The sequence below is a fragment of the Akebia trifoliata genome, chromosome 1 (genome assembly GCF_017979445.1).
Source record: "Akebia trifoliata isolate Shusen 1 chromosome 1, ASM1797944v1, whole genome shotgun sequence".
In the NCBI taxonomy this organism is placed as follows: domain Eukaryota; kingdom Viridiplantae; phylum Streptophyta; class Magnoliopsida; order Ranunculales; family Lardizabalaceae; genus Akebia; species Akebia trifoliata.
Genome location: NC_141375.1, coordinates 30,827,140 through 30,881,887, shown reverse-complemented (window position 1 = coordinate 30,881,887; position 54,748 = coordinate 30,827,140). Strand labels below are relative to the sequence as shown.

The window sequence follows — 54,748 nt, the reverse complement described above, 5'->3', positions numbered from 1 at the left end:
TGCTTCTCAAATTCGTTTTTGCGGAGAGCAAATTTCTCCGTTAATTAATAGGGCGTGTTTCCAAAATTACCCCCATGAAAAATATATATGACCTCACATATCCCGATTCTGTTCGTCAAAACAGATCAGTTGTTCAAGCTTGAAACCCTTGTCGTTCAAGCTTGAAACCTTGACGGAAGTTCAGCCGAAATCCTCTCCTCCCTCAGGCGACTGCAACTACGACGACGACCTCTCCGACCACTCCCAGTCAGTTCAACAAAACAATCTCTGTTTTTTTCGATTTATAAACCCTCATCGTTCACCCTAAATCGTCGACAGAAGTTCTGCCGAAACCCTCTCCTTCCTACGAGTAAAGCCTATCTCCCCTCAGGCGACTACGGCGACGACGTCTCCGACGATTGCAGCAGCTAGTTTTTTCGTCCTCTCCTCTCATAGGTAAGTTGATCGGCTTACGCTCATTCGATTCGATGGTCTCTGTTCTTCTCAAAACTTCCCTTCAAAGTTTCTATATTGTTCATCTAACCTTTCACTTGGAATTGGAATCATTTTTTCTTTTCTTTGAATTCAGAATTACAGCTTTTATTTTTAATATACTCATTCGATTCGATCAGCTTTATTTTTAATCGACCCTAGGTAAGTCGATCGGCTCCCACGGATTTTTGTGTGTACACATGTTTGAGAAATCCTATGCTTTTTATACTTTGTATGGTGCTTGCTCATTAATAAAAAATAAAAATAAAAACCTCCCAAATCAACACTCCCACTGATTTTTGTGTGTACACATGTTGAGAAATCCTATGCTTTGGTTTCCAATCTACTATTTTTTTCCCCTAAAGAGCCACTGATTTTCCCAAGTTTCAAAGAGGGTAGAAATATAACATAAAAGAACACGAGTTTCATCATCAACACTTGGCATGTTTTTTATATGAAAGCCCCACCCCCAATCCAAATCAACACTCCAATCCTTTGTAATTTATCGCATATGGATTGGTGTGTTATAAGTAAAAGTTGGCATGATAATAACATCTCTCATAATTAATTATGGTTGTTGCATCACTATTGTTTTAGTAGGTGTTGTTTGATCTTTATTTGTTTAAAGTCATTAAGATCCCATCTCATCTCATCACTCGGAGAAAATACATTTGGTCGTCATTTTTGTTCTTAACCATTCCTTCTCATCTCAACACGTGAATTCTTTTCTAAACTGACGTATCAATGATAATAGTCAGATCTTATTGAAGTTCTTTCACTGCTTGCATCAATTGTAATTGCAATGTCCTTGATATTTAGAGTGAAAATGGCTGCTTGATCTGCAAGTGTACTAGGAAGAAAATGGAGTCCTTTTGATCAGTAACACTATCATAATTTTCTCTAAATTGAAATGTCAATCTTTGAACTTTTATCGACATTTAAGCCCATGTTTATGACATATGATATTCATCCTCTTCATCAAACTATTATCCCAAATATTTGCATCAATTGTAATTGCAATGTCCTTGATATTTTAGAGTGAAATGGCTGCTTGATCTGCAAGTGTACTAGGAGAGAATAAATGGAGTCATTTTGATCAGTAACACTATCATAATTCTCTAAAAATTGAAATGTCAATCTTTGACTTTTATCGACATTTAAGGCCCATGTTTATGACATATGATATTCATCCTCTTCATCAAACTATTATCCCAAATATATGGCCAAAAATACATATTTATTGATAAGTTGGGGTTGAAGGGACCCCTCCTTAAAAACGTATCAATGACAAAAATTGTTGAAAAATTCATAGTTTTATTGTGTATTTTATTCTTATATTTTGTTGGGAGATAAGATTTGAACTTAAGACCTCTTGAGTGTTATTTGTAAAGAGTAAAGATTTCCTTAATTGTTGAAATATGATCTAAAAGGATTATTTCATAATTGCTTTGTTAGAGAAGTTGAAACTTGAATAATTCTCTTTGAGTCCTAATAGTTTAAAACATGTACAGACTATACGTATTATGTGTTTTTTTAAATGTTAATGTTGTGTGGATGTTAGATTGTGTATTCTTTAGTGTATTATGCAGGTATTTTTTTATCAGGAAAATTTCATATGTTCATTTTTAAGAGGTTATGCTGCCGAAATTTCGATAGAATTATAAAATTAAAAAAAAATTTAAATTGAAAATAATTATATTTATAATTTTTTAATAGAAATTTATTTTATATATATATATATATATATATATATATATATATTTGTTTTGTTAAAAAGTATGCAATGCATGTATTTGTATGCTTTGAATTTCAAGTACTAATCCATGAGAATTAGTTTGTTGTGAAATTTTTTTTTAGGTTATTATTATAAGAGAATGTTTTTTATTGATTTATTTATGTTGTTCTCTAACACATGATTTGTTTTCACATATTTGTTTGTCTTTATTTTAAGATGTCTTCTGAAACAACAAATATGAACAAAGACAAACAAGCTGCAACACAAAATGACAAAGGTAAAGCAAATTGGAGTCCGTATTTACATAAGACCTTTTTGAATTATGTGTTGAAGCAGTCGCGCAAGGTCATAGAGAATGCCACAACTCTAGACAAGTTAGGATGGAAGTTTGTTTCGAAATGAATTTTCAAGAAAAACGGGATTTAAATTCGAACAAAAACAATTCAAAAATCATTGAACAAATAAATTAGATTGGAAGGCTTGGTCTAATCTAATGAGTGTAACTGGAATCGGTTGAATGGCTATTCTATCATCATGAGCGATGAATGGTGGATTGAACGAGAAATGGTAATACGAACAAAAACAATTCAAAAATCATTTGAACAAAACAAAATTAGATTGGAAGGCTTGGTCTAATCTAATGAGTGTAACTGGAATCGGTTGGAACGGCTATTCTATCATCATGAGCGATGAATGGTGGATTGAACGAGAAATGGTAATACATATTTTTTAATATATTTAATTTCACTTATTTATGAAGATGTCAATAAATATTTATTAATAATATTCATCATTTTTTTATAACTACATTCTGGAGAGATAATAAGTTTCGTTATAAGGCATTGGAGCACAGAGATGAGTTGGACAAGTTATTTGGTGGTACCACAGCTACCGGATCTCGTGTTCGATATTCTACAACGACAAACATGACGAATGAGTCAATTGCTGCTGATGATGATGATGATGATGATACTCCTGAATACATTCCAGCGACACAAGAAAATATTACTCCCAATCACCCTGATGATGATATTGATGAGTCACCAAATTCTCCCGGTGAATGCTTACCACTTCTTAATGAATTAGTGGATGAGATTCCTATAAGTAGCGATCGATTTGTTATGTGGTATCTAAGTTCGTGAGAGTGTAGATTTTAGGAATGCTTTTATAACTTGCCGACAAATGATGCTCGTCTATCGTACCTTGATTTTGAATACCGTCGTTATCATGGTGGTCACTAAGGGTAGCATAGGTTTTGTTATGAGTCGGTCTTTTATGAATCATTTTTTTTTATGAACTATGTGGTTAATAAAAGAAAATTTGTTTAATGAATTATGATTTGGATTTATTCTGTATGGATTAAGTTTTTATTTATTTCTGGTTTATGGATTATTGATTATGTCTCATGGATTATGGTTTGATTGTTAAAAATGTTTGTTTTAATTTTATATGATTGCTTATAGATTTAATATTTATATGATTGTTAATATTCAATATAAATGATATTTTTTTTTTATTAATAATGTAAACAGAAACAAGATGGATTATTCAGATTCAGACGATGAGATATATGTATGGCTGCCTTGCTGCAGCAAATCATTATCGCACGGTTCGTAAAAATAAATTATTCGACAACCCAAGACTAATTGCAATTTTACTGGACAAATTATATGAATATGTTTGTCTGGGAATAATGCAATATGTCATAACAATTTCGAATGGAGAAACATGTATTTGAGAAATTATGCAATACTTTACACGAAGAGGTGGGTCTTGAAAGAACAAGGAACGTTTCTTTGGAAGTATCCTTAGGAATGTTCTTAAGATATTGGGACAAAATGAGGGCATGCGAAGTGTTGGTGATCGATTTCAACGTTCTGAAGAAACGTGAGTAGACACTTTCATAGAATCTGAAAGCTGTCCTTGAATGTGCAAAACTCTCATTGTTCCTCGTTCTTTGGATGAGATCCCTCATCAAATTCGCACAAATCGAAGATTCTGGCCTTTCTTTAAGATAATTTTAAAGTTAAATTCAAAAAAATTATAATGTTTAATCTTTAAATAAAATTTCTTTATATGAAGGATTGTGTGGGAGCGATTGACGATACTCATATTGGGGCACGAGTTCCAATAGCAGATCAACTTCGATATTTAGGTCGAAAGGGTATAACACAAAATGTAATGGCTGTATGCTCTTTCGATATGTTCTTCACATATGTAGTTGCTGGTTGGGAGGGACAAGCAAATGACGCGAACGTGTTCTTAAAAACATAAATAATCCTAATTCGGGATTTCCTCATCCTCCGTCAGGTTGGTATTCAAAATTTTACGTAAAAGTATATTCAATTATATGTTATATATATAAAATAATGAAATTATTATTCATTTGTAGGTAAAATATTACTTGACTTGACTCTGGCTATCCATTAGGGACATGCACACATACTCCATTGATACTCAAAGGGATATCGTCATTGCTTGCATGGGATTGCACAATTTCATTCGAAATGAAGCTTTGACAGATGTTGAATTTGCTATGATGAAATAGATTATATAGATGAAGCCGTCCCTAGGAGTGTAGATAAGCCTGGACCATCGAGACGTTCACAACGGGAAAGACATAGAGAAATGGAACGTAGGAGAGAGTCATAGCTGAAGCTATAAAAGAAGGTTATGATCGACGTGATATAATTATATAATTTTTGATTTAAAGTTACTATTAACTGAATAAATTATATTTTTGGATAAATTTAATATATTTCTACTATATGAACTCTTTGTTTATTGGTATGACGATCATATATAATTTTGTTTATGAATGTTTTTTTTTCATTTTACATATGTTGGTATGATTATTATATATGATTTTATGTATGATGATACAGGTTTATATTGATAGGGTATGTTTTTTATACAGATTTTATTTTTCATATGTCCAATATTTAGGGAAGGTTCTATCGAATTTAAAAAAAAATAAGAATAGTATATTTTGAGTATAAAATAATGTTATAATGTTTTTATTTAATAAAAACAGTAACTGTTATTTTTTTTGAGCATATGTTGTTGAATTATAATGTTAAAGATAGTAATTATTACATATAAGGGTATTCTGGTCATTTTAACAGAATACAGAATAGTTTCCTAACACAAAACTCTGTGAGAAGTACTTCTGACAGTACTTCTCAAATCCTGCATCCAAACGTACAATACGTATTCCGCTACTTGAGACAGTACTTTAGAAAGTACTTCTGGAAGTACTTATGTTTTAAGTACTTCTGGAAGTACTTATGTTTTAAGTACTTCTGACTCCTGTATCCACACGGGCCCAAAGTTTCCCATAAAAAAATGTGCAGTTTTATATTCTGAGAAAAGCAGATTGAGTATACCCTATGCCTTAAGTCAAATTATTACAACTCTTTAGATGCAATTTATTATTACTATAAGAGTGGTGATAACCTAATAACTCTCCCACATGACATACTCAAAATCGTCTTGTGGCACGAGATGTGTTAGAATCGTAGATTTCATACACAACTACACATATTTAAGGATATACAACTATACATCCCCATAAATATGTGCAGTTGTTTATTCAAAAAAAAAAAATTCTATGATTTTTGCACATCCCCCATCATGAGAGTATTTTGAGCATGCCACATGGGGATGTCAGATAATCATTATGGATGTATTTTGCTAGGTAACGTGGCACACTCAATTAACTCTTCCAACGTGACAAGTTTGAAATCGTAGATCTATACGTCTCGGGATACAAAACTGCATTTTCCCATAAAAAAGTGTATCATGAGGGAATCGTGTATCCGGAGGCATAAAAGTCTACAATTGCCAAACTTGTCACGTTAGGAGAGTCAATTGAGTGTGCCACATGGAGTAGTCAGATTATCACTTATTTTGCTAGGCCTTATATACTCAAAATTAATGAACCACCCATTCTTAAAATTATTTATTTTTACCAAAATGGTTATATATTGTAGGGTATTTTCTATTTGTTTACCTTTCCTCTAATATTAAATTCAACACAGGGGAAGAAAGATAAATCCAGCAAAGCTAAGCTGGAAAGAAGCGATTGGGTGTAGATAAATTCAGCAAAGCAAGGATGGTAAAAAGTGACTGGATGTGCTCCCTAGGTCGTGACTTCAAATCTTTATATGCCTCTCCACCTAAAGGTGGCTTCACGTGACAGGTTGAATGGTGCATGTGGTTCGAGAATTAGTCCTATTGGATAAGTTGGTCTTTGGGTCGGGCAAAAGCTTGATGGACCAAAGGTCGGCCCACTACCACAAGAATTACCTCGTTATATATATAAAAGCAAGTTGTTGATACATCATATGATTATTAAATTGAGTATATGATCATTTTCATTACTACTTAAAAAAATGCGATTCAATTATTATGGTAATTTACATAGATGTTTTAGTAATTTTCTCAACTTTAAAAGTGTAGAACATTTGCACTTTTCCAATTTTTTTACGTTCTTATTAAATACTAATATATGTATATATAAACCTAAAAGAAACTTTACGGTTGAACTAACGCTATCAATGGGCGTGTTCAGTTATACCCCTATTAAGTTAGAGTCGCCTAAACCCTAGCCTAAATGTAGTGGATTCAATTCACATAAAATTATTAGAAATTAATATTCATAATTAAAAATATATTTTTAAAATAATTTTGTGTGTGTATGAAGATTATCTATATAATAAAATGCAACAATGGATCTCATTCTCTTCATCTCAAGATTTATTTATCGTAATCAACACTCAAAGTTAGTGTTCTTCTTTATTTGTCTTTTCTCTTCTTCCTCTTTTTAAAAATACCCCTAATTTTATTGGCTTATCTTCTACCTCTTTCCCCCTTTTTTAATAGAGTCGTGCTGGAGTGACCTCAAGTTGGAACCTCATAACGCACTTCTTGACATGAAAGTGGATGTAAACCATATATGCCTTTTCACTCTTATTTCAATGAAAAGCATCTATGGTTCCCATAAACTTTCACGTCAAAGAAGTGTGATATGAGGTTCCAGCCTAAGATCACTTCAGCATTATTCTTTTCAACATCTCCAAATGTATTATCTTTCATCTTCTATCTTCCTAAACCTCAAAGAGAATACTCATGTTGTAGGCATGGGTAAACTTTGGTTTAATTAAATTTGAAATAAATGTCTTATTCGACTCAAGTCAAATAACTATTGGTTTCATGGCATTTATAATCATGTGTGAAGATTATCCAACCCTCATATTTATATTTTTATATTTGTTAAGCAAGTAAGGTTATTCGTCAGTGTTAACATAGACTCAAAAGTATTTAAACCAGTCGTGCGATCAACACTCCAAAGTCACTATATCAACTTATCTAAATTGGTCCCTTAAGCATATGCCATATATGTAGGAGTTAAACGACTCCTTAAAATCATAGGGATTTATTTTATTTTATTTTTATTATTGTATATTTTATCATTTGTCAAAAATAATTTATAAAATAAAAAAAATATATATTTTTTGATTATCAATATCCTCGTAGACAATGGACAGGTCTGTATCTAGGCTTTTGCTCAATTCATAGACCGGTCTTGTCCAAAGATTAGTCTTGGGGCACGTGTGATACACACCAAGCAAGTGAGGGTGTGCCCTCGTGGGGTGACCTCTAAGGAATTAATGCTCACTTATCAATCTGAAATTGCCATTGAGCCCATCCCTTGGGATTAATAAAAAAAAAAATATTTTACTTTATATTATTATATATAAATTGCGTTTAATACAATAATACTTTTATAAAAAAAAATAATTAAATAATATATTTAATGTGCATTCCCATAAGAATAATCTAGGGTGCAAATAAGAACACGATGACACAGTCAACAATTATTTTCTTTGATAATTTGATTGATTTTATGATTAAGACATCACAAGTAAGCTGATAAAGACAAGCACGTGTACAGCTAATCATCTCAGTCATCTTCGAAGGGGCCGCAAATTCGGCTGTTAGAGCTAATTATATTTGTTATATACATATATAATATGGGTCAGGTTCAAGGGCCATGTGAGAAAACATGTAAGAAAACTTTCGTTTTTCAAAATAAGGTTAGAGGTTTTGGATTGAGCTTTTTGCAAGGATGGTCACTATGATGAGAAGATCATCCTCACAAAAATCAGCTCAATCAGAAACCTCTAATCCATCAAAAGTGATTTACAAATTAGTGATAAAAATTGAAAAAAAATCGACGGTCCACATTCTAAATCACTTTAATGGGGTTAGAAGTTTGATTGGGCTGATTTTTTTTTTGGATGATTTCCCTCATAGAGATCATCCTCACAAAAAAGCAGCTCATCTAAATTTCTAACCCATATTTAAAATTTTATTTACCGCCGAAAGTTTTCTTACATGTTTTCTCACATGGCCCTTGAACCTGACCCTATATATATATATATATATATATAGCTCTCTAAATAAATATTTTAATTGCCATTGTTTCATTGTCGTTGTGTTTCAACTTTCAAGTATTGTTATTTGAATCTGTACGGATATGCTTCCCCAAAATCTTGCAAAGCATATGTGGGTGGGGCCACAATCATTAATCGAAGTATCTAACAATCATTATTTGTATATTTCTCAAGTGATTTATCGATGAATCAAATTGATTGGTTTCGACCAACTACTCCTCAAATTGACGGGAGTAGCGGACACAAATTCAATCTCGTTGGACATGTAGTTCAATTTAATTTAAATAGAAATTATTTTGAGTAATTTATTTCAAAATTATTGTATATTTGATTAATATTATTTTTCTTTTATTCATATTCTATAGTGTTATTTGAATAAACTATTTAATTATTATTATTATTGTTATTCTTATAATGATAATAAGATATCCCTATAGACAGGGACCGGGTTCTTATTTAGGCTTTGTTCAATCCATAGACTGAAATCAATCTTTTTAGATTATTCTCGTTCGTTTTTCTAAAATTAATTTAATCATTGAAGCGAAAGATTAAATTCTTTTTTGGACTCTCCATTTTAATATAATCTTTCTTATAAAAAAAATATGTCGAATTTATAAGAAAAACAAAAGAATTAATTTTTTAAAAGAATTTGAAATTTTATTTATAGTTTGAATAATAATGATAATCTAACTCCCCGTTTGACTTACTTTCCTATATACTCTCTTGACACGTATGCATAGAATCATAGATATTTTTCTTGGGATACAAAATTGCAATCCTCGTAAATATGTGCAGTTGTGTATCCTAAGAAAAAAATCTACGATTCTATACACATACCCTTAAGGAGAATATGTAGAGGGAGAGTTAGATAATCATTATTCTTTTTTAAAAGAGTAAAAAGTCAAATTTGACTAAATTTTTTCTATAAATAAATTTACTAAAAGTAGAAAGTATAAACTTTTTATTATTATTATTTATAATCTGATTTGGGCCTGATCTTGTTGTTATCGGATTGATTTTGGATCCTAATATTAAGATCCAATTAAAAACCCGATCTGACAATGGTACGATACTCTTATCTGATTCATATCTAATCAATTTGGGGGCCTGTCTGCCTTATTGGATTGGTCTCAGATGATCTGATCTGGGCTTGATCCATTGAAAGCCCTTCCCAAATCCATTGTGCGCTAAAGTGTCCAGATTCCTAAAAACAAAATTATCCTTTGAAGTGATTGAACTTTAAACCGCATGTTTGGCAGATATAAACCTAGAAAACGTCTATGATTTGCACATTTTTAAGGATAATTTCTTGAGCATATTTAGAGGTACTCTAAGTTGAACCATTAGGTTGAAACATGGTTTTAAAACTCGTTTTGACGTCTCGTCTCGTCCATGAAGGAGACCAAGTCGTTTCAAGCAAGTTTGCCGATAATTGGTGTGTAATATGTAAAATTTGGAGTGCCAATAATAGCTGTCTTATTTTATTAAGAAAGCATTGAATATATTCTTTATATTAAAATGGGGATATTGGGACACACTCATAAATCCCTTGCGGAGATGAGTCAAGGGCTGATTTTTTTACGAGCACCAAAAATCAGCTTGATAACAATTGATGAAAATATATATTAAGAAAACCAACAGTAGAAGACAAGTTTGTCTCATTTTAATTAGATGAAATATTCAAATTTAAGGTCTTGAAAATGTTACAAGTTGGATTTCCGATAAATTAATTGAAAGCTGACTGAGATGATCTTGGCAAACTCTACGAATATTGATTACAATTCTAATTAGAAGAAATAGTCAAATTGATGATCTTGAAAGAATGAGAGGAAGAACTAAAAGAATGTGGATATAAATATTGAGAATAGATATAAACTCACTTACAATAACAAAAGACAACCTGACTTAGTGGAATGGAGGAACCCAAATCTTTACGATAAGGATTTGATAATGACAATGACGATGATGATATTCTCCTAATCTAGTCCATTTTGACCCAATTTGACTCATGATAGAGTTGAATTATTAAAATTGTAACAGTTTGGTGGTGGTGGTGGTGATTTTGTTGTTGTTCAGATTAATATTAGTCTCTCTTTGGACTAATATTTATCTCTAAAGTTGAACCTTGGATTTATACATGTGAAACCCCAAACATCATAAATCAGAACCCTAACTAAGAAACAACGCGTCAAACCCAAAATTCAATATGTATAGATCATGGTTTCAAAACTCGTCTGAGACGAAGACGTATTGTCCAAGTCATCTCGGTATTGGGCATGGACAAGACGGATGGACAAGTCAATTTTTTGGACGAGATTTATAATCCCACGTTCATTTTTTTAATTTTTAAACGAGACATCTCAAACGTATCGCAAAACTTGTCTGAGACGACTCAGTATCAGGCCTGGACAAGACGAGATGAGACGTGACGTGAAACTGAGTTTTAAAACCATGGTATAAATAAGTTAACCTTTGTTGTTTATTGGAACACCGCCATTTTGGCTATAAAATCCAAGATATCCTAAGAGAGTATAATTTTGCCCCATTTCTAACATTGAGTTGTTTAACACCAGGAGGAGACTAATTCCTTTTTTTTTTCTTTCTTCAAATTTGTACTAAATAAGAAGGATATTGCAAATTTTTGTAAATAATTTTTTTTATTTTTATAATTTATATTAAGTGATAAGATTCCTTTTGAGACTCCACATTTTTGGGATAGAAATTTGATGACGATGATGATGGTCGACAATGTAACGGATAATTTGGTTACCCGTTCGTAATCGCCAATTATTAGTGGTTTTTCTATAATAAAAAAAATTCAAGTATTTGAGGTTGGCAGCATGTATTTTGAACGATATCCATAGACTTTCTTAGATATATCAGATTGGATTTCACACATTGATTCACTCTTAGGTATAAAGTTGTAAAGTTTTATTTGTTTTAATCCATCTACTAGTTCATGTCAACTCTACACATTTTCTTAACATATTATTTTCTTGATCAGTATAACATCTTCTCAATTAAAATTATGATTAATCTTATTGTTGTCTTATAAATTCTTTATTTATAAGTAGATCATAAAAAACTTTAACACTATGTTTGAATTGAGACAAGGGGAGAGAAGAAAAGAAAAGAAGAGAAACTCAGTTTCTCTCCACCATATTGGATTGACTGGAGAGAAATTGGGATAGTTTTGAAATTTTAAAATGTCTTACATCTAAAGGTAGAGTTGAAATTATAAAATATTTTAAAAGGATTTCTCTCTAAATCTCTCCACTTTTGAAGAAAGAAAACTGACATTTTTTTTTCTTTTCTCTTCTCTCCCTACTGAATAATCCAAATAAGAGAAATGGAGAGAAATTTATTTATTTTCTCTTCTCTTCTCTTCTCTCTATTACTCTCAATCTAAACACAACGTAAAAGAAAAAAATGCACACATTTTTACTTCTGTGACTCAACTTTGATTTTATGGACAAGATCATCCTAAATTGCATCCGCAAACATTCAGAGTTTTGGCAAAAAAAAAAAAAAAAAAAACCAAGTGGTCTACCATTTGTTAGTTGTTCCCCATCGTCTACTTTGGACAATTACTCTTGTGGGTATTATGCTTATTAAAATGGGGGGATCTATCATTGCTCATAAAATAATAATTATTGACCAATTAAGAGCCAGATGACTTATAATGGTTAACTCTAAGTGGGATTCCATACTTTCTTTTCGATGTTCAATCATCAATCCTCTCGTGGTTTCTTTAGTATTTAAATCTTGATAAAGTCATGTCGCTCAAAAATCCATAATTTCAATGGAGGGTTTGTTCTTATAATATTAGAAAAAAAATTTGAATTTCGAGAACACTTAATTTCTCAATTAGCCATGAACAAGGGGACTTTAGTCGACTCAAACACTCAATCACATAGCCAAATACGATTCATGTACGCGACACTTTCTTCAATTGGCCAAGTCATTTGTGTCCCACACAAAAGTTTGTCTCATAAAATTATTACTATATGTTCCCTCTTTAAGTGGGTCATACTTCCAAAAACACATCAATTAAGGTCGGACCCATTGGTTAAATTTAGTGAGATAAAGATTTCCATAGTCATCATTTCGGGCAATGGCCCATGAGGTTTTGACAATTATTTAAGAGAGATTGTTGTACCGATTTAACAATTATTACAGTTATTTTACTAGCATTGGGGAATATTAGTGGTAAAATACGATGATCATCATCATCATTATCGAAGTTTTATTTGAATTTTTTCTTTTATCACTAGTAATTAAATTTTAGTAGTCACTAATTAGTGGACGAAGTTGATTCTTGAATCGGATCAAGATATCAACTCTTAGGTAAGCTGGCACCTTCAATTTTACTCTAAACAATTTGAGACCTTATTGGCAATTCGAAATATGACAAAAATTCGAGTTCTATTCAATTTTGGTGGTAGAGAAACCTTTCCGAATGGACCAATGGAGATGAGAGATAATTGAGAAATTGAGAAATTGAGAAATCCAACCAATGAAGGAAATTGAAGCGTCATTAGTAACTTAGGTTTATGACATTATTTTTTGTCGAATATTATAATATTCATAAAAAATTTGATTGCTAAAAATATTCGTTTTCTCGTTAAAATTTGCAAAATTTTCAAATCATTCAAGCATTCGGAAGGAAAGGAGAAAAAAACCACGAATTTTTCATGAATAAAATAGGTGTTTAGTAGAAATTCCATGGTACAGGGGCATTATATTCACGATAGGATGCTTTATTATTCCTTCTCCTATTGGACTTTTATTTTGTTGTTGTTAAGGTTAGCCCAAAAGTTACATTTCAAGATGTTTTTTTATGGGAAAAATAAAATGAAAGTAAACTTTCACTACAATAGCTAGTCCAAAGGTTTTTTTTTTTTTTTTTAACGGTAATTCTGTGATTACTTATTTTTGCTCATTATTCTTTGTCCTCATATATAATCTAGAAAAAAAAATACAATTATTTGAATAAGTTTATGTGGACCCAGGACATGAGGTCCATAAGCACCTTGGCACTTATATAGTGTGCTTGGATTGAGAGAAATGGTGAAAAGAGAAGAGAAGAGAAAATAAATGAATTTCTATTTAAGTAGAGTGAGAAGAGAGATGAGTAGAGAAAAAAAAAGTTGAGTTCTTTCTCTCCAAAAGTGGAGAGAAATCGTTTTAAAATATTTTATAATTTCAACTTTGCCCTTAAATCTCTTGTTAAGATGTTTTAAAATTTTAAAGTTGTCCCAAGTTCTCTCCTGTCAATCCAAACATGATGGAGAGAAATTAAATTTCTTTTCTCTTCTTTCCCCTTTTCTTCTCTTACTCTGTGTTTGCATTGAGAGAAGTGGAGAGAAGAGAAATTCAATTTCTCTCCATCATGTTTGGATTGATAGGAGAGAACTTGAGACAACTTTAGAATTTTAAAATATCTTAAAAATGGTCCAGGGTAAAGTTAGAATTATAAAATATTTTAAAAGGATTTCTCTCCTTTTGGAGAGAAAAAAAAAACTCACATTATTTCTCTCCTCTTCTATCCAATTATTTTCTCTTCTCTCCATTTCTCTCAACTCAGACATGCATGGGTTGAATAAAGTCTAAAAAAAATTGCCTCATCAAAGAAAAAACCATGGAAAAGTCTTACCTCTCAAAAATCGATAATTTCAATGGAAGATTTGATTTTTAATATTAGAAAGAAAAAAAAAAAAGATTTTGACACTTAATTTCTCCATAATAAATGACTAATAAGGAGCCTTTGGTAAACTAAAATACTCAATTAGATAGCCAAATAATGAACACTATTTTGCATTCATGTACATGACACTTTTTTATTTTCAATGGGCCAAGTCTTTTGTGGCCCACAATAAAGTTTGTCTCACAACATTATGAGTGTGCCAGCTCTTGAAGTTGGGTCATAACCACAAAAATCCACTTCATTAAGTCCGGCCTCTTTAAGTAGATCACTATCCAAAAAACACACTAATTAGGGTCGGACCCATCACAAGTTTTAATTAACATAACTAACATAATTTGTAGTCCTCATTTTTTAGGCAATGGCCCAATATGAGAGTTGCATAACTAATTAGACATGAATTTTGAGACTTCGACCTTGATTTACGAGGGACGGTTAAAACGGTTTAACAACTTTTACTTGGCACTAAATATAATCATCATCAAAGCTTTATCCCAAAAATTTGAGATCAACTGTAATAGTAAAATATGATTTAAAAAAAACAATAATGATATGGGATGTTATAGCTATAAGTACTTCGGTTATTGTCAATGTTCATCAAAAAGTTAAATTTTGTTATTTTTTTGGTTGGAAAATAATCTCTTTTGTGATAATAAGGGCTATCTAAATTATCATACTCTCATCTTCAACCTTTGGTTTTGGTGACAAGATTGGTACATAATTTTGAAAAACTATTCATTTTTCTATGTTGTTTCATCTTCTGAATCGACAAAAAGAAAATAAATGAAGTTCCTACATTAGATGGCTTTCTCAATTTAAAAGGGTTGAAGATGATAGGTTTTTAGAGGATAGATCAAGGGTCCCAAATAAATTGAGTTGTTACCCTTAAAGATCGAAGACAACGGAATTTTGGAAAAGAAAAAAGAAGAAGAAAAGGGTACCATGGTGGATTTTTTTTTCGTAAACCCCTTATTTTCTTGGGTTTAATTTATTAAAGAGGGGCACACACCTCACGAGTGTAAAATTGTATAAATTATTTATTATTTGAAATTCCATATGATTTTAAGTTTTTATGATATATTTATGTGAAAAATGCATGCATTCAAAATGATGTATAATTTCTGATAAAAAAAATGTGAATCAAAATACTAATACATTTAAATTGATACCAGACAACATTGATAGAGGAACAAAATTTGTTCAGTTATTTAAAGATAAAGTTTTCATGATTATGATGTGGACTACCATATAGCCCAGATTCTTTATATTCAAGAAAATAAAATAAATATAAATGACACATCATTCCTACATTTTTCATGGTCTAGATTGGATTTGAAAGAAGAAAAAAACAATCTTTTTGGGGGGCAAGATCTTGACTTTTAAAATTGATGGTCATTGAACTCCCACATTTAAAAATTAAATCCACCAGTGAAAATATATATTTTTTTCAATTTTCTTTTGGAAGTACATAAAATTCTATTTCCTACATCCATGCGACATCTAATCGTGTTTTTAAGTGCTACATGGTGACGTGATCCATACAGATATGTGATTCTACATGGGTTAAAAGTTTCGGAATTCATTGATTTTTGGTGAAGATAATCTCATCGTCATGGAGATCATCCTCACAAAAATTTAGCCCCACTCTGAAACTTCTAACCCATGTAGGGGAAAACATGGTGATCAAATAGTTGGCACCTGACAACTCCCTAAATATATATGGAGGGGGGGTGTTCGGTTGACAATCTTAGGATAGCAATGTTGGCTGGCAAAATTTGTCCTATATGACTTAAAAGTTTCGGATTAAGCTGATTTGTTGTGATGATGATCTCCTCGTTATAGAGATCCCTCCTCACAAAAAAGCAACTCAATCTGAAATTTCTAACTCATATAAGACAAAAAAATTGACTCCATTTTGTCATCCTAAGATTGTTAGCCGAAAGCTCTATATATATATAGGGTTGGGATTCGTTTGGTTGACAATCTTTGGATGGAAACGTTGGTTGGCAAAATTTGTCCTAAATGACTTAAAAGTTTTAAATTAAAATGATTGGCTAGAAGATCATCTTCACAAAAAATCAGCTTAATATGAAATTTTCTAACCCATATAGAACAAAAGTTTTGACTCCATTTTGTCATCGTAAGATTGTCAACCGAAAGTTTTATATATATATATATATATATATATATATATATATAAAAATAATTAATTTTCATTGTTGTTGATGGACTCATTTCAAATTTGAGAATCCATTGTCGTCCATTTTCAATACCTTTGACAAAGATAATAAAGAAATATTTATTTTGAACATTTAAAAAAAAAAAATTTAATTTAAACCATAAACTCTAGAGGGTCCAAGTGTCATTTGGGCCAAATTGACAGTCCATGTAACCCAAATGAAATGACGAGCTCATGTATTATCGAGGTTTCGTATGTGTTTAGTGCACTGGCTGGCATCAACGATTACCTTCATGAGCTATCTCTAATTCGGATATCTGGAGACAAAAATGGGACCAGTGTCGGATATGAGTCATAATCATAGATAAAATTTGGATTCAAAGCACATACATGTAATAGGAAAGATATGTGTTGGATGTACTAGTGATAAGGAACCCTGTTTCCTAGCCAGTAACAATAGATAAGGTTTGAGATACCTTCAAACCCCAAACCCCAAACCCCTATATTGGTTATTCAATTAAATAATAATATTTTAAATGTTCATTTATACATACCCCTCCATGTTTTGATGAATATTTCAGATAACTCCTGTGTTTTCAAATTAATGACATGACCCTTGGCTTCAGTCTACACTAATAGACTAAAAAAATGACTTAAACCTGCAGCTAAAACTTCATGAACAATATTAGAAATAGGAGACTATGAAATTTTAGATAGAAAAATTAACAGTTTTCTAATGGGGATTAATAAAGATGGCTTGAATGGACTAAAAATAATTTATCATAAGCTTGAAGAGGATGAAAATGAATGATTTCTAAAAGAAAAATCAAAAGTTTTTGACTATAGGTTAAAGATGAGGGCATTTACATCATTTATTTGTAGCGAACAAGAGAAGACTGACGTGAGGGAGCCATGTCATCGATATAAATAAATATAAAAAAAAATGATAGTACCTCAAATATTCAACAAAGACTCGTGATTTTTTGACTCCCCCCCCCTTTACTCCCCTGATGTGGCATGTGTTAGAATCATAAATTATTCTCGGGATACATAATTGCATATATGCCACTTCAGGAGAGTACGACGGAGTATGTCAGAGGGGAGTTAGAAAATAACTATTCTTCACCAAACATGGAGGGGGTATGTGTAAATTACCTCAATAAAAATAACATGTGGGTGATACGGTGACATGGCATGTCCTACATGGTGCAACAACTTGCCATGACTCACATGTGGTATGAATGGCTCACATTGAATGATGGATGGATAGACCTGCACATGGATTTGTAGGCAAGAATCACCTTTTTTTTCTCCCCCTCTTGCTTCCTCCTTTTTTTTTTTTTTTTTTTTGATCTTTTTTTTGTGTTTGTGTGTATGTGCGCCACAGATTGCCTGGAAAGCTAGAAATGATTAGGTGAAAACATGTGAAGCAGCTAGCAAAAGGCACCTTAAGAGATAAAAGGATGGTTGATTTTAAAATTCACTCTAAAGATTTTGACCTTAAAATAGCTGTGGAAGAAATATTCATAATTTGAATAAATTGTACATTAAAAGTTAGGGCGCATTTGATTGGAGAAAAAAAAAAGTTTTCAAGAAAATTATTTCCTAAGAGAAAATGGTCATATAAGGAAATGGATTTTATAAAACATTTGTTTGCAAATGCCTGATTCCATAGAGAAAAATGTCAAAAGAAAGTTTAATTTTACTTTCAAAAGCAAGGTGGCAAGAGAAAAATAGAAAAATGTTAGGATTTCCTTTACCTTGACGATGAAATATTTCTCCTAATGACAAGCTAACCAATATTTTCTTGGTAAGATGGGATATTTATTTTCTTACAAAATGTGCAATCAATTACGAGCAAATTGCACTTGCGGCCCTCAGATTTCCTATTGAGAATCCATCCATGGGTACATCTTAAATTTGTTCTAATTGTGTTATCACAACCATTTAATTACCATGATTAGTCAATATATAACTAAAAAAAATTAATGCATTCTTACTGATCAACTTTGGTCATTTATAGTATGTTTGGATTAAGAGAAATGCCGAGAAAAGAAAAGAAAAGAAGGAAAAAAGTGAGTTTCACTCCTTTCTCTTGTTTGGATTGTTAAGGAGAGAAAAGAAAAATGATGGAGAGAAACATGGGTCAGTTTTTTTTTTTTTTTTTCTTTTCCAAATCCGAGAAAGAAAAAAGGCTCATGATTAATAAGAGTACTAAAGATTACATCTTAACCCTTTTATTCTCTCCAAACTTTTAAGTTTTTCTATTATTAAACTAAACAAGATGGAAAAAAAATTGAATTTATTCTCTCTTTCTTTTCTTTTAATGAGTTTCATTTCTTATCTATGTTTTGTTTGAATCGTAGCTTTCTACCAGATTTGCAATCTTGAGTTCCAAATGGCTTCTTTCAAATATCACTCCGTAAACAATTCCTTAGGAGATTTGAAAGGAAAAGAGTAGTTGTGTCGTTGAAGGTAAGGAACATGATTTTCAAGACATAATTTGCTAATTTGTGTCTTTTATTTATTTATATAGAGTATTCAAATAGTTTAATGAAATATTTCTTTTAAGGGTGCATTCAACATGTTTAGTCTTATTTTGGTAGCAGATTCTAGCTCGACTTTGTTTTATCTCTAATAAAAGAGTTGTGATATTTAGACTCTAAAATTTTCACTCAATCCACTTGACAAGTGCATAGAACCATAAATCCATTTCTTATTGATTCTCTAGGAAAAAGATCTACGATTCTGTGCATTTATCACGTCGACCAAGTATAGATAGAGTGAAAATTTTCGAGTCAGATTATCATTAGTCCTAATAAAATGTATTTACTCATATAAAAAAAAAAAAAGTATCTGACGCATTTCACAAACCAAAACTTGTAAGTTTTATTAGTTTACTTGCAATTTGATTGAACCCCAAAGTGATCAATGATTAAGAAAAACCTTTTGTGAGAAAATCTTGAAGTGGCCCATCCACTAATGATCAAAGACCACGTCATCGATGAGATCGTGAAGACAGTTCATAATTAGTCCAAGTGTATAATTTAACATATATATATATATATTATCTACTGTTTTATATGATAAGCTTCTTTCTAAACATTTTATTTAATTATTAATTAATTACGTACGATTAAATGTACACTCTCATTGTATAATAACAATGAAAGGGATTGATTTGTATCAGGGTATACTTCACAAACATTGAAACGAAAGAAAAAAATTTAAATTATTTTATTAGGTATTATTGGATGAGAACCAACAAAGATAGGTGACGCTAGCTTTTTTATTTATATGATTATTTTTATATATTTTATTAATTTTTTTTATTGTGGTTGAGTCGAGATCGAACCTCGCTAATCTCATAATTTAAGCAACGTTTTAAACACGGAATAATGCTGTCTCGTATTTTGTCAACGCCAGTATCGAGGTTAATTTTGGAAATACAATAATAATATAATAATATTCACATTTATAGATTATAAATAAATAAAATTTAAAAGTTTATAAACATGGAAGGACTTAAAGTACATATTAATGTACGAGATGATAAATAATTCAATTTATCGTGAGATATTACAGTTTGTCATTTACTGATTTACAAATTTATTATAAATATCTCATCATGCTCCTCTCAACTTTATCTAAAACATTGGGGTCCACAATTATAATTTTTTTTAGAGAATTTATTATATATACCCTCTACTTTTGGTGTATATTTGAGATTCCCCCCTAATTTCAATCACTCGACATAACCTTGACCTCAATCTTCATTAAGAGATTAACAACAAAAAAAAAAAAAACCTAAAATACCCTCATCTTCAACCTCTATCAAATACACTATATTTTTCTCCACAAAACTAGTCATATTCGATTTCAGGGTAAAATTTTTTATCCTTCTCTTTATCAACCTTCGTATTTCACGAACTAAATAGGATATTTTTTGTGAAGTAGAAGAAGATAGATTTTAAAGTTAAAATAAGGGATTTTCGCTAGAGGTTGAAGATGGGGCATTTAAGTCATTTTTTTTATTGGTCTTAATAGAATGAGAATTCAATAGGTATGCCATTAGTTAGAGTATAGAAGGGTGCATCAAACATTCACCAAAACTTGGAGGGGTATGTCGAAACATCTTTTTACCCCAAAAATTTCCAATTAAAAACAAATAATCTTATATGTTTCTTCCATGTTTGGTTGCTGTAAAATATTGTGGAAAATATATTTTTTTAATAGGAAAACATGATTTTCCCTTGTTTTATTCCTAATTGTCAAGAAATTAATTCGTGAAAAGTGTGATCTACCAATTATAATCAAAAAATCATTTTCTTTTGTGGCGGCTAGAAAATTTTAAGTCCTTTCCCTTTCATCCATTGATCACTATCATATTCCAAGTAAATTTTCATCAAAACTCGATTTTCAATTTGCTATAAAACACGAACAACTGACCCCAAATCTTTGCCATAATGCATTTGATGATGGTCAATCCAACATAGATAAATGATTTTCTCTTGAATTTTTCCGATAACACACCATTGATAAGTATATATTAAAAAAATAACTTCTTTTATTTTCATATTTTGATGTACAAGATAATATTGGTAGATCCAATTATTAGGATTATATAAATTTTGATTTATTGGGTGTGATCTATGTGGGAAATTATTTATGATTTAGATTTTAAGGAATCAATGGAGATATTTATTTATGAAATATTCATTTTAATTTCACCAATCAAATATATACACAATAGAGCAATAATCTAGTGGGTTTAAAGTGAGGCCCATTTTGGAGATAACCTTCCATCTGTAGAGTCTTCAGGTAGAATTATGGCCCACCATGGAGGTTGCCCATAATTGGGATATTGAAAATGGATCAAAGTACATTAACTTGTAACAATTTTCCTCTTTATCATCATTATCCACACCTCAGCCTAATTATTGGGACATTTTTGTCTTTAAATAATTCAAATTAAAAATAGTAATAGTGATGTAAAATGTAAACGAATATTTAAATATAGATTATTTAAATTTTGGTATTTAATTTTATGAGAAAAAATAAAATAAAACCAAAAAGGTCTGTTTGGATAGTTGGATTAACAAGTGTCAACCTTAAAAGGGGGAGGGGAGTTAAGTTAACCGAAAGTCCCGGTTCTAAAGGAGAACCAAAAGGTACCTCTTTCATCGGATCTTGGATTGGATATTAATCTCTTAACCATCAATCTCTCTGGGATCTTGCTGTCGTCTGTTGACGGTAATGCCCTCTTTTTCTGCCGGTTGAACCGGTCACTCATTGTTAATAAAAAAAACCTCGTATTACCCAAATTGCCCTTACGTTGACCCCAATTATAGAAATTATGTTGGTGGACCTTCTTTATTTTCCATATTTTAAAGGAAATATAAAATGTTGGTCAGTAACACCTATTCAGTGTGTTCGTCAAGCCAAAAATTACCTTTTATACATGATATGGTGATCAATATATTAATTAAATCTTATTTCAAAGATTTAGGATCAGTTACACGAACACAATCTTCTATTATTGAGAATGAGTTCATATATATTTTCATTTTTTTTTATTTAAATTCTTTTAAGTCTGTCTTTCTCTTGCTCTTAAAACACACACTCCCTACTCCTTCGTTATAGAGCCATATATCTTTTGTCACGGGACACGTCAGAAAATCATTATTCTTAGATTTATAATCGACATTTTTTATATACACTGGAATTATCTCTGTATATTTTATCTTATAGTTTGTTAAAGTTATTAATACATTTTCCGAACAATGATAACTGATTACTAATCATTATTTAAGTATTTTATTAATTTTAATCATAAAAAAAATGCTGTAAAATTCTACACCAAAAAATTATCTCTGACTAAATTTTTATTATATAAAATCATCAGATGCCACATGGCAGTATTTGGTGTGACCAATACATGATTTACATATTCATGAGCAACATATTAGGTTAGAAAAAGACTTTGTTCCCTTGATTGAGCCATGTATCCGTACAATTTAAATTTGTAAAGCTAGATCTAGCCGTCTTACAGAGGGTTGATATAAGACAAAGTAATAACCAATCAAACAGTACAAAGGACCCTACCATACTATTTCAAGAAGAAGAAAATTGGATGATTTGGTGGGCCCAAAAGATGCAAGTTGGGCCTTGTCATCTTGTGATGGTTAATACATCAAATGGTGTCTATTTGTCTTATACAAACAAGTTGTGTCAATCACACATGCAACAAATCTTGTCCATTGGTGAACTCCTAATTTTGAAATTTAATTAACCTAATTATTGATTAAAAAACTAAAATTAGGGCAACCCACTAACCACAGTTTTTCTTTTATTTTTCAAATTAAAATAAAGTGGGTATTTTAAATTTTAGTAAGGGTATTATGGTCATTGAGAGGACAAGTGTGGTTATCGAATTCGGAAATTCAGGAACATTTCCATTTATTTTCCGGAAATTTCTGTAACGACAAATACAACCTGTAAATTAGACAAACAAGAAAAGATTTCTTCAAATTTTAAATAAAATTGAGAGAGAGAGAGAGAGAGAGAGAGAGAGAGAGAGAGAAAAGAGTAAAAAAGTGGGATAAAAGTAAAACATTTAAACAAAAAATATTATAATTTCTTTTTTTTAATGATTAATTAATTAATTATTTATATATATATATATTTATCTCCTGATTTGAACTCAAAGACAGAGAGAGGGCGCTCTTTACAGCTAGCCCATCTTGTGATATGGTGATGTCGTTTTTCCATCGAATTGAAGGCTTAAAGAGATATAGATTGAAAAAAAGAAGATAAACTCTACAGAGAAATAGAAGACAGAGAAACCGAGAACGAGAAAGAGAAAGCGAGAGAGGAGAAACTATAATCGTGGAAGTTGAAGCCTGCGCTTAGTTCCTTGACTTTGTTTCGTCTAAGAAGTTTGTAATACTGGGTGGGTATTTTTTAGATCTGTTCTTGTTTCATAAGAGGGTACTTTATACAAGGATTCAAGTGTAAATTTATGTTTTTTGGTCTTGGTTTTTTTTGCTTTAATGAATAAAAGTTTGATTTTTTATGCTTAGTTTTTGTATTTTTGTCTCAGAAAACCAGTATTTGGATATGGGTTTTTTTCTGAAACCATTAGAAAATAAAATGAGTAAAAGTTTGTTTTTTAGACTACTTTTTTACTTGATTTGTTTGAAAAAAAATCTTTTTTTTTTTAGAGATGGTTTCTTCCTCTCAAACCATAAAAAAATAATTAATTTTTTGGATATGTGTTTGTTCTCTATAGTTAAAAATCTGGTTTTACTCCTTTTGATTTGATTTCTGTGGAAATTTTGGAGTGTTTTTGGTGATAGAGTATAGACAAGTATGTATTTTTAATTTTCCCTTCAGATGCACTGGTCTTTTGGTGAAGAAAAGAAATAAAGAGATTTTATTTATAAAAAAAAAGGGGCCAATTAACTGGACTTTTACTCAAAATCTTTATTATTCCTATTGTGTTCCAATTAGAGAAATCAATGTCTGTGTTTGGTGCTGATGCTGTTCTGAAACTGGTAATTCTTCCAGCTTTTTCTAGGGTTTTTTAACCATCCTTGACACTCTTACAATCTTTCTTCTTTAGGCTAAAAAGCTACAGTTTTGTTTTCCTGGGTAGGTAAAGCTACAGGTTATTAGACTGGTATTTAAGTTTGTATTTTGATGAATGTTTTTGGCCTTTTTTCAAAGGTAAGTTATAGGACTGTAGTTATGGTGTGAATTGAGAAAACAAAATGAAGAGAATGGTAGTGCAAATGTTTTTTTTTTCCTTAAAAAAAAAGAAAAAAAAGAAGGTGTTCAAGGATTTGGGTCCTTTTCTTTTAAGTTTTTGAACTCCAACAAATTCTCTATTATTGGTTTGGCTGGTGAATATATTTATAATCTAGGATTTTTGTTGGTGAATCTATCATATATGCTTCTTACTTTGCTAGATCTGTAGTTTTTCTTGGGAAGTTTGAAACAATGGAATTTATTCCCTATTTTCTTCATAGTTAGTTGTTTAACTCTATAATGACTGTTTATGGTTAGATTTTTGTTCTATTTATTTTTTTATTTGGATTTGATGTCTAAAAAACCTTGTTTTTTCATGGTTTCTTTGAATATGCAGGGATTAGATGTGAAATGGATTTTTCAGAGTCTACAAGAGTTGTTTTCAATAGGATTCAAAAATTAGAACCTGAAAATGTTTCTAAGATTACTGGGTATCTTTTATTACATGATCATAGTGAGCGAGATATGATCCGGTTGGCCTTTGGCCCTGACAACATAATTCAATTGCTTATTAACAAAGCTAAGGTTGAGCTTGGATTATCCTCAAAACCCGCAGTTTCAGCTCCAACACCACCTACTTTGATGAGTCCGACACCCATTTCGGATCTTTCTCTTCAGTACACCCCCTTCTCAGTTTCACCACGTCCGTTTTCTTCACCTTCGACATTTCGTGTGGGGGCGGCTTCCTACTGGGACCCACAAGTGGCGTTGGATCAGCAATCAATCCATAACATGGATTACATTCCTCCGGCCTATTCGGAGTCAATCTCTGATGACTACCACCTTCACAACCAAGCTCAGTTCTTGAACGTAGATGATCAAGTAGAATCTCCTAACCCAGGGGGACCTGATTTCTCCGGAAACTACTACTACCCAGAAGCCGCATTAGGCGGTCTTAGTGCAAGAACTAGTAGAAGATCTCCGAGCTTGCCTGATTTACCTGTGAAAGCTTGCCATTACTTCAACAAGGGTTTCTGTAAGCATGGAAACAACTGTAGGTACTTCCATGGTCAACCAATTCCCGATGGCTTCTCTCAGATATTCAGCCCGAGTGCAAGTGAGCTTGCTAACGACGATCATTTCTTCTTGCCCGGGACTCTCGAGAAGCTTGAGTTGGAGCTCTCGGAGCTCTTGAAGTCTAGAAGAGGGCTTCCTGTCTCAATTGCGTCCTTGCCGATGTTGTATTATGAGAAGTATGGTAGGACTCTTCAGGCAGAAGGGTACCTAACAGAGAGTCAGAGACATGGAAAGGCTGGTTATAGTCTGACAAAGCTCCTTGCACGATTGAAGAACAGTATTCGGCTTATAGACAGGTGTGCAATCATTGATATTTCACGGGTGTTGTCTCAATAAATTCTATGTACAAGAGGCTAATGGTTGGCTTTATTATTTTTTATTTTTTTCTTGTTTAAGTTACAGACCTCATGGGCAGCATTCCGTAGTTTTGGCTGAAGATGCTCCAAGATATATGGAGTACAGGAGTGAGAGGAGTGATCCTGGTGGAATCGTTGCTGGGTCTAGACAGATATATCTAACTTTTCCCGCTGAGAGCACTTTCACTGAGGATGATGTTTCAAACTACTTTACGTGAGGATATGTGAATGTTGCTAAGGAATGTTGTAGGTTTCTCAGCATTTGAATTTTCTTGTTCATGTTTTGTTTATTGTTTGTAGGAGCTTTGGGCCTGTTCAAGATGTTAGGATTCCATGCCAGCAGAAAAGGATGTTCGGGTTCGTAACTTTTGTTTATTCAGAGACTGTGAAGACAATTTTAACAAAGGGGAATCCCCATTTTGTTTGCGGAGCCCGTGTTCTGGTGAAACCCTATAGAGAAAAGTCGAGGCTTGTCGACAGGTAAAATTACTGGTTTTGAAAATAAAAGTAATTATGTGCTAAATCAAAATTGCTTTTCTTCCTTTTGGGGATCATAAATTGTGTTGGCATATTTTCATAGAATAGGTTACGAGCTTAACTAGAATGTAGTGTCTTATACACATGGTCTACGTGCAAAATAGCTGGAGGCACCATTCATGGTTGCCCTCTAATGGTATTTCTAGACAAAAAAAGGAGTGTTTTTGGTGATGGTAACCACATCATTTTTCGATCAATTCTTATTGATGTCATCTTTGCAAGAACCTTTATCGGTCAAGAAGTTAGTCTGCCCCGATTTTAGGATTGTCAAACTTAATTTTGCTCAGTATTGCGACAGGAGATTACCCTCAAGACTAGAATGATAAAATAGTGTCTACCCTCCTGATTTCATTAGTCGATCTCTAATGCAAGTTCAGTTCTTTTTTTCTGTTTCATTACCTCTCTTCTCTTCTGTATCCGGTTGTTGGAATTGTGTTTCTGAAACTTATTTTATAATTGCAGGAAGTATATGGAGAAAATGGAGTCTCCAATTTACTACCCTCCCCACTTTCTTGAGGTGGATCATGAGCTCCAATCAAGTGAGTAGGATTACCAGATAGTTACTGTTATTACCTTATCATTTTTCATTCATTATGCTGATGTTACTGCGCTAAATGTGGCACACGAGCAAGATGTAGGTCGCAGTATATGACATTTTCCACCTGGGAAATCTTGTATATTGATATTAAACTGATCAACTTAACGATTGATATGTACCATTCTTCTGGAAAATATGATGTATGATTTGGAAACAATTCACATTTATGGACGTGAAGGATCCTCTTTTGGGTTGAGTTTTTTGTATGAGGTCTTGGTATCAATCGTTAGTGGATCATGCTGGCATTGTAAATTAGTTTTATAGGTCCACCCGACTATTACCTTTAATAACTTATTATTAAAGGATTATGGTTTCTGATATCTACTTTTCTACAGTGCCTAGAGTCTACGACAACTCCAGGTTACTGAGGAAGCATTTTGTGGACGATCATGAGATCGCTATTGAACTTGAGAGGAGGCGTTTATCAGATATGCAGTTCGCATCCAAGCCACTGGCCCACCGACCGTATTTTGGTTATTCCATGGATGACTTGAAGCTCTCGGAAGGTCTAGTATCAATCTACTTAAAAAACAAAATATTTTGAATTTCCAGCTATTTTAGGTCTGGTATCAAAACTGATCGAATCTTTCTTACTCTATGTTGAAGCCCAAGCAGATCAAAATGAGTTCCCATCAGCAGACCGATACAACTATCTTCTTGATGTTCTTAATAATGGTTCCACGAGTGATGACAAAGCGAGGCATACAAGCAACAATTACAATGATCAAGAGAGGTAAATTCTTGACAAAATGGAAACCGTGAACTGTGTGCCATATCATGTTTTTCGAAATGATGCCGTAAATAGTGTTTTCATTTGTAATCTAATTGGCTGGATAAAAATCTAATGATGGGTTTGATATAAATTTTACTTTTACAAAATATTGTTTTTAAAATGTCACCCTCATTGTTTGCTTGCATCAGAGGCACCATAACCAGTTAATATTGTTGAACATTGTATCCCATATCACGTTTAGTTTATTTTTAACAATGGGTTTTTCTTGTTATTCTGATTTCTGCAGCAACCAAGGACTTAATCTTCCAGAGAGCCCATTTGCATCTCCAATAACAAACAGCATTTCCACAGTCACATAGATTCAGAAACAGAAGAATTATAGAGTCAAAAAGAGTACGGAATTCCATATCTATTTCTTGGGTTCGATACAGCCGTTCTTTTTTCCTTTTTTATTTTCTTTTCCGACTCGTCACGATCAATCAAGCTTCCTACGAGTTCATACCAACTGAAGAAGAAACATCAGAAGCATATTCTCCCTACTATTTGGTGTCAAAGAGGGAAGTTGCAAAGAAGAATGAATGATACATAAAAGCAAGCTTACAAGTAACAAGTTTCTACACCTTTTTTTAAATGTAATCATCACAAAAGCAGTCAAGGGGTCTGTTGATCTTTAGAAGATAATGTAATATAGTCTGCCTTAGTGGAAGGAAAAAAAAAAAAACTACAAATATGCAGGGTTTCATAGATGAAAAAAAAGTGTAGGAATCTCTGTAATACTGGAAAACAGATTAAAATAATCTTTACTTGAACCAAAAAAAGGCTACTGGCATCAAGTGAATCCATGAGTTATTTTTAGATTTCTCAAACCTTTTGGTGGGGTCACTTGTATGCATGATTTGATAAGGTTGGATTGATCAGATGGTTGTGATTATCTCATTGAATTTGTGGTATTTCTTGTGTTTGATTGGTGGTCTCCCCCTTCCTTGCCACAAAGAGGGAATCATTTGGTGAGGTTGATGTTTGTTGTTTATATTGATTTGGTGAGACTTTTCTATTGGTGGGGCCACTTTGATGGAATATATGAGAGGTTTCACATCAACTTGGCATATAAGGTTTTAATGGATGAGATCTTGTGGCACAGCCCAATCTGCTGTGCCATCCTAATTTTGACTTGGTCCCACCAAAAGGTTCATCCCAACCAAAGAACAATATTGATTGGTGATTGTCATTATTATGCCAAAAAGTAAAAAAGAAAATCGGACTGTTACAAGCAGTTGTTTTAACTTTTAAGTTGAATGGAGTTGAGAATTTTAGGAACTCACATGAGATTGCTAACAAGAAGGGGGACAGAGACATTGAAGATATAAACTTGGACAAGAACAAGAACAAGGGAGCTATGGCACTTCTTTTTAATTCAGCAACGTTTGAATGCTGTCTCTCTTTTTGTTTTTCCCTTCCAAAGCTTCTCATTAATGACTATTTGTTAGGCCGATGAAGTCAACAGTTTTGAGTCAATTTAATATTAAGTATTCAACTGTACCAACTAAACTATTTTTAACCTCTGACTCGGTCGTTAGTGAAGAGGACCCCACAACCCATCAGTGTGATTATTTCAACCAATCAGTCTATTTGTGCCATTAACTAACACCACTAATACTTTAGTGTACTTGATTAGATTCATATTGAATTGTATAATACCTAGTATTAGAACCACTAAAAAAAAAAATTTATTCGGGAGTTCAAAAAGAAGGATACCAAAGTGAAAGCCGACACAGAATGAACCATCAAAGGGGTTAGAGGAAGGAAAACTAACTACAAATTACGCCAAACTTGGAAGACTCTTTGAACCGATCGACTAGAAAGATCTGACTCGGTTTAGAAACATGTAGACTGGTAGCTCCATAATCAACCAAGACATACCATGGCCCACTGAGCTTCCCAACTTTGTTTCATACAAGAACTCTGATAAGACGAAACACCAAACTACAAAAATGGTGGGATGGGCGACCGGCCAAACATCATACTGTAGAATACGTTTCAGTGGAAAATGTCATAAACGATTAAAATCATGATAGATAGAGACCATAACACATGAAGGGCCCACTTGACAAGCAACATCAGCCGACGCGGTTGTTTATATGTGATATCAAGATGAAGCCAAATCTGGCCGATACTCGAAATCATTCAACCTGCAATTTAAGCCACAAAATAAATAATAAATGAATACCAATTATGTATTGGAATTGTTTTGAAGTACATAGAACAAGACAAGCATCATTGTTTAGCCTTGTCTCATTCCGTATCTCTTTCTTTTGTAGATGGATCACAACTATCAAGTTTATGGGTTTTTTTTTTTTTTTTTTTAAGGCTTCTTGTGTTGCTCACCAATCTAAAGAAGTGTTTCCAAAGCTTAGAAATAATATTTCCAGAGAATACAACTCTCAGGCTGAAGTCATCCAGCTCAAATGCTTCCATGGCTGTAAATTCTCGAGGGAACCACATAAAGATGATTTGAAATCAGGGTTGAAGCTGTGGTAGGTCCTAGTAGAACCAATCAATTATGAGGCATCTGAGTATTTTTCAATTTAGAAATGTACCTGTCTTATAAATATATGATAATTATAACAAATTGTACTCTAAGAAAGTAGCCAACTTTGAATATTATCTTCCATCATATAATATATGAATAAACATATACAACAATACGTCATAGAATAAATTACAGTATATATGAGAAGACCTTTGGTGTAGTATTTTCAGTTTCATTAGTGACTGACAACAATTCCTCTTTCTATAATTGTCAAAATGATCAAACTTAGGTACCAAATTGACTGTGCGCCACCTTCTAATAAAATAGGTTCCACTTAGTAAATTTGATCAGTAATTTCCCTCTGATCTTGTGGACTTTTAAAATGTTAAACCTAGTTTAAATATATTTAGCTGAAACTTTTCAGATATTTTTCAGAATGAGAGGAAAAAGAGCCACCACTTTCAATTCCATAAGACAGTCGAATCAAAGAGAAAGATAAATTATAATAACCAAACACCCATCTCCTTTACAAATGGAAGTCACTCAAGAATCTTTTATTGATTAAAAAGTAGCTTTAGATCACGAGCATTATCAAGGACAATAATGACTTTCAATGTTATGTCAATATAAACTGTCCAGGAGATGTCGAACACCTAATCGATTGCCTCCTTTTGGTCAGTTGGAGAAAATTATGGATAAAAGTCATGTAAATATTCACTGATCTGGATTAGAATCATCTGCCTTTGAACATATTTTGTGCTAAATTCAATCCAAAAGGTGCTACAATGATTGGCTGATCTTGATGATGATCACTGGCATTACATACATATAAATGTTTGGAACCTATTTCATTTTGAGAGATTTGAAACTGCATAATCTCGTTGAAAGGTTCTATACATCTTCTGTTTTTCTACGGATTTCTTTACACACCCGCAATTTCTTCTGAGGAATTGGCTATGATGTATCTGATCCATGCAAAATATCATGAAAAAGGTATATAAAATTTTGATTGCTACTTAGTATCACCAATAGGTATAAAAATGTATCTAAAAGGGTGTGTGCGCTTGCGCGTGTGCGTGTGCTACCATAAATAAAAGGTTTTTCTATGCTATCTGACTATGTGCCAGTTTTAACTTGCCGAACCATTTTTTTCTCAACTCTATCTTTACACATACAATAGCAGTTTATGAAACTTCTGTGTAGTAAGTAAATTGTAATGGGAAGTACAATTTATCAAAAATTTACGAGCTCAACATCCATCTCACTTACAATTCTTGAGGAAATACAGGTAGTAAAGTGCATGTCTAATAATGTGACCAAAACATAATAAATCCGCTTAAAAATACCCCTCAACCAGGGAAAATTGCAAAATACAACTTGCTGTGTTGAAAACCTTTAAAGATGGCCTCGCAAATAGTTCCAGCCACTGTAGAAGCCTGAAACAGTCAGTCATGTAAAACTTACAAAGCATACGGTTATGACCCAACAAAAAAAATAATCTGGAAATCTTGGGTACCCATTTGTTAGATCATTAATGACGGGTTTTAATGAGAGATAGCATATGTGCAATTATCTGTTCGGATGGACATAAGCCACCCCCCTCCCCTAACATAAGACTCATAAGGTGTACCTTATGAGATAGAGAGCAAAACTTGAATGTAGAAAACTGGAATTGCTATCATTTGGACTTCTCAATCACCAACAGTTAGCTAATGAAGAATAAGCAGCCTCTACACGCCTCACCAAGACAATAATAAGTAGACCCAAATATAAAAACTGGTACTGCTTCTGCACATATTTTGGTACCGATTACCATGTTAGAGACCATAATTCTAAATTAAGAACCAAATAACTCAGACTACAAGATCCAGGAAACAATTAACTTACTCTGTCTACAGCAAAGATTTTCCTGACCAAATTTGCAAAATAATGTTAAACGTTGAAGAAGCTGCTGGAAGCCCCCTCACCTTCCAAAAACATGTGTTTGTAGAGTCAATACTAACTCGAAGGCACGGTGAACCTGCTATTGTTTTCTTTCATACTTCTTTGCAAACTCCTTGAGCAGTAGACTTTGTCTAAATGCCAGATACTTATCCAAACTAGTTCCAGCCCAATTCTGACAAAAGCATTCATCAGTTGGAACAAATGAACTGAGAGGGAATGGCCCCTTTGGAGCTTTCTTTAGGGAAACTAAGAACTTGTGACGAGGCCGAATTCTCTGATCTAAAGACAAGCTCAAGTATGTGGGATATTTGGTCAAGGATTGAACCTCATTCCGAAGTTCATTTACCAAGTACAAATACTTGGGCTTTAGATTGTCCTCCAATGATAGAGAGAGTACCTGTAAACATAGTTAAGAAGTCCATTGTTAAAACATTTTTGGCAAGGGAAAATCTGAGTGATTTTAAACTCTTTTCTTTTGTGAGATTATTAAATATAAAGAAGCAGATGTACATAACAGGGTAATGGACAAGTGTGTTGGTGTCCGACATGGGTAAGAGGTGTATCGTATGATACAATGACACATTAGAACACAAGTTACAATATCATAATGTAGCTATATTTAACTATTTTTCTGAATAAAACTAAATGTATGAAAAGCAAAAGCAAACATTTCTTCGAACCGTAACTTAATAAAAGTAGATTCAGATTCCTAGTAACAGAATGGTGGAAGGAGTACTTGAAACCTCTTTTATAAGCCCCATTTTCTATAAAGAATAAAGGATGAAACTACCTAATGTGTTAGGATGTGAGTTGAAAGGTGTTTGATAATACAAAAATTATGAAAGTGTGGTGTCTGTGTAACATAGAATGAAAGTATGTAGAGTGCTAGTGAATTGCTATCTTTAACACAAACACAAGCAATGCCAACCGTAAGGCCTACGTTACAATCTCAAAATTTAATTAATATGAAAAATATGCAATTTATGACCTGTGTAATGCTTGTTAACACTTTCAAGATATCAGAATTACGCATGCCAATACTCCTCAAAAAGTTTATCCTTGGTAATATTCCATCCTCGATGCTGTAATGAAGTAGCTGTGGATGTTTCCTAACCATCTTCACTATGTTATCTCTGGGCGCCCCCAGTTCTCTGGAAAGAAAGCCAAAGCGAGTGCTCCATGAGTTGTCAATCCGCTGAACTAGAATTTGAGGGCTCAGCTGCACTACTTTGCTCAAATCATTACTTTTGATACCAACCTCTTCAACCAAATACCTGACTGTGGGTTTTAGAGATTGCTCGACACTATAAGAGAATAGGGATGGAGCAGCAGTAATTATATGACCTATTCTGGAATCTGGGATACCCAAACTAGCCAAAAATGCAATGTGGGACTTCAGATTGTTTTCCACAGTATACTCTAGAATCTGTGGTTGCCTCAGAAGTATCTTCCTTATGTCTCTATGTTTAACACCAACACTCAATAAGAATTCCAACCTTTCCTGCGCTGAAGCCACATTTATCTGAAGAGAAGGCATGTGTCTCTCATAGATTTGGATAAAGTGTGATTCCTTAAGTCCAAATGTGCCAAGGTAATCAAGAAGTGGGAACCATTTCTCATCCAAATCTAATTCTTCTGATAGTAAATGGAATCTGCTCTTTGTAGATTTTCCAGTCTTCGTCTTCAACTGAATAGAAATAAATGAAGCTCTTAGGTATCATCTCTTGTTATTCAAGATAAGATTTAACAGCCCATGATATAATATAAATTGAGAAAGAGTACCAGAAAATACCTTCCTTCTGCTATCTGTACCAATGGAACCCATTCCCGGAAATCTGTCCGAAGCATGATAAGCATCTCCTAAGCTTCTCTTCCCTAAGTTGTTCTTGACAGGTTTTACATCCAATCTGCTATCTGTAATTTTCATACTTTGTCCATTTCCTAATGATCTTTGTTCCCAGCCTCCTTTTTGTTGTCTGCCACCTGTATGTACAACAGGAGATTTAATTTCTATGTACTTTCTTGCAAGCCCTTAAGAAGTTAGAACAGTGTTTAAAGAATACCTTGTTTTTTATTAGTGTCCTTCACTTGATAAAAACCCTTTGAATCAGCCTCAATCTCCTCCATTTCAGAAAATTCATCCTGAAAAGATAGAACACAATAAAAAAGAAATTGGTTAGAAAAAAATAAAATAAAAAAGTGCTATACCTACATCTGACATTTTAAATATGAAGAATTTTCTTTGGATAAATAAAGGAATTTATTGAGAAAAGGGTATGGTTGAGGTGGCCACACTAGAACAGGGTGAATACATGCACAAAGGAAAACAACTTCCGCTACAACATCATGATGTGGATCACCAATCTTAAAAAGAACTTGCATATGAGTACATGAAAACCAAGAAAAGGCTGCTTGGAGAATATTGGATTCCTTTTCTTGGAAATTTCTTAGAGATATTTAAGAATCTAATTTAAACAACAAGATAAGGGGCTTGGGGAATATAAATAAACTGACTGAGTGCATTTATCACGTATGCTAACTTAGAAAAGTAATAATAAGCTACAGATGTTTGCCCACAAATTTTCGATGCATCTCCTTTACATCAAGAAACTTCCCTACTTGATATGAGAAACAACAATTAAGTTCCAACTTTCTTGGACACATTAACTTTCCTCCTTTTCGTCCGATATGAAAGTGCCTCATAGCCCCAACTCTCAATCCTAACTCTCACATATTGAGAACATAGCTCAAATGTTGCTTCAACTAAAGACAGAGACATTCCACTTCATTAGTTATCATTTAATAACACCTTATCCAAACAATTCAGGGTAGGCGAGTTGAATCATGTTTCACTAATTCAATTTTATCCAAGTGTTGTGCAGGACACTATGTGAGTGTATGTGGGCGTGGGGAGTTTTTCTTCATTTGCTTCTCCCAATCACTTCCCTTAGTTCACCGCCCTATTTTGCGACAAAACCTTTCAAACAAAAACATGTAAAAAAGGCGTAATACTAGTACATTTGCATAGTGCGAGAGTGAGATTGTTGAGCTCCAAAACTAATGCAAGCAATCCAAAAGGTCCGACATATTAGATTCGTCAAAATGCGGTGTTCCCATTCTTTCCTAACCCTTCCAATCATCAATTTGAACATCCTTGTCTTCCGTAAACTCATTCTATTAGCATTTTGTCTCTTGATTGCCCAACATGTCTCCAGAAAACATATAAATAAATAAATAGAAGAGATTTCATCTCAAAATTCATAAATTCATGAATCTCACTAACTAAAATTCACCACGCCCACAACACAAAATCCATAGCAAATTAAAGACTAAACGAATCTGAACTCAAACTCAAACTCAAAAACAAAAAACAATTACAAAACGAAACACTTACATCGGAGAATGAATCATCCTCCAAATCAGTAACTTCGCTATCTTCTTCTTCATCACTATCGTAAGTGGAGAGCCTTTGCCCGTACCGAGACTTCCTATTGGATTTCAGAATTTTTGGGTTTGAATGCGTGGAGAGTACGACAAAGCTACTGATCCTTCTTCGTCTTCTTCTTTGTTCTCCATTAGAGTGAGATGGAAAGAATTTCAGAGCAGACAAGTGAGGAGAAGAAGAGCAGAGAATGCAAGAGTTGAACAAGTAGAGACAGATAACCGCCATTGAAGAAGAGAATATCCCAAAACCCTAATTAGAATATCTCTCTCTATGAGAATTTTATCTTCTCTCGCTTTCGCTACTTGACTTCATTGCTGATAAGCTGTGTTCATTGTTTCGAGTTAAACTGAAATCAGTAAACCTTGTTTTTTAGGTGATTTAGATATACCCCTACAGATTTTGGTAAATATTTGAGATACCCTTCCTTTGTTTTCAAAATGATCTCACGCTCCTTGATTACAGTCTTCTACGAGAGATCAAAAGAAAATGACTTCAACAACAACTTCGTTGATTTATTTGGTAAAGTAATTTTTAGTATTTAATTATTTATTATTAATTTATAAGACAGAATCAAATGAAATGGAGAACAAGTGGTGATCTTATAGCCAAAAATCGACTGTTTTGTTGAAGATGAGGCTATTTTGATTATTTTCCATTCGTCTGTCAAACAAGACCATAGTCAAGGGAGGAATGTTATCATATTGAAAAGAAAGAGGGTATCTCAAACGTTCACTTAAATGCGGAGGGGCATGATTAAATTCCCTGGTTTTAAACAACGATGTCCGTGGCCGTTTTACAGCTACACAGAATACCGAAAATATCTCTGCATTATAGAGAAAATATTCGCTGCTTCACAAACCAGCAAAGTTTGATCCTCCACGCCCAGGAAAACGATTCCTAGTATTTTTATTTACAATAGACCAATCCTTATGAAATTAATCGCTTATCTAGATATAGATTGGTGTGTTAATAAAAGTTCACTTTCAATGGATCTGAACCCGATTGAGTCAGGGTGGCTCAAGTAAAACCACGTAAAAAAGAATTAAATCTGATCTACATCTAATTCAATACAGGTTGGATCTCTAAAAAAATGCATCATTTGGATCTAAACCCAATCAAAGAACAATTGGATCAAATTCTAGTTACCTAGGAATATTTAGGCTTTGAGGGTGGACCCTCTTTCTCGTGTACAAATGATCATAATTTGAACAAGTCATGTTTTGCTGGGAAGGATCGAACCATGACAATGAATATACAGAGCTATCATTTTCTTGGTTAGATTTTCAAACCTTTTGACAATTACAGTTTAAACAATGTCGACCATCGGGAATTGATAGATTTGCCTAGGATCAAGTAACCTCATCATTGGGCAAAAAAAAGATCTTTTTGTTGAATAGCATACCAATAGTTTGTACTCATCATAACCTCAAGGAATTGGCCCAGTGACAAGCCGAGCCTTGATACGTTCCTCAATAAGAGTAGGTCAAGTCTTTGAAACCGCATGAAATAATGAATTCTTTAAGGCCACCCTCTAGGTTCGTTTGACTCTCGACTCGATAAATTGCACGTAAGACTTTTCGAGGGGGCGATGCGTGTGACAGTGGGATTAGTCTCACCCGAAGGGTGCGGATACTCACGATAAGTAACAAAAAAAAAAAAAAAAAAGTTTGTACTCACCACTATTCTACGCATCCCTAACTTGAATGGTGATGGCAAAAGAGTTTGCTTCCCAATAGCCTTCTAAGATACTTCAATAAGAAAGTTTCGTCCATCTCCATTTTGCCATGACAGCCTCTTGATGCACTTGATGAAGCGATCTTTCTATTGTTGGCATGGATGCCTCATTTTCGTAAGACACACCATTTATGACATTTGGAACTAAAGCTCAACTCAAAGAGATGCCCAACTCCTATAGAAATAGAGTTGAGATCCACTACGATGTCCCTTTCCTTACATAGGAAGGTGTCTATGTGGCATGTTTGGATTGGAGAACATACTCATTGGGCTGTGTGCACGGCTTAATTAAGAGTCCAAGGTGATTTAAACTCCAACTGAAGCATGCCATGTAGGCACCTTTACTATTTTATAGGAACGGGATGCCATATTAGATCATGAGTCATAGAAATAGGGTTCGGTCTCTTGGACCTCTTGCAATCGATGTCTTAATCATGTTGTGTTATAAGATTGATCCTTTTCAAATGGGCTCTTTATCAAGCCTCAAATGCTTGACTCACACCATGAGACATAAGTTGTCAAATTTGATCAACCTAACAGGCTTCGTGAAGGCCCAAAGGCGGGGTGCAAAGCCAATGATGTGAATTGCTCATTTCTTTTAGTTAGAAATCACTAACTATTGATTATAGTGTTTAATAGTATATTTGTGGGTCAAATTTTTTGGTTAGTTAAGTTATTCAATAATATTTTGATAGGGTCAAGATTCCTTGACTCTTAAGAATGACTCATGAAAAAATTCAATAATATTTTGATAGGGTCAAGATCCCTTGACTCCTAATAATGACTCATGAAAAAACACATGATCCCAATCCTTTAAATGCAAAATCCAATGATTGAGATTTATCATCGGGATAAGTATCTCCGAGATTTATATTTTCAAGATACTCATAAATCTCAACCATTAGATTTTGTGTTTAAAGAGTTGAGATCGTGTGTTTTTTTCATGAGTCATTCTTAGGAGTCAACGGATCCCAACTCATTTATGATAAATAAGATGTTTTTTTTTATTAACAAAGAAGAGTGTTATAGCACCCACTCATAAGAACTAATGAGATACATATATGACTACAAAACTTAGGGGCTTTAGAATTATACTATGATATCATGGAAAATGGGGTCATAACAAAAAAATGAGACAATTAAACTGATTTTATGCTATGGATGTTAGTAACAAAGCAATTTTTTTTTTCCTTAAACAAATGAGGCACTAGTTTAGAGAAAATATGTAATAGAATATTTAAAGAGAGAATATAATAAGAAGGAAATGAGTCCCTGCTTTCTTATTATTCTTAGCGGTTAAAATAGGTCGGATTCGGGTTGGATCTGAGTATATCCATATGGATCAATTGAAAGAAACCCCTTGTTCTTAGACGGGAGTAGAAAGCTCGAAAGTTAGTCTCCGCCTCTGTATCTAGACAGCTAGCCTTTTCTCATCTCGGTGAGCCTTGCCCCTTAGAGATGAGAGAGGAGGTCATGATAATAGTTGATGAGTGAGGATGTGCAAGAGAAGGAGCTAGTGATTAATTCTTTAGTCTCCCCCAGACAATTGAGCTTTTGATGACCTAAAGTAGGCAATGATTGATAACCTTGTATTGCAGTTGCTAGATCACACTAAACCATTTGAAGTACACACGGATGTGTCAAACTATGCCATTGGCGATGTACTAGTACAAGCCATCGCATATGAGAATTGAAAGCCAAATAAGACTGAGAGGCACGGTCCAAGAGAAGGAGATGACAACAATAGTGCATTGCTTGAGAACATGGAGGTGGGTCACGATTCGTGGTCAAGACGGATAACGTGGCAAAGAGTTACTTCAAATCCGAATGACTTGGATCCTACTAGATAAAAACATATTCGAATCATTTTATTTTCATTTAATCCAGACCCGAATCCAAATCCAACCTGTCCAGATTGTTTGATTCAAGTCAAGTCAGGTTTGATAATTTCGGACCGTTCAACATTTTTTCTACTATACTTCTTTGTTAATTGTCGTACTATTATATTGTATCATTATAAACCTTTTATTTTGTAAGGATTGATGTTATATTAAAGTAGTAGAAATGATATTTTGAAAAACTTAGATGTACAATTTGCAAAGCAATATATCATTTGGATATAGGCGGAAATAAAGATGACTTCGTATTCAACCTGAAATGTGACTAAGATCAAGGGACATCAAACCATATTCAACCCATTTTTTTAATTCAGATCTACTCAAAGGGGCCAATCCCACTAAATTCGGAGCTTTAAAAGATGGACTGAACTACAACAAAAAGGATAGGCTTCGTCCTTCAAAAGGCCTTATAGACTTTTCCATATGGATCAGCTTGGTCCGCCTTGCAATGGTTTGGGCTTAGCATGGAATCCATATCATTTTCGACTGGGTTACTCTAGGCCCGTTTATAATCCGGCCCATTAACACCCCTCGTATTATTGGTGTTGAAGAAGGGCAGAGTGTGATACAGAGGCGATAACAGAGAGAGAGAGAGAGAGAGAGAGAGAAGAGAAGAGAAAAGATGAACACAGACATCACAGCGTCCACGCAGCCCGAGTACCCAGTCGTAGATCGAAACCCTCCCTTCACGAAGACAGTTGGCAACTTCAACACACTCGACTACCTTCGTTTCACCACCATTGTTGGCATCTCCGTCACTGTTGGATACCTCTCTGGTTCTCTTATCCTCTCTATCTCTCTTTATTTTTGAGTGATAATTCGATCGATCTAGGTTTTAAAATTTGTTAGATCAATTTTTGCAGGAATAAAGCCTAACATTAGAGGTCCATCGATGGTGACTGGAGGTCTGATCGGGCTCATGGGAGGCTTCATGTACGCGTATCAGAACTCCGCTGGAAGGCTCATGGGGTTCTTCCCTAACGACGAAGAGGTAGCTCGATTCAAGAAGTAGGATTGTTTAATTTCCTTTCTTATCTTTAGGTTTAGATTTGAAGAAACAAACGAAGAACAATTTGAGTTTTTTTCTCACTTCGTTTGACGCTAATGTGATCTTAATAATCAGATTGTTCTGTTGGTTTGTTGGGATTAAAGATTTCATGCTTGCAAGCAATTTATTGTATGAGATGTTGACTTTGTTGCACCGAGTTAGAGATTTCTATATCAGATTTGTTACCAATTCTTGAATTGGGGAACTTAATGCTTAATAGCTACGCGTGGGTTTGTGTTATCTCATATACTCATAAAGATTACTATGATAGTGGATTAGAAGTCAATGTCTAACCATACACTTGTGTTGGGGCTCAGATTTGATTTCCTTGGTTGTAGTGTTTTTCATTCAGAATGATTATATTATATGATAGAAGGACATGTACTGGTATCTCATTAAGAAATCGCTTTCCAAATCCTGTCCTCAGTCAGTTCTTGTGCGCATGCCATTCACAGTTCCAAATTCCCGTTCTTTCACCTGCCATTGTAGAGTAGCTAATCAAGTCTGGTCTCATTTCTTGTCTTTGCTGGATATCTCTCGGTGTGCTCCTCGGTCAGTTCTTGTCTTACTCAATTGTTGTGGTCCGTAGACTTTGTTGTCAAGGAGAGGATTCTTTGGAATTACGTTCATCCGGCTATCTGTTGAGGTTTAATGTAAGAAGGGAATGGGCACATTTTTTAAAGGAAATGAGCATACTATCTAGTATTGTGGGCTTGTTGTTCTACTAGTGCAAACAGTTTAGAGAGTTCTGGGGGTTTCAGTTTGAGGATTTTCTGTTTAGATGGAAGTTGATCTGTAATGGATGATTTCGTTTGGCTTTTTGTGGTGGTTGCTTTTTTTCTCTGTTTTGTTTTCTTGCATCGTGTTCTCTCTTTTTTGGACTTCTTGTCCCCTTTTCAATAAAATTTTAGTTATCAAAAAAATAAATAAAAAAATACTGTCCTCAGTGAAAGCAAATGAGTGGTGGGTACTTAGTTGGTCAAACTTCTACCTCATTTTTATTGACATTACGCGACCTTCTGTAAATTGTGGCATCGTGCTAAAACCAAATTAGTCTGACTTCTAGTAGCAGGAAGCTTCTACCTAGCATGTCGCTTCCACTATGGAATCCCGCTGTCGTTCAATTTCTAATTTTGGGGACGCTACTGCTTCCGACATAGAGCCACTTCTAAGCGTTTTTTGATAACTAACGGCAAAACTGAACCTATTTGGTTAGAATTCTAGAACCTTGTCCTTCCATGTCTATCTAGGTATTAGATTGTCATGCTTTGGTACTTCCGTAGGTCAATATCATCCTTATTCCAAAGTCTTAAATCTAAAGGAAGGGTTTTATGGAGTTTGATCCTTTTTTTGCTTTGTGTTGGGACATTTGGAAGGACAGGAACAACTGTGTATTTGAAGGAAAAGAACACAATTTAAGAAGGTCACTATTAATATCCTAGGATTCATGCTCTATTGGTCTAAAGAGCTTAAGGAGTACAAGGATTTTTTTCATTTTTGTTTTGTATAGATGGGGACTGTATGGAAGGTCATGAGAGTGAGGGCTGACTTATATTTTCTTTTGATTTTTCCTTTTATTTTCTTTTTTCCTTTTAAAAGTGGGCAGGTTTGCTCAACCTCTTTGTTGTTTCTTTCTTCAAATCTTATTAGTAAAATTTATACCTATAAAATTATTGGAATGAGCGAAGCAGCAATCGCAAGGATATCAACTTGGCTGAATTCATTAAGCTGGCTTTGATGAAATTGAGCACTATTAGTAAAATTAAAATTTAACCAAGTTGAATAATCAATGAGTTTATTAGTAATAAGTTACTACCTTGGTCTAACTAACTTCCCAATCTCTGGTTGAATTTGAGTTTTATACTTTTATGTATGTTTTTATTCCTATTTTTATTTGTATTCATCAAACTTGAAACTTTTTAGGGACATAGAACATTGATATCTCTAATTGATGAGATGTTAATGGCACACTTCTTTATTGCAAGACTTCAGTGACGGAGGATTCTAAGGTGTAAAGGTTGTTGGCTTTGGTTTAAGTATTGATCTTTACAAAATCTCGATGATTGATACTTGAGTGGACTGGAGTAACCGTCATATTCAAGTGTTTTATTAGAAAAATTCTTACCTACCACGTTGTCCTTCTGTTATTTAGGCACAAACTTGCCGCCAAAGGGGATCTAGGACATGGTTGATTAAGATTTGAGAAGTTTTTTTCTTGGTAGACGCATATATTTCTTTTGGAGGTTGAATTATTCTCATATAGAATGCTCTATAGTCTTCTGTTTATTTTTCATATATCCATTGTCTTTGTGGAAAACAAATTGGTGAGTTGCGTTTTTTATAAGTTGACCATTTGTGGGGTGGAAAAGTGGTGTGCTTACCCTACAAAGATGAGGTTGGAGTTAAAAATTTAGAGAAACAAATGTACCTTTTGGTTTGAGAGGAAGCCTCATGGGGCAAAGTCATTCATAAGTTTGAGTAAAGTAAGGGATCAAACCTAAGGATATTTGTTGGGAAAAATATTTTGGGTTGTGGAAGGTATATGCAATGTTCTTGAAAGATTAGGGTTGGTCATTATATGTTGGAGAAGTGATACAGTCAAATTTTTGGATGATGTTAGTGTGTGACAATATTTGTGTTTTGAACCCTTTTCAAGCTTTTTTTACGTTAGCTTGAAAAAGGAGCGCTGTCATGGATTCTAAGGCGAGAGTGAATCAATAAATATTTTTTGTTTTTGTAGTTGGGATATTTGGATTTTGTGGGAGGACGGGAAGCCCAAAGGTAGTGGAGGAGGACTCAAGGAAGGAATTGGATAAGAGAGTTTGGAATGACAGTCTTGATCACTTTCTGCCTGCACCCTTTTAAAATTTTGGTAATACACGACATGGTTTAAATATATTGTTGATATGGCTTAGCATTAGGGGCTACCTTTAGTCCTTTACCATTATTTGACTAGACTCTACGAAACTTCAACAGTACAAAAAAAAAAAATAGTAAAACAATGGTAGGGGTATTAGAGTATAGGGGCATTTATTTCAATGATGGAAAGAAATTTGAGTCGGAATTGTTGGGAAAGCAGGGTAGTAAGTTCTTCCTATGGATATGGAGTGTGGAAAGGGATAGTAAAACATCTTCCATTGTTTTGCAACAGGCTAGCCTTTAGAGTTGGCAAAGGGAACATGGTTCATTTCTGGGAGGATTGATGGTGCAATCTATCTCCTTTAAAAGAACAATTTCCTTAGTTTTTTTGTTGTGTCCTCTAAGAAGAGAAGTATTATCTCAGATGCCAGGATTCAATTAAGGGATGAGATTTCTTGGGATTTCGACTTTATGAGGAAGTTTAATGGCTTGGAGCTTCAAATAGTTGCATCTTGATGCGGGTTGTTTGATTCTAAACTTGTTCTACTTTGGGTAGGGTGGTGGAAGAGGTTAATTAGGTGGTGAGGAAGATCATAGAAAAATTGTTAAAATGTTTTTTTTATAAAAGAAAAAAAAGGGTTCCCAAAAATCCCAATTGGTTATATGTTAAAAGAATAAATGCAAAGTTTTGCAATTATGGTTAGTGGTTTATGTTTATATGGTAAAAGAAATGGTTAAAAGTTGAGATTTGTAGGTTTAAGATTAAGGGTTAATGGAAAGGGGAAAGGATTAAGAGTTGGGGGGAGAGAGGTTTCAAGAATTCAAGAACTAGAAAATCAAGAAATAAGATTAGAAGAGAAAGAATGGATAGAAGAACTTTGGAATCACATAAAAAGTAATGGAGAACTCACACCAAGAAGCCCCATTCAAAGAAACTCATTCTTTATTACATTTAATTATAAATAAGAGTTGTGCTGGAGTGACCCCCAAGATTGTACCTCATATCGCACATCCTGACATGAAAGTGGGTAGGAACCATAGATTCCCTTTGACTTGTATCTCGATGAAAATCGTCTATGGTTGTTCCTACACACTTTCATGTCAGGATGTGCGATATGAGGTACAATCTTGAGGTCACTTAAGCATTATTCTATAAATAAACCCAGGATTGTAATATTCTAATAATAAGGTCCCTGGTTGGAAATAAACAGAAAAACAAAAGCCTAAAAAAACTCCACTCTTCAAGTTTTGATATGTGTCCCGCATTACATATTTCTTTAGTCTCTCTCGTACCCATATTCCTAGGGGAGGAAGACCAAATGATATGGACTACGAATTATACTGGAAAATTCTGTGTTAAATCTTATTGCCAATCTTTCTTGCCACCATATTATATTTTGTATCTTGAAAGTCGGTTTTAGGTCTGAAAGTTCCTTCAAAAGTATCATTTTTCATCTGGACTACATCCTTAAAATTCTAACTATTGTTACGGGAATAATCTTGGTTAACTTTTGTTGCTTATGTAAAGAGAGTGGAGAGTCAATAAATCATATCTTTATTCAATTCAACTACTAAGGAAATTTGGGCTCATTTCTTTTTCAATTTTCATGTGTCATATTTTTTTTTCCAAATTCCATTTTGTCTCTTTCATTGAAAATATAATCTTAAAGGTCTAAGAAAAAGATGCCGTGGTCTATTACCCCCTTTTGATGTTTGTTTGGGAATCTTGAAAGAAATAAACAAGAGAATGGTTCTTGGGAATGTAAGCAATCCTTGCAAGATATAATATAATGATCAATATCAGTGCTCCTGGAATTTAGGGATGTGTTCTTTGTTGATTTTTTTAGATGGGATGCAGTTTCTTAATTTAGTATTCATGGACGTTTTTGTTTTATGTAGGTAGATCTATCGACCTCCTTTTCTCTTTCTCCTTTTCTGTCAATAAATTTCTTTATGTATCAAAAAGGGGAAGAAAAAAAAAAATTCATCTTAAACTATGTAGGCATTCAATAGAAAGCAAGCCATGCACTCAGAAACCAAATCACTAGCAAGATGTAGGCAGAAACAGAAGGGAAATTCTCATTGGAGAGGAGCACCACCTAGAGTTTATATGAGAGCACTTGTGCGCAGATGTAGTGGGAGTTACAACGCCATGTATTGTCATGGTCTCCATGCATTATTAATTAAATAGATTTAAAAAAAAAACACTACTTTTACCCTTCCCCCAATTGCCCCAACCCACACACACAAAAGAAGTCTGTTGTTTTCTGCAGATTTGATTTTATAGCTTCTTTGCTACTGACTTCGCAATTGGCATAATAATCACTCACTTGCACCATCTACTATTATCTATTTCAGATTACATGGCCTTCGGAGGCCCTAAAGAGAACCAAACATTTTTTCAATGTATGGGTTAGAATCGATGAGATCATCCTCACATAAAATCAGCTTATTCTGAAACTGTGTACCGTTATTTTAAAAAATGTTTGGCTCTCTTTAAGTCCTCCAACTGCTTCAAATCTTGAAGGAGCCCTTTTCGTTAAAAGGCATGTGGCATTTTGAATTTATTTCATGTCCTTATATTTTTGTCAAAATTTTGAAATACCCTTTAAAAAAATGCCACGTGGAATTTAATGGATAGTGTTCCTTCAATATTTTGAAGTGGGCTGCCCGCTTCCAAAGTTTTTTCCTCTCTGGATTTCCTTCTATCCGCATGATACATCGAATGCAGTACTCGTTTTTTGTCACTGTTGGTATAAAAGTGCTTCCCCATAAATAAATAAATAAATAAATTTGATCGAGTTTTCAGTTACTTTTGACAAAAGAAAAGTGAAAACGTCAAAATATAAGAAAATAAAAGAAAAATCGTTTGGTAGATACTCTTCTTTTCTTTGTATAAAACTTGTTGTCGCGTCCCGGCAAACATTGAAATGATAAAATTCCTGAATTGCTTGTAACACGTTATTCAAAATAAAGGTTCCAAGCCATTTTTCTACTCTAATAGGTTTCCCACTTTTCATTATTTTAAAACACTATTCAAACACATTAAAACATTAAAAAAATAAATAATAAATAATAAAAAGTGTGTTATTATTGGGACTCTAATTTTTAACTTATTATACTCCAATTAAGGGGAAAAAAAAAAAAGAATTCCTATTGGGATCCTAATTTTAACTTATAGCACCCCATTTTCTTGCATTATTTATCACACCCAATTAACAATTAACAAACTCTCTAAACATTACAAAGGTTTGTCTCAAATTATAATCTCAATATTACAAAACATTATAACACTTATTCAAACAAATTTAATAGTTGTTTACAATTATGATTAAGCTCATTTAAAATTTTAAACAAAAAAAAATCTAATAATTATTGAAGTAGTTTTAATGTGATATAATGCTTTGTGGTTCACAAATCAAACATTATTTGTGACAAATTCCAATCGAGCTTGATTTGTTTTTTTTTTTTCTTTTGTATAAGTGAATAAATATGAGTTTAAGGGAGTTTGAACCTAGGATGTAAGAACAACTTTCTATTACATCTTATCACTTAACTAAGTGACACTTATCAATTAATTAATTTGATTTAATTTTTAAATATTAAAAAAAAAAGTTGTAAGGGACAAAAGTGACATTTAAATCATGTTACATGAAAAGAGGAGGTTAAAATTGACATTTATATAATAAAAAAATGGGACACAAGAGGGTTTATTGAAAAAAGTGAATAGTGATAAGAGTGCTGATGATATGACAAACTTGACGCATGCTGACATGGAAGCACATAACTTATTTAAAAAGAAAAAGTTTCTCTCTTTTGCCCGTTCTCTACCCACATATTTATTTTTTTAGATTTCAAATCTTAAAAAGGATGTTGGGCCCACATTGATTATCACATTGACAATCCAACAACATAGACATCTAGATTTCATGAAAATATTCATATTCAAAACAAACAAAATAAAAACAATTGTTTTTCGAGCTTGATCCATGGTGTTTAAAACGGATGGCTACCGAGCACCCATATTTAAAAATAAAATTCAACAATAAAAAATAATTTTTTATTTTTATTTTTTAAAGTTTATATAATTTTATCCTCTACAACCCCATTTCATCGGATCATGATTTTGAATGTCACCCGGTGATCAAATCTAAAAGTATCTTTTTTTCACTATTGATAGGAGAGAGAAACTCTTCTTTTCTCTTTTCTATTTTTTTAATAAGTTATATGCTTCCACATTAGTGTGCATCAAGTCCATCCATCAAAAATACGTCAAATTATCAATACTAGTGATAAAGATGGAAATTGAAATCTTCTCTCTCATCTTCAAATATGAAGCAATGAATAGATTTAAAAGTGTTTTCTTTAAACTAAAGAACAATTAGAGTTTGGTTAAGTTGCCCAAACCTTTATATTTGGAGTTTTAAAAGACGGTTGGAGTTATTCTAAAAGGTTTTACTTTTTTTTTTGTCTTTTATGAAACAATGAATAGTGATTTAAATGTGTTTTTTATTCGATTAATGTCAGATTTATCCTAATATTTGAATGGAAGTGGAAGTAAAAGTTAAAGTAAAAAGTGAAAATAAGAGTTAAGTGATTTGTTTGTAAGTTGTGGTGTAAAATTTTAGTCTCATATCGAATAGAAACACTTAAATAGTGTAACTTTTATATAGAAATTCTCACATAGTGTAGTAAGTGCGAGAAAGATATTGATCAAGCCCATGTGCTCATGAGGGCCCATAGATTCTAAAAGGAATTTGGACCTATGGGTCCGAAAAACCTTAGTACGTGTGTACATACGGACATTCAAAAATTATTAGCACATCATAGGGTGAAATCTGGCTATTGTGTCCAATACAAACTTCTCACATTTAAATATTAAGATACTATTTTACGGTATTTATAATTTATTTTGTTATTTTATTTAACATCATTTTATGTTTATTTTCTCCAATCTTACAATTGTCAGAAGTAACAATTTTCATAACATTTTCTTTAATAGTCATGATTTTCTTACTCGATTTTTTTCACTTGGTCTATACTTAGTTGACGTGGTAAGGGCACAGACCATTGATCATTTTCTTTAAGATACACAAGGACGAAATCTATGGTTTAGTGCGTTTGCCACGTCATCTGAGAACAAAAAATCATTAGCTTTTTTTAAAATAAAGGATGGTTGCGTTTGATTTGATTGTCCAAACTTTTATATTTAGAGTTTTAAAGGATGGTTGGAATTGTTCTGAAAGCTTTACTTCTTTCTGTTCTTTTATGTAAGAGGGCAACTCCCATTTGTGATCCGTAGTTTTTAATTTTATGCCAAACATTAACATTTTTATTATGTGTTTGTTTGAAATTTTGAAAAATGATAACGAGATACCAAAATGTAGACTACTTTCTAATTTACTTGTTCAAATTTTCTATCAGATTATACTCAACTCTTCCCTAAGATCATCTGGAAAGTTCAAATCTTCTCCTTAATTCTGATTTAAAATTCGAATTGTAGCTTTAATTCCCAACATGAAGAATCAAAATATCTTTATGGTTTGTCATTTTGTGGGTTTCACCATTTTTATGAAGTCAAACCCAACTGATTTATCTTTCTGACCCCCCCTCTATCAGGATTTATTGAAATAAATTTGCCAATTTCAATGGATCAAAGTTCACAGATTCTTCTTGACTTGTAGAGATAGAAATAAACATTTGGAACCTTAACACCATTATTATAGTGCTTGTAATCTGTATCATTTTTTTTTTTTAAAGATTGAATATTAAAAGTCTTCCCCAAGATTTTGAGTTAAAGTCCACAAATTTTAAAATACTTTTGTAATCGCAGTTTTTCATGACTTAAAGGGAAGGTTTGGGAAACCACAATTTTATTAATTTTTTTTTCACAACATGTGTGAAAAATAATTATTAAAAATAAAATTAGAATATAATATTGAAGACTTTAGCTACATAATTTGTAAATAATATTGGATAACCTATGCAATCTGCAATAGATGATTAATTAACACGACATCGATAGTGTTTCAATTGTTTATATTTTACCTACAAGAGTATATTAGGAAAGAGAAGGAATATATAATCAATAAAAAAAATTCTCCAAATCAATAGAGACAAGATCATGGGAAAATGATTTTGGATGAAACTCTATAAGTATTAGAAGAAATGAGGAAAGCCAACAAGTCAACTATTCTGTTGGTTTCTGTCAATATATGATTAATCCAAAAAAAAAAAAAAAATTAAACAAACATTTCTTCTGCTTGATTTCTCTGACCATACTTATTAGCCGTCATAGGGATTCCCCTATCCCAAAATATGCATTGATAGGTTGCCATCACCTAGTTATTGGTCTCATTAAAAACAGGTTTAGGGGTCAAAGAATTATAAACAATTGATTGCTAAATCAACGACTTTTGAATAGGGGTGTCAATGGGTACTCATTTACCTGGGTACCCACGGAACCAATTTATTTCGTCATCTATTTTTTTTTTTACATCATATATGATTTAATGTTTTCCTATATTTTAAAATTAGCATATATCATATGAAGTTCTTCAACTTTTCATGTAATAAGTATTGGAGTTTAAAATGAGTCATCTCTTCTTATGGTTTAGTAGTTGCAAAGAAGTTGAATTTTAATTTTTGAGAAGAAGTCATTAAATCATATATTTAGTGGAACAAATTATAATTAGAATAATGACAAAATTGACTCTCCTTCTACTCTCCTGACGTGGCATGTGCATAGAATCATAAATTTTTTTCCTCAAGATACACAATTTCACATGCCCATAAATGTGTAATTGTGTATCTCGAGAAAAATCTATGGTTCTATGCACATGCCACTTCAGGAGAGTAGAGAGGGAGTCAGAAAATCATGACTCTTATAATTAAGTTGATACTTTGTAGATAATAAGTTCAGTTTTAGAAAGAAAATAAAATTATAACGATTTTGAAACATTTTTTCCCCATTCGATTCTTGAGAATCAAACCGATGGGTACCCATGATTTTTGGCTGTTTCCATTCCACTTATTTTGAATTAGAATTGGAATCAAACCAAACAAAATATAATGGTTTTGGTTGTAATTTTTTTAGGAACCGACCTATTGACAGCCCTAATTTGAAAATGGCTTGGAGTTCTTAGTATAAGATTGATTTTGCTTCCTCGACACCAATCACAAAATAAAATCTTCCACAAGAATTTTGAAAATTTGTAAAGACTTTAATTGCTTCCAGGTAGACAAAATGATCTCTTAAGATGATCTCATTAATTCTCCTCCATTGACATAAAAAGTAATCTTTTAAATTGTAGCTTCGCGTAATAAACTTGTGTTATGGGATATTTAATTTGTAGGTTTTAGTTCACCTAATACCATAACAGAGATGATTTGCCCACATTAACCCTAAATCTTAGGTAGATAAAAAATAATATAGTAAATATTAATAATAAATTAATATTAACAACATAGAACACATATATCCAATATTTGACTAGATAATGAAGATGATTCTTTTGTCTTTTAGTTTATTTTTCTCTTACTTTGACTGCAATGGTATAGGATATGTTGGTGGGGTATCACATAACCATAGTCCACAAATTGAAGATAAGAACTTCAAATTCAAAGCATTTTTCTATACCAAGTTGCCTTTGAAAATTTGATTGTACTGTTCTTCTGTACGAAAGCAATCGTTGCACGTTCGATCCTCGAAAATCAACATTGGGCCCACGTTCCCTTCTCAACCCCCCTTCCCAAAAAAAAAAAAAATAAATAAAATTATTACAAAAACTCTGTTGGATTTCTGACTACTCCAAAGGAGCCTTGTTAGCTCACTTCATCAAGTTCGTTATTGAGCAAATCCTGGAGTGATGATCCACGTCATAAAATTCAAATTTGTGGCATAAAAACGTGATCTAATGTCACAAGGTTATAAAGGATAAAATTCTAAGGATTTTTTAAAAAAATGTTAATTTTCACTGTTTAATTTTAATTTTAAATTTGAGAGTTCGATAACCATCTATATTCAACACCTACGATCAAGTTTAAAATGAGTTTTTTTTTTCTTTGAATTTTTTGTTTTGAATCTGAGTTTTTCCATGAAACTTAGAAAGTTGTGTTGTTGGATTGCTAATTTTATTATCCATGTGGGCCCAATGACCCTAGTAAAATTTTAAATTTTATCAAGTTAGTCATGGTAGCGTGATTCATAAAATAAGGTTCGTTAAAGTAACGAACTTGATAAAGTAAGAAAGTTTTTGTAATAAAATTGCAAAACAGATAGGTCTTCCCCGTAAATCTCTCAAAAAAGAGAGGATAATTGTCACATAACCCTGAATTTTGATAAATATTTAAGACGTCTCCCTGTCTTGTCAAACTGAGGACATACCCCTTGACCACAGATTTATGTTAAAAGGAAAATTTAGAGGTTTTGGGATTAAGAAAAGTGGGTTTCCACTAGACGTTGAAAACGAGGACAGCTAAGTGATTTTCTATTACTATTTGAGAAGACTTTGGTGCAAAAAGATGTGTAAATTGGTCTAAAATGCAAGGATATCTAAAATATGAGAGCTGATATTGACATCCCAACTTTTATTTATTACACCCCAATTAAAAAAATTAAAACACACATTTCAAACATTAAAAAGGTTTGGCTCAAATTATTATCTCAACATTACAATAATTGTTCAAACAATTTCAGTAATTATTTACGATTATGATTAGGTTCATATAATCTTAAACAAAAAAAAAAAAAAACAAAAAAAACAAAAACAAAAACAAAAAAATCTATAAAAAAAAAAAAAGAAGACAAAGAACTTGTATTGGCACCCCAACTTTTATTTTTAATTGGGTGTGTAATGAGTAAAAGTTGAGGTGTCAATAGTAACTCTCAAAAATGTTCACCAAAACCTAGAAGGCATGTCAAAAAAATTACCCTACAAAAGTTTGTGGGATCCATTTTGGGGAAACACATTTATTTGAGAAGAGATCCTGACAAAAGTTTAGATGGATGGTATTTTAATGAGCCAGTCCCCCCACAAAAGGTTTACATGGTCGGTGAAACTGTGGGGATGTCTAAAAGTCAAGCATCATTATGGTTTAGTTTGTCATTTGGTGCCATAGAAATTTGAGATATTGGACTTTGGTACACACCTTGCGCGTCTTGTGCATGACAATTGTACTCTACATGAACATTACCTCCAAATTTAAGAAATTTGGTGCTTGTAAGTTAGAAAGGGGCTTTGGATTGCTTTTGTGCTAGTAATTGTTTTGCATTCTAATTCTATTTTTAGGATTACAGATAAAGAAATTGTGTAATATATTTTTTTTAAATTAATTTTATTTTAGTAGGGGTTTTTTTTTTAGGGGAGGTAGACACATTTTAGTAATTTTCGATTTTATAATAAAGATTTTTAGGATTGTAAAAATTTTAAAAAAGAAAATATTGATTGTTTTTGCTCTGATTCATGGACGTAAGCACAGTGTCGAATCATGCAAATCCTTATTTTTCATGTGTGATTTTTGTTTGTCGTTTTCTTTACTACTTTATTATTTACTATGGACAAGACTAATGGTACATGAATATAAATTTTTTGCCTAGACATGTCAATGTTCATTTGATCATGGTCATATCGAATATTGAAGATTTTGATCTCAATAGTAAGATTTCTCGAATTAGATGGAGATGATCACTTTTGTTAATGACATTCAGATTCTATCTGTAGAAATTTGAGACAAACCAAAATAAATTACATCAGGTGAGGTCATGGGTGATGTGTTGGTAAGTGTGATGGTGTTGTCACACAAGTCAACACGTTGTTAATTAGCCTCTGCTTCATAAGCAAATCTTGTTTGCTATATAGATAGTGATACATCGTTTCCTTGACAATGTTGTGGGCACGCATAATGGGTCCCCTCCCTTGATGATCAAAATTGAATCTTGTCTTCTTGCATTCGTCGTTAATGTAGATCGATCTTACTATGTTATCATGGTGATATGGAGCTGATTTAGATTCAAAGGGCAAGAAGTCTCTCTCTCTCTCTCTCTCTCTCTTTATGGTATGGGAGACAAAGAAGTGAAAAAATTCTTCTTTTCTTCCTTAAAATGATTCCAAAAGAATATGTATGGGAAGCTCACCAAAAGATAGAAAAAAATGAAAAATATTGATTCCACCTTTTCAAGGGCCTAGTCCCTTTAATTGGAAAAGTTGTCTATCTTTGTTACCAAAATGTCCCTGTTATCAATTCCAAGTGATTTCGTGCATTCTTGACACGTTTTGCGTCCCCATTAGGTCATTACTCTCTTGAATTGTTGCAACTTTGAACGGTACATGGTATGATGTAAACGTGGGAAAGTTGACCCAAGCTTTCTTTTTGAGCTCTCTTTTGTGGGGCTTACAAGGATTTCATATTAAAATTTAAAAGAATCATGATAATCTAATGGTCTTTTTTGTGCGCTCTTGGAGTTGACAATTCATAGAATCACGAATTGATTCTTGAAAGGAAGCGTACAAAGAACGTTAGATTATCACGACGACTCCTTTTAAAAAAGACTTTCAAAGCCTTGGATGGAGTTTTAAAAAAATTTGCAATCTATGTGGACCCAAGGACATAACATGTAAAAATGATTACTAGAACAATACCTCAAGGCCATTAAATTACAATTGAATTTGCAAAGGTGTTACATAAAAGTGTCACAAACGATCATAAAACGGAAAGATAAGATATGATGGTGGAGGTACATCATGGTGCCTCATGTCCTAATTGACTCTCCCAATTCAATGGCAAATCTATACAAACATAACGGATAAAAGCAAAAATTATAAGAAAGTACAAAATGGATGTGTGACGCCAAACACTTTCTAATCATTCAAGAAATGATACATTGTGCAAAAACACTTTTACAGAAAGTGCATCGACTGATAAAAGCACTTCCATGGAATGCACCACGTTCCAAACAAGTCCGTAATCAATCAAGAAAATGTAGTAACTAGACTCACTATTTTGTACTCTTCCCTTCATAAAAATATGGATCCTTTGCTTTGAAATACACAAAGACGAACCTTTTATGGTTATGTACCGTTCTATAAAAGGAGCCTACAAAAAAAAGTGAGTCCGGTTATCACGACTCGATGACGAGTTCAATCAGTTGGGCACGTTTGTCATTTTCAAAGAATAAATCGATTTTGGTAATTTTCCAAGAAATAAAAACAAACGTCTGAGAATGGATGAGGAAGGTGCGTTTGGTCTTAGACTCTTTAGTATGGACGGAGAATCCAAGGTTATTTTGGTACTTTACCATCGAGAAATCTTAGTCAACGTGGTAACATTGATTGACTGACTGACCCACACGGTCCGGTTACACTCCACTTCGCTTACGCTTCTCTCGTCATTTTGACTCTTCTTACCTTTTCACCCTTAAATATAAAATTTTGGTTAATTTTGAATTATCCCTTCCAAATTTACTTCCAAGTTTTACACCCCTCTTGACTTGGGTTTATAATGAGAGGCTAATTAAATGGACTGAAATACCTTTATACCCTCTTGCCAAAAATCTTTTTTCTTTTTTCCAACTATCTATGGTCTTGAGCCTAAAAGTAAAAAATTCTAATCTTCAAACCCCATAAATCTCATATTGTTATTGATGTTTAAAGGTAAACTTTTCCTAATAGAGTGAAAATTTGATTATTTGATAA

At 33.0% G+C, this 54,748-nt stretch overlaps 3 protein-coding genes across 8 annotated transcripts; 2 read left to right on the top strand and 1 right to left on the bottom strand.

Annotated features, from left to right (window-relative positions):
- Positions 1-23,239: 23,239 nt before the first annotated feature.
- Positions 23,240-28,325, top strand: LOC147411696 (CCCH-type zinc fingerfamily protein with RNA-binding domain-containing protein). Of its 5 annotated transcripts, none has more exons than XM_086451283.1 (8): positions 23,240-23,499; positions 24,694-25,669; positions 25,776-25,943; positions 26,030-26,209; positions 26,729-26,805; positions 27,200-27,370; positions 27,471-27,597; positions 27,884-28,325. In XM_086451283.1, the coding sequence occupies exons 2-8, from the start codon at positions 24,708-24,710 to the stop codon at positions 27,954-27,956; spliced, it is 1,758 nt and encodes a 585-aa protein (XP_086307409.1). In that variant the 5' UTR covers positions 23,240-23,499; positions 24,694-24,707; the 3' UTR covers positions 27,957-28,325. The 5 variants fall into 5 exon arrangements, with proteins under 5 accessions (XP_086307409.1, XP_086307416.1, XP_086307393.1 ...); XM_086451290.1 differs by having other exon boundaries at positions 25,770-25,943; positions 27,480-27,597; XM_086451267.1 differs by having other exon boundaries at positions 25,770-25,943.
- A 3,031-nt stretch (positions 28,326-31,356) lies between these two features.
- LOC147411695 (Mitochondrial transcription termination factor family protein) lies at positions 31,357-35,851 on the bottom strand. Of its 2 annotated transcripts, XM_086451255.1 has the most exons (7): positions 35,466-35,851; positions 34,135-34,213; positions 33,864-34,054; positions 33,060-33,758; positions 32,015-32,468; positions 31,758-31,915; positions 31,357-31,563 (listed from the first exon to the last, which is right to left on the bottom strand). In XM_086451255.1, the coding sequence occupies exons 1-5, from the start codon at positions 35,739-35,741 to the stop codon at positions 32,151-32,153; spliced, it is 1,563 nt and encodes a 520-aa protein (XP_086307381.1). In that variant the 5' UTR covers positions 35,742-35,851; the 3' UTR covers positions 31,357-31,563; positions 31,758-31,915; positions 32,015-32,150. The 2 variants fall into 2 exon arrangements, with proteins under 2 accessions (XP_086307381.1, XP_086307369.1); XM_086451243.1 differs by having other exon boundaries at positions 31,357-31,915.
- A 3,859-nt stretch (positions 35,852-39,710) lies between these two features.
- LOC147411694 (NADH-ubiquinone oxidoreductase) lies at positions 39,711-40,412 on the top strand. The gene is made up of 2 exons (XM_086451232.1): positions 39,711-39,924; positions 40,012-40,412. Exons 1-2 carry the CDS (start codon positions 39,771-39,773, stop codon positions 40,158-40,160), a joined length of 303 nt encoding a protein of 100 aa, XP_086307358.1. The 5' UTR covers positions 39,711-39,770; the 3' UTR covers positions 40,161-40,412.
- Positions 40,413-54,748: the final 14,336 nt, after the last annotated feature.

Bases quoted from the DNA above. Each gene is read 5' to 3' on its own strand.
- LOC147411696 (XM_086451267.1), top strand. From the start codon at position 24,708: ATGGATTTTTCAGAGTCTACAAGAGTTGTTTTCAATAGGATTCAAAAA. The intron at 25,670-25,769 runs GTGTGCAATCAT...TTCTTGTTTAAG, and splicing joins AGTATTCGGCTTATAGACAG to TTACAGACCTCATGGGCAGC. The intron at 27,371-27,470 runs GTCTAGTATCAA...TCTATGTTGAAG, and splicing joins TGACTTGAAGCTCTCGGAAG to CCCAAGCAGATCAAAATGAG.
- LOC147411695 (XM_086451243.1), bottom strand. From the start codon at position 35,741: ATGGCGGTTATCTGTCTCTACTTGTTCAACTCTTGCATTCTCTGCTCT. The intron at 34,214-35,465 runs GTAAGTGTTTCG...CTATCTTTTCAG, and splicing joins AGGATGATTCATTCTCCGAT to GATGAATTTTCTGAAATGGA. The intron at 32,469-33,059 runs GTCATAAATTGC...CTATGTTTACAG, and splicing joins TGTTAACAAGCATTACACAG to GTACTCTCTCTATCATTGGA.
- LOC147411694 (XM_086451232.1), top strand. From the start codon at position 39,771: ATGAACACAGACATCACAGCGTCCACGCAGCCCGAGTACCCAGTCGTA. The intron at 39,925-40,011 runs GTTCTCTTATCC...CAATTTTTGCAG, and splicing joins CACTGTTGGATACCTCTCTG to GAATAAAGCCTAACATTAGA.